At 42.0% G+C, this 71,423-nt stretch overlaps 5 protein-coding genes across 7 annotated transcripts in view; 1 reads left to right on the top strand and 4 right to left on the bottom strand.

Moving 5' to 3' along the window:
• rps6kal (ribosomal protein S6 kinase a, like) overlaps nt 1–4,162 on the top strand; it is an 18,340-nt gene extending 14,178 nt beyond the window's left edge. For all 3 annotated transcript variants that reach the window (XM_030061383.1, XM_030061382.1, XM_030061384.1), the window contains 2 exons: nt 760–900; nt 2,840–4,162. In XM_030061383.1, coding sequence (XP_029917243.1) covers nt 760–900; nt 2,840–2,965 — 267 coding nt within the window. In that variant the 3' untranslated portion in view covers nt 2,966–4,162. The remainder of the gene's footprint in view (nt 1–759; nt 901–2,839) is intronic.
• Nucleotides 4,163–13,293: 9,131 nt separating this feature from the next.
• LOC115366539 (POU domain, class 3, transcription factor 4-like) lies at nt 13,294–15,626 on the bottom strand. Its single transcript, XM_030062041.1, has one exon. The coding sequence runs from the start codon at nt 15,548–15,550 to the stop codon at nt 14,462–14,464; it is 1,089 nt and encodes a 362-aa protein (XP_029917901.1). The 5' UTR covers nt 15,551–15,626; the 3' UTR covers nt 13,294–14,461.
• A 31,259-nt stretch (nt 15,627–46,885) lies between these two features.
• On the bottom strand, nt 46,886–50,899 carry LOC115366486 (transmembrane protein 182-like). Its single transcript, XM_030061965.1, has 5 exons — nt 50,747–50,899; nt 48,897–49,014; nt 48,345–48,443; nt 47,633–47,770; nt 46,886–47,216 (listed from the first exon to the last, which is right to left on the bottom strand). Exons 1-5 carry the CDS (start codon nt 50,897–50,899, stop codon nt 46,996–46,998), a joined length of 729 nt encoding a protein of 242 aa, XP_029917825.1. The 3' UTR covers nt 46,886–46,995.
• An 841-nt stretch (nt 50,900–51,740) lies between these two features.
• Nucleotides 51,741–62,158, bottom strand: LOC115367025 (sodium/hydrogen exchanger 2-like). The gene is made up of 13 exons (XM_030062720.1): nt 61,912–62,158; nt 60,835–61,057; nt 59,438–59,678; nt 59,077–59,327; nt 58,531–58,748; nt 56,508–56,704; nt 56,299–56,388; nt 54,688–54,758; nt 54,420–54,554; nt 53,849–53,945; nt 53,442–53,570; nt 52,578–52,641; nt 51,741–52,099 (listed from the first exon to the last, which is right to left on the bottom strand). Exons 1-13 carry the CDS (start codon nt 62,156–62,158, stop codon nt 51,741–51,743), a joined length of 2,322 nt encoding a protein of 773 aa, XP_029918580.1.
• Nucleotides 62,159–69,184: 7,026 nt separating this feature from the next.
• On the bottom strand, nt 69,185–70,781 carry LOC115366690 (uncharacterized). Its single transcript, XM_030062258.1, has 2 exons — nt 70,560–70,781; nt 69,185–70,305 (listed from the first exon to the last, which is right to left on the bottom strand). The coding sequence occupies exons 1-2, from the start codon at nt 70,705–70,707 to the stop codon at nt 69,566–69,568; spliced, it is 888 nt and encodes a 295-aa protein (XP_029918118.1). The 5' UTR covers nt 70,708–70,781; the 3' UTR covers nt 69,185–69,565.
• Between the last annotated feature and the right edge of the window lie 642 nt (nt 70,782–71,423).

Here is a 71,423-nt window from a genome sequence, read left to right as displayed (position 1 = left end):
ACTGGCCTGCAGGGACAGGGTGTGTCTTTGAAACAGGTTTTTAAAGAACAGGCGAATATTGCTCCTGTGGTCAGACCAAACACACAACTTAGGTGGTATTTTCAGTGTTTGAAAAGTTCATGCATATTGAATAAAGTGCTTGAAACTCTAATTGCATCACATGAGTAAATTAGTGAATTTCTAGGTTGGTGACAAATTGTGAAACTTCAAACTTTATTGTGTTTTCTATTAATTTGTCTCCCCTCTGCAGACCACTCATGATGGGAATTTATAAAATTCAGCTATAATATTTACATTTGATTTGATAGGTGCAAATAAATTATGTAACAGTTCAAAATTAGGCAGAGATGTACCCTACATTCACTGCTTCGACCATATTAGACTGTGCACATCGAACTGGGACTGGACTGTAATGCTAATACATTACTCCTGATAGGCAAAGCTGACCACAGGCTCATGATGTGCATAACCAAAATGCCTTCAGTGCAGCAGCAGCAGACCTCAGTAGAGGGTGTGCACGACTGAATGCTGTGAACATTTTTTCTTTAAGCTGCTGTGTAGCATAGAAAGATTGTATCTTTTTTTGTTATTGTTTAAGTTAATCATCAAATAAAAACATCATCCACACCTGCCTCTATAGCCTTACGATAAAATAAAATATTATATCAAAAAAGTAAAAAACAAAAAAAAACAAAAACAAAAACAAGTTGTGGTATTTCTTCACATGCTTGATTAACTGTGTATGTTTGTGTGTTAAAGGACCTGTTGTCCCATATGCTCCATGTGGACCCTCACCAGCGATACACAGCAGAGCAGGTTCTCAAGCATGCCTGGATTACCTGCAGAGACACGCTACCGCACTTCCAGCTCACACGCCATGATGCACCGCACCTAGTCAAGGTGAGGAAGAGCAAAAGTCTCCACTTAACTGGTCAGGAGGCGGCCCACCAGTAGAAAATTGAAATACCATAAATTTAATCCCTTCAACACCAAATGTGGCTATTAATGTCCGATGTGTCTTTGACATAGACACTGAGCTCCTACCTCCTTCAGGGAATAATACACAGTGTCTCAGAAGAATATGTGAAGAAACAAATTCTGTTTGCGCTATAACACGGCGACTGAATTTTTTTCTCAAGTCAGAAAATTGCTATTTCTAGCATTCTTTTAAACTTCAAGTGTAGTGATACAGACAGGAATACTGCAATAGGAATACATTGTCTCACACATGGTGGCCTTATGGCCAAGGACACTCCAGTCAGCATCTCTGAGCATGAAAAACTACAGTGTTTCTGTGCCAGAAAAGAGGGCCACGTCTCTTATACATGATGTCATACCCTTGCTATGCCTGCAGCTGCGTGACATTCAATGTGAGTCTGAACTTGGTTGGTTCATGCCATCATAATCTTTACTTTTACATCCCTGTTACCTATCTGTCGGTACCACCAGTTACAGCGGAGAAGATGTACCTCCAAAAATCTTCACATCACACCTCATCTATCTTTCCTAGTGTATGTTCATTTGTGTGATGATAGCTGTACATTGGTACTCACTCACACTTTAGCCTTTAAGATTAGAGGTTCATTATTTACTTTATAGACTAAACTGTGCTAAGACATGCTGTATCAGGTACACAAAACCAGTGCTGGACAGGACTCCCTGTAGCCTCCAGAACAGCCTGAATTATTTGAGGTATGGATTCACCAAGGTGCTAGAAACCTTTCACATGGATCTTGTGCCATGTTGGCTCTATGGCATCACAAATTTCCTGCAGATTCTTCATGCCACAAACATCCTGTTCCACCTCATCTGAAAGGTGCGTGTACTAAATGAGGTCACTGTCATTTTCTGGGATCCAACTTGAGGCAGTGCATGCTTATCCAATTGGAAGTGGCCATTTGTAAAAGGGTAGTGTAGCCATGCAGAGGATGCAGCTGGTCAGCAACAGTTTTTAGCAACAAAGCTCCACTGGTAAACTTTGTATCGTGCAAGCGCAACAAACTGGTCTTTGTAGGGATAGAGATGCTTCTCAAAAATGGTAAAATCAAAGCATGAAATATCTCCCAATGTACGGAAGACAGCAGCTTTCAAGAATGGACAGCTGCCACAATTTTCCTTTTTTGGACTAACTCAAGAAAAGTAGGGGGTTCTTTGTATTTTGCACCATTCTCAGTAAATTCAAGGCATTTAGGTTCGTGAAAATCCACCAAGTGGTTTCTAAGTTGCTGAAACTAGCAGTGAGCTAGAGTGATTTAAATTATGAATCTCATCCATTCTAACGTTTCATCAAGTAGTAACTGAACATCTCAAAATTGTCCGCGTTCTCAGTCGGCCTGATTTTTGCAGTGCGTGTTCTTTTACATTTACATTTTCGACCATTGCCCTTATTGTTAAGTTGCTCTGGTTTCCAGTGTTTGCTAGAGCAGAGGTTTTCAAACGTCTTCATGTTTCAGATCCTCAAGTTGACTATCTGTAACCCATGGACCCCATTTGATGTGAATTTGTCCTATCAACCCTGATATTAAAAGATATTTGTATTAAATCGTTTGGATGTCATACTTTGACATTGACAAACAGATTCAAAATGGTGAGATTGAAACAGTGTTAAAATAATCACTCATACATGTTGTTGCATCAGAATAAATTCTAGTGAAGAAAATGATAATGAAAATGAACTATTCCTCATTATGCTGAGGACTCCCTGGAAGCTCCTCAAGTCCTGTTGCGGGTTTCCCTGTAACCCACTTTGAAAACCACCAGGTTGGATCTTGAAATGTAATAATAAACTTAAGAGATCTCTCTGATCCTCTGTGTGATTATCGTTGTGTCATTTTTACAGGGAGCCATGGCTGCCACCTATTCAGCGCTGAGCCAGAAGACGAGTCAGCCGGTGTTGGAGCCTGTGGCAGCGTCCAGTCTAGCCCAGAGGCGCAGCATGAAGAAACTCACCTCAACGGACATGTAGACACACATGCAAACACACAGACACACACACACATGCACACACACACACACAGCTCTTTCCCTAACTCTGACCTCACACTTGCACTCTCATACAGACACACACACAGCCTAAAACCCTGGCCAGTCGACCTTACTGTCTCCCTTTTAATCTATTTATTTGACACCCAGCATACATACATACATGCATACATACATACATAACACACTGGACAAGGTTGCATGGTGAGGACGTCAGCTGAAGAGGAAGAGGGAAGCTCACATATCTGTTACTGCTGGGGAGACAGACTTGTATTTATTTCCACTGCTTTCATATGCACTTGCCCTCCTCGCCTTTCGTTCTTTCTTCCTTTTTATGTGGGGAAGAAATGCACCAGCTGATGTTCTCCTTCACTGTGATTGGCTGATTCAAAGCTGCTTCGGTAAACTGTGCCCCCCCACTGCTCTTCATCTTCACTTTGCCATCCTTCTTTTCTCCTCGGTTCTCTTTCTTCTCTTCCGTCTTTGCTTTTTCGCTCTCTTTAACTTTCTTTTTCCTCAAAGTCATATACTGGTTTATGTGTGAGAGTATTGGTGAGATGATATTGATTGGGGGAGACTGTCTGGCTGTTTGCTTACAAAAAGCAGCTCTCAGACTCATGCACATACACAAAAAGATGTGATTCTGTTTGTGGCAGACTGTGAAGAGACTCCCAGGTTGAAATCATCCGCTAACACTTTCGCTTAGCATAAATGCATGTGTGGACAGACCTGTATTTCTCTATCCTTACGATTTGCAGTCTGATTCCTTTACTTTGTGATGCTAACAAATGTATCAGAAGAGGTAAAAACATGCTGCATATGGAGAAAGAGACTCTCGAGGTCAAAGTTGAAAGAATGTGTTAATGACAAAAATGCTCGTTTGCTAAAACTATAATAAAGATAATGAAGATGAAGAGCATGTGGGGGAGCTGTAAGGATTTCCCTGGGGGGGACGGGACGTACCCCGTCAAACCAGAGAAGCTGAATTATTAAAAAATAAATAAATAAATAAAATGAAAAAATGGAAGAAAAAAAAAAAACAGATCATTTCCATGGATATCTCTTCAAAAAGACATTGTGGAAATTGTACCATATTGTATTTATTTCATTTAATTTTTAAGATTCTATTTTTCTTTCAAGCTCTGTATATATTGACATTAAAGATCATTATTGACATGCAGCTGCTGTGGCCTGAGCTGGTTTGTTGTAGTCAGGCTGAAGGAAATTACTATAGCAGAAGATTGTGGTGAACTGGCGTCCAGATGAGGAAAAGATGGGTGATACTCTGTGTCTGCAGGCCGGATGCCTCTGCTGCTCCAGCTCAAATAACCTAAAACGACTGGATTGGACTGACTCCGTCTAACCTGGCGCACAAGTCCCAACCATCAAAGGAGAGACCGGTAGGAGCTTAGCGTCAGTGTAATCTCTGTATGAAGCTGTAAGCCCAACAGTGACATGACTTACATTACACAGTCCTCACCTGAGATGAACTGTACATCTTATCAGTCAAGAAAAAGAAAGAAAGTCCACACACTTACACAATGAAGGCCCACAAAATCAATTTATCTATGGTTTAAGATATGGAAATGTGTTTCACAGACAGGAAATTTACATTTTACACATAGATCTACACTGCAGACATACAATATATTCATATGCATAATGCATGTGTGTAAAATAGGACAAACAGTAGGTGAAATACCATAATGAAGCCCACCTTAAGGCAAAGGTTTATTGTTTATTAGGATCCCCATTAGCTTTTCAAGACAAGACAAAAGCTAGTCTTCCTGGGATCCGACACAAAAAGTAAAAACATTACATAAACATTCATTTAACAATTATGCAATCACCAGTCTTCTAAATAATTAAATAAAAATAGGGAAAAAGATACTACAAGTAAATAAAGATAGAATCAATTTGAAATAAACCAAAATCACGAATTTTTTGTACCTCTGGGGATTAGTACAGGCTTATTTGCATTAAGTGTTGTTTTAACTTTTTCTTGAAATTAAATTTTGTACTAGTATTCTTTATATAATTAGGCAATGAGTTCCATCCTGTTATAGCTCAATAGATAACAGTAGATTTAAGTAGTTCTGTTCTTGGTTTAGGTGGTTCAATATAACCTGAACTGGCTTGTCTAGTCATGTGGTTATGTATATCTTGTTAATATTCAACTTGGTCATAGAAATGCTGTGGTCTCCTGTCAATTAAAACATTTCGGAAAAAAAGTGAGAATACAAGAATGTATTCTATTCCCAACAGGAAGCCATGAGAGATTTCTGTGCATTTCTGTAACATATGTGCGCTTGGAGCACTGGAGAGCTAATATTGCAGCCTTATTTTGAGCTATTTGCAATTGTTGCATGTCCTTCTTTGAAGCAGATGACCAAATGGCAGGGCAGTACTCAAGGTGTGACAAGACTAAAGCTTGTGTCTCTTTTTTTCAGAGTATTTCGCTGTATGTACTTAGGTTAAACGAGCAAATGAACAGGAGATCACAGAACCTGCACTCAGGGTTATGCCATTTTTAAAAGGCCCTACCATTGAATTCTCCATTCATGCTATTTGGTGACATTGTGTTCAGAGTCATCAGTACCGTCAGCACCCAGACAGTATCAGTCACTCCGTCAATTATATCACTTTGACATCTTAGATCAGTCGCTTGATGTGGATAAACAGGCTGCTACAGAGAAAAGACGACTCGTACAGAAGTTTACAGGTAAAGCAGGGTGGTTTAAATAGAGAGACTGTCCTTCAACGAGAAACAGTACTACATATTTTTGTACCCTTGGCAATGGAAGAGTCATCACTGTAGCTCTTCTTTGTATCATACAATTTGCAGCCACCCTTTTGTAATTTCGTAGTTTGAGCTTTCTAAATTTCTGTATTGGCCGAGAATAAGCCCCTGCTCCTGATCCCCTTGCCACTTCAGTTTCATTCAAAGCTCTGAAACCGCAATTCTGCAGGTAAACGCATTTAAATTTCAGATCAGCTGTGCGAGAACAAAAACAAAAAGTTAATTAAAAGCAGCTTACCTTGTAACTGAAAGTCTGCAGCTTCGCCACATTTTTGAATCTGAGGTCATTACTTGAAAATAATCCAAGTAATCCAGCAGGAGCCTTGTGAGAGTGACATGCATCCCTCATTTCCATTTTCACACCTTAACTTTCTGTTGTAGAGGCAGTCTACCTTGAACCTAGAGGCAGGACTGACGGTGTGTTTGCAAACTGAATTTGGTCGCTCAACACCCTCTAGTGATCATAAATGGCTTACTGCAGCTTTAAGCCACTGCCTGGAAATCATCTGCCCTGCTGAGGTGCCATTAGAAATCCCAGGGTGCTCTTCTCGGAGGGGGCCCTGACCTCTGTCCTCCCTGTAAAGAGAGGTAAAAAGATGAAATTCTGTTTTGGGGACCCAAAGGGGAAAAGGGACATTGTTAAATGTTCTCAATCAAGGCAGCAGTTGCTTATGGACACTCTTCAGAAGTGATATATTTTCACCTACAGATATTTTGCCAGGGTGTGTTGTGATTGGTTAACTATTCTATATTGTTACATTTAGGCGTTCAGTTAGAGATGGTTAAGGTTAGGCATGTGGTTAAAAATGGCAGTAGCTTACAGATGGTTAAGTTAGGCCTTCTGCCCCCTTGCAGCTCTGATTAGGACTAAGTGAGTATAGAAAGTGGAGGTATGGTTAAGTTAGGGTTAGGGTGAGGTTTGGTTTAGGGTGCAGCATCCCAAGCAAATTCATTTTTCTTTGTCTCCTATCCACAGAGGTGAGACGCAAAGAGGAACAGCCACCACTAGGTGGTAATACTGTCTAGTGCATGAGAAGTTACATGGTTGCGTTGAGCACACGGCGTCCCCGTGTCCTAGCTTTATGTAAATGATCAGTCTAGCCTGCTTCCGCTCTGTCTGTTCACCCCCCGCTCCCCTGAGAATATGTGATCCTCTAACCAGTGGTGTGTAAAAGAGAATTGTGTGTTTGTCAGAGCTGTCATGGCCAGAGCGGCAGTGGATGGAGATCTAGGCAGCAAAGCAGATGGAATGAGGCACAGGCACTGCTCCCATGAATGCACACACACGCAAACACACACTCTGGCCCGTGGACCAGCTGTTGTCCTTTTCTCGTCATTGCAACTGTCTGGGATAACTCTGTGTCCTCTCTCTCTCTCTCCCTCCCTCCCTCGCTCTGTCTCTCTCTCTCTCACTCTCTCTTTCTCTCTCTCACTCTCTCTCTCTCTGTTGGATTAGATGCTTGTTGAAGACAGGCTGGGAGCTGAGAGGTAAACAGTGGGGCTAATTGCTTTGACATACTGCTCTTTGTTTTGGCCTCCTGGTGCTAATCAACCACTCGGCTAATAAGTCTCTGCTTGGCAAGGAAACACAACTGTTTGTGTTTAGGCTAGCAGGAAGGAGAAGGGACAGGGGTCTGCCATGTTGACTTACATTCCGTATTAAAGTGTTACAGTCCATATTTGACCGTCATCAAGATTTCCCACAGTACTCCTCTGGCTGAGTAGAACCTCGCTCAGGTGTGAATCTATTTATCCTCATTAACGAGCGTCTCCCAAAAGTCAGCCAATTAACACGCTGCTCCTAATGAAGCCATTAGCTGTCAGATGAGGCAGAGGCAGTGCCTGTCATCAGTCCACCGTGTGTGTACGTGTGTGTGTATATATCCACTCTCGCTGCTAATAAAAGCAAGAGAATTAATGGAGTGAGCGTGTGTGATAATGAGTTAATGTGGAACAAGCAGGACGAGCGGTGATCAGCCCTCTGTCTCAAATGAAGATATCAGACACAGTGATTTACTCTCACTCTCACCGCCATAAACTGGCCTTTCTCTCACATATACCAAGTACCTGTCACTCTGTGTGTGTGTGTGTGTGTGTGTGTGTGTGTGTGTGTGTGTGTGTCCTTAAAAGCATGTTGCTGGATTAAGCGCAGTGACAAAAACCCCTCTCTAAATATAGGCATGCTACTTGTGTCTTGTTTCAAACACAGGCTTCTCAGTCACACATTATGCAACACCCTCATCATCATCAATGTTTCCATTTATGGATTGTCCAGTGTTGATATTCAATTACCTGTGAGAAAGTAGATGTTCAACAACTTGCCACTGATTTGTTGCATTTCTAAAGACTGTCACCTTAACCCTGACCTTGGTCTAACCCTAACATGACCCGGTTTCTGACCCTTAATCCAAATATAAAATACCAGACACTGCATATCTGCGCACTGCTGTTCACAGTCCTGGTGACATATCATAGACCCTTCATACAAAATCCATTGTCATTGCTGGACCATCCAAATAAAGTGTGACCAAGTTTTCGAGGTGATCAAACTGGCCTGCAAAAATGACATAGAAACTGTAGCTGTCACTCATCACCCTTGTGTCACTTTGAAGATTTATAATATTGTTCTGCCTTAATAAGTGTTTTATTATATTGTCACTTTAATTATGTCATCACAGTAATTGTAATGACATAACAGTGTGAGGTCGGATCACAGCATCACAGAAATTCCCACTCAGATGGGGCTGTCTCTGGGACACAACTGTATATGGTGGATTTCTTGCTTTGGAACCGGAGTTATTACACGTATCCAACATGAGGACAACAATGAACAGAAAAGGAAAAGTTATGATGTCAAATGATGTGTGGTGCCTAAAAAATACAAGTCCAGAGAATTGGTATTGTAGGTGCTGTTTTTTAATGTTGTAGCACATTTAATGAAGGCTTTTTATTATTCAAATCCACACAAGTTCCTAGACTTGGATTTTTTAAAATTAATTTTATTTATTAATTAAATTATATTTATTATTATCATTATTATCGTTGTTGTTGTTGTTGTTGTTGTTAATATTAGACTTTCTTGCTACATGTGCCATTAGGTAGCTATATTTTTTCTAATTTTTGCACTCCTTTGTTCAAATGTGTGAACTAAAGTGAAACATATAAGAGTCCAGGCGTCCAGGGCGTCATTCAGTGTTAGGCCATCACCATTACTAATCCGTGTGTGTGTGTGTGTGTGTGTGTGTGTGTGTGTGTTTGTGCATATGTAAGATCAAAACTGCCTGGCCACCCAGCTCTGGACATGAGAGAATTGAAGATATGAAATTGATTCCAGGTTAGTTGATTAATCTCATTGCAGATTCTTCCATCGTCTCTCCTTCTATTTCTCTCCCCAGCTCTGCTCCGCTTCTCTCCTCTTCCTCTCCTCCCTCTACAGTTACAATTTACTGTGAGGCGGCTGTCCTGTAGTGTCTTTAGCCACATTGGTCCTCTGGTCTCTCTGCCCTCTCAGGATCAGTTAGCAGGTTTGTCACTTTTCACTTTGAAGACATGTTGGTGCCTTGCAGTGTCAAACTGTGCAGTGTGAACTTGTGCAGGGTTATTGTAGTTGCAAGTTAATGTGAGCATAAATACACTGAAAATTATGAAAAGTCCTGCAACAAGTGTGAAATGCATTACCAAAAAACATTTATAATTCTCAAAACATTCACTCTGTGTTTTCAACATAGAAAAAAAAATCTTTTAAATACGGTAATATCTGGCATTAACAAACAATTAGTATCCTCCTTATTTTGTGAAGCTGAGGTAGAAACCAAGACGGTGCACATCATATAGCCTGTGCAGTGTGACAATTTAAGATTTTTTTTTTCAAGTCTTGTTTTCCAGGTTTTTATACTAAGCAAAGTCCTGTGATTTCAGGTCATATTCTTCTAGAGGAGATATCCCATGCACAGGACGTCCTATGGGGGCGGCAGAGTTGCTCAGTGAGAAGGTGTGAGAGTCTGTTCTGTGTGGAGCTTGCATGTTCTCCCCAGATTTGTGTGGCTTTCCTCCTACAGACTCTACATTGCTCCATAAGTGTGAATGTGTTAATGTGTTTATGTGTTCCAGCGCCCCATGACCCTAAAGAGGGATAAGCAGGTATGGAAAATAGAAAGCTGAGAACATCCAACGCCACCTGGCCTTGTGTGCTGCTACAGCTGAGGCCTACATGAGGGCTGATCTGCTGGTATAATCATTTGATTTTTATCTGCAAATATGCACACTAGGTCACCATGTGAAAATACCAATTGAAAATAATGTAATTTGTAATCTTTTTTTAGTCTGATTGCTGCCAGAACATTTTTTTATTAAATTTTGAAATCCTGAGATGTGTCTTGTTACAAATTAAGATCTGCTAAATGTAAATTACAATGTACACCCAAGTAATTAAATATGTATCAGACATGCTGCTCATCTCTGGTCAAAGGCTTTATGACTGAATGAGCATTAAATAAATATGGGGTATTAGTTTTGTAAGAAATTCTTTGCCTTAGTTTCATCAGTCGCTTTTTCTAAAAAAAAAAAAAAAAAAAAAAAAAAAAGCATTCTGTTAATGTTTTGTCTGTCAGTCACCCTATTTAACTACTATTCTCATCATCAAGTTTGTTTTATATTTTGTGATAGCAGCAATTTTGTAAGATTATGCATCGCTTTTTTCTCAGATCATGGATATTCCATTTGCATTTACTGTGTTTGCACATTTAGTCAATGCTCTTACCCAGAGCAACTTACAATGAGTGTACCAACAAAATCAGCTGCAGGTCATAGATTACAAACACAACAAGCAACCAAAAGGAGCACGGAGATCAGCGCATGAGTGCCCTGACTGCAGATTATGAAAATACCATATGAGCCTCAAATGATCATGTACATAAGTGATAAATGCTACAAGAAGATATAAGGATTGTGTAAGGGATTTTTTTTTATAACTTAAAGATACTTAAAAGTATTCAGGGCAAACAGGGAGGGAGTACAAGAAAGAAAGAACAGAAGTTGGAGCAAAAGTATGGTACATTTTACAGTAATGTATAGCTGAGAAGCCACCCTTACAGCAAAAAAAAAAAAAAAAAAAAAACATGACCAGACCATGTAGCGAAAAGGCAGCTGATGTTCGTTATTCCCACGTATGAATCCTCTCATGTGGGCTGGTGTTTCATTCCTCTCTGTGTCCTCTGGACGGCAATCCCACTGCGAGTGGGCTGTAGCCCTCTGCTTTCTCACTGTCTAATTAAAAAGAAATGCAAGGTAGGCTGCCCTCTTTTTCACCCCCTGCCACACGGGTGTTAGATTATCAAAGAGTTACAAACTTTTCTCTTTTCTGACACAACTTGGCTGCTGTGGCTATTGTGTAAGCCAGTGCCACAAATCTAACCTGCTTTTTAGCTACTAATATTTAATCTTAAGGTGTTTTATTCACTCTATTCACCTTGGGATGCTTTGGAAACAAAAATAATAGTTTTCAATAATTTATTTATAAAAGGGGAAAAGGAATTTTAGTCTTTTGACTTATCACCTTTGGGTTTCAACCAAGCCTTTGTTGAGAAACTGTTCTGAAGTGCAACAACGAATGAGGGGAGAGTCAACCAGTCCTATTATCTCCTGACAGTAAACACCACTCCTTCAGGGCAGCAAGCCCATTCTCCAAATAAGTAAAGCACAGTTCCCTAGTTTCTTTTCCACCACCGTGCTTTCCTGTAATCATCAAATCAATCCTGCTTTCTTAACCCTGCCTCTCACTTAGTCAGGATCTGATTCATATGCAGGCTCAGCTACCTCATCTAGCTATTTTAGTTTCCAGTATTGTCCCAAGCCAAGACATCTGACCCCAAGAAACCCCGAAAACCATGATGCCAACCCAGCCTTTATCCAAAATAGCTCACTGGAAACAGAGTTCATTTCCAGTATACATTTATTTTATGTATATATATGTATATATTTTTAAGATGTTCAAAAATATATATATTAGGCTACCTGAAAGGCATCATTCTCTATCTCAGAAATACTGAGTATTCATGTGTTTATCATTTTCTGTCCTCCAAAAAATTGCAAAATGTGCTATTTTTGCAATAGAGATTATTTTGTTAGTTGTGGGGAAGGTGTATTTTTCAAATGTTAGATTGGTCATTTTAAATTCATATTTGAATGGCACCAGAAAGAATTTATGCAAGTTTAGGCCTGCCATCCTCTCTAATGGAGCTCCACACAGAACCACTGCAAGGCATTAAAGGCATAAGGATACTGCAATGCTGCTCTGGACCCTGGCTTGGCTGTTGCTCTTCTTGCAGGGTAATTTTTTCATAAATCAGGCATTATTTTGAACTAAAATAGATGGATGGAATCAATCAGCCACGGTTTTACTTTTCTCTTCTTCTACATAACCGCCCCCTTCACCTCCACCCTCACACCCTTTTCTCTCTGTTTCTCTCTCTCTCCCTCTCGCGCTGTCTCCCCCACCCCCCTCTCAGGGCTGCAGACTGAGGAGATGCATAAATTCAGAGGCATTAGTATTCCAGTCAGGCTCTCCATTTCAAGGCAAGGCCTAGCACCCTTCCGCCTCTCCTCTCCTCTCCCCTCCTTCACGCTCCCTCTCCAGCTCTATTTTTGAATCATTTAAGTAGCACTGCATCTATAGGCCTACTTATTTCAAAACGATTCCAAATTATTTTTAGGCATTATGATTTTTAGGAATATAGTTATATTTTGCCCTTGCCCAATTATACGCAGCTGTAGTCTTTGAAATGAGATTCATCTGCTTCTGATTGTGTGTGTGTGTGTGTGTGTGTGTGTGTGTGTGTGTGTGTGTGTGTGTCATTGTGTTTTGCTGTCAGGCCCAGCGGCCCAGGCGATAAATCACGCATGTCTGATTGAATAGGGCAGAGGGCCCGGACAATAACATTTCAGAGGAACTGCTGGAGAAAGCTTCTCAGTTTTCTCTGATCCGCAGACCCTGCAGAGCCGCATCCAAGGTCCCGTCGAACCAGTGGATATTTTACAGCTGTTAACTGACAATAAACGGTGAACTTTGCGAAACTAACCCGTTGACATGACATTAAAGTTGTGTAAAAGTTACAGTAACAGTTACTGTATAGTGCTAAAGAATAATAGTAAGCTATGTGGGCTGAAAATGTGCTACGTTTAAATCGAGGATAATATTAGTGTAATGATTATGGGCATCTGATGCTGAGAAACCACTAGTATTAGTCATAATTATAATTTTAAGAAGTAAGCTTGACCATGGCACAAAAAATACAGAATATTTAATTTACAGAACTTATTATAATAAGAAGAATAAGAATTGCTCTATTTTTATATTGCTTAGAAAATAAACCCCAAATCAAATCATATCAAATTCATGGCAAATGCTAAATTTGGACAGTGGACAGTTGTAGCAAGAAGTTGTTTATTACAACATACATAGTTTATTTCAAAACATAATACAAGCTTTATACTGAAAATAAATAATTGCTTGAGCTGTCATCGAAATTTGGAATAAAAGCGCCGAAACAGTCAAATCTTACTGAAAATATTGTTTTTACATTGCTAATTAAGTGCATGAATAACTAAGAGCATTTGTTTAAATTAATGACTTCAAAAGGGTAATATACAAAACTGTACAATATTCGAAAAAATACTTAAGAAATAAACCAATAACAGGAGTATTTAAGATTATAAAATTTTTGATACAGAACGTACAATAAAATTATAGGCAGGTGTATAGCGTCATCATCCCCTCTTTATATTCACGGCTCTGTTTCAGAGTCCACACAGTTTATATGGTCGAAGATGATTGAAATCAAATAAATGAATTTATAAATAGGCGAAAACTGTAACTGTGTGTTGCTTCATAAACTAACAGGATAGGGTGAGGACTTTGATTTAAAAAATAATAATAACAATAATAATCCTCCAAGTGCTATATTGTTGGATAGCAATACCTCTAAAGACTGAAATGAGGGCCTATTTATATGCAAAAATAATTACAGATTTGCTACAGATATATGTTACAAAATAATGGATGTAAATATGTAAAACAAAAGCATTGCAAGCCCGAAGGATGCATGAGGTGGACTGTAAAATGGCCTCTGTGTTCTCCAAACACTGGCGCATCAAATCAATTAAAAAGTGATAGAGCCTGTATTAATATTCGTGTCTCACTCACTGATCATACAAACGGAAGCATAAGAGAATTGTGTGAAAGCTATATTGACAAGTAAGTTGACTGTGAAAAGCCAAAACACTGGCAAAACAAAACAAACGAAAAGAAAACAAAAACAAAATCATCAGTCCCAACTGTATTCCTATCATTATTATTGAGCTGATGCAAAATGGTGACATAAACCAAAGGCGCTGGCAGGTTATTAGGCACATTTTGTATTTATATCCTTGATGTAGAAAATAATTTGGAAATTGACGGGCTCCACAAGTGATTTGAAATGTGACGTATCATATGCCGCTAGAATAATGCCCTCATGACAAATATAAAATGACGAAGGCTGAACGGGTATTTTCTGTTATTGTTATTGTCGTGTTTCAGTGCTGGAGTCATCAGGAGTCTGTACGGGACGGGCACGGGGAGAAGTTGCCACCGTGCGCCCGTGCGCTCTAGAGTCTCGCCGGGGATTCCTCCCGGTGCCTCGGTCAGAGATCGTGGCACGAGGAGGCGTCTCCTGCGCTCCCGCTGTGAGAGTACGGTCCCTCGTGCGGCGGCGGCTCTCCCGGCGGTGTCATGCGCTTCTCTTTCTGCCTCCGGTTACAGAACCAGACGCGCACCACCTCCTTCTCCAGCTGGAGCGAGTCCGCCAGCGTGGAGATCTCCTGCGCGGAGGGCTTGGGACACTTGAGGAAGTGCGTCTCCAGAACTCCCTTCACACTGACCTCGATGGACGTCCGCTTCTTTCTCTTCCTCCCCTGAGCTGCTATCTTGTCTATACTGCTAGGGCTGCCTGTTGACGAGTCTGCCTCCTCCAGCCACTTGTTCAGCAGCGGCTTTAGTTTGCACATGTTTTTAAAGCTCAGCTGCAGCGCTTCGAACCTGCAGATGGTGGTTTGGGAAAAAACATTACCGTACAACGTGCCCAGCGCCAAACCCACGTCCGCCTGCGTAAAGCCCAGCTTGATTCTCCGCTGTTTGAACTGCTTGGCAAAGTGCTCCAGCTCGTCCGAAGTCGGCGTCTCCTCGTCTGAGTGGTCGTGGCAGTGGTGACCACCGAGGTCGCTGTGCTCGGGGCTGAGTGTGTCCCTGAGGCCGGGGTGCATGCCTTGGCCCTGCGGGTTGGGTGGAGGTGTGAGTCCACCGTGGTCCAGCATGCCGTTGACAGTGAAGCCCGTCTGGGAGTAGATGTTGATCTGCTGTCCGCTGGTGATGGAGGAGTTATGGGACACTGGAGTTCCCCAGGCTCCCGGATGGTTGGCATGGTTGTTGTGATGGGGCGAATGATGCGCTACATGCGGGGAGCGGTGATGGATGATACCGAGCTGGAGGTCCTCTCGGCCTGGTTTGACGTCCTGCTGCTCCACGGAGGCCGACCAGGGACTGCCCTCCGACAGGCTGCTCGCCCACTGGTGCCCGAGGGGGTGGCCGTTGCTCTGGACGCTCTGCAGGTAGTCGCTCTGGAGGAGTTTCTGGTGGCCTCTGAAGGGGCTAGCAGGCTGCATGGCCTGGGTGTCCGGGTGGATCATGGGGCTGGAGCTGAGCAGGGTGTAGGGGCTGGAGGCAGCTGTGGCCATGCTGGCTGCTGAACCCCACTAGTGCTACTGAAGGGAGGGAGCAGCTCAGCCTCTGACATCTCCCTCTCTCTAGAGCCTCGGCATCAGCCAGCCACTGACTGACAGCCTCCACGACCACTCACAGCTAGACTGTAACGCAATAGCTGTGCGCCGCAGCCAATGACCGCGCAGGTACACCAACCTCCGCCTCTGGAAGAGGAGCTGCAGGACAGGAAAGGGTTACAGCTAGTCGAACCGGAAGTGAGTCCCAGTGTTGGTCCATTGGGTCTGACTGTGGAATGATGTGCGCGTGGAGCGCAGTTCCTGTTTATTAATTAAAGTTTCCAACTTATTTACGCGCAAGCTTATTACTGCTCCTGTCACCCTTGAGCGCGCGCGCAGGAGGAGATTAAAGCGCCATGGCATTTCTCAGACGTGCCAGCACTTAATTTAGAGGGATACAATCAAACCTAGACCAATTCTCACTGCTAATTATTAACTTTTAGAGTTTATTTCCTAAGGTGTTTATAGGATCAGAGGGATGAAACGTTTCAAAGAGGCCCAGGAGTGTTTTACGCACAGGCTATTCAGTATCAACACTGTGTCTAAGCCATGGTAAAACAGCAGATGGTTTTGGTAAGACAAAAATTTACGAATGCCCTAGGCCTATTTACAATTTGTTGGCCATTCTAAATAAACTTTGTCAGATATTTAAAACTTAGTGCAAGGTTATTTCTCAAGTGTAAGTCACGCTTTTGCCATTATTCACTGAACGCATTTCGCCTATCTGGAAACCTAATTTCACATTCTCTCAAACCGAAGTTATATTGTCCTCAAGCACTGCGCAAACCGAGGCGCCGGTCTTTAAGAATCTAGAGAGGTCCTCACAGAGTTTGAAAAAAGATCTATCTGCATATTTGAGAAGTAACTTAGCTGCATAATTATATTTGCCATTAGAAGACTGGGTCCCAGTCTCCTTATTGGTTTGAAATTCCATTAAATATATTGCTCAAGCTCCCAGGTTAAGCTTGATTTAAATTTGCATACATTTTCATACATTTAGCAGAAATAAAAGAAGGCTGCAGCCACCAGAAAGTCATTAAAGAGCGCTGAGCTGAGGAGCTGGTGAGGAGAAGACAGAGGAGGCCGGAGCAGGTGAGCTGACCGCGGGCTGGATGGGTGGACAGGGCCTCGGGGGGAGAGGGAGGGGGGATGGACCGGCCCCGGTAACCGGAGGAGTGACAAACAGCGGCACAGAGGGAAGGAAGGATGATGATAGGACTGACTCGACAATCACTGCTCTAAATCCTCATGTTGCGTTTTGTCCAGCAGCCCAGGCCTTTAGCTTGTTGGGGAAATAACTCACCAGCATTTAATGTGTGTTGTTTTGTTTTTGCTCTAATTTCTGCGGGGTCGTGGTGTGTTAATTCTTCATGTACTCTTTAAAAAGGAAAGTCCTCACTTAATATTTAATGTAGGCTAAAAATATTGTTACAGTGGCCTAATTTGCGGAACTGGGCTATTGCTTATTTAAGAAGTCGTTTCGTTATGGGGTTGAATTGTATGTACGAGTGCGATCCATTCTAGAAATGTAGGATATTTGTAACACAGTGGCAGTGGCATTTGAATGCACGCCTTTTTCTTTCCCTGTATTTTCATACATGTCATATTGGATGACACGCCAAAGCAAACTGATGTAGAGAAATGAATTTTCCATTTAAAAAAAATATAGCTTGCAACTTAATTGATTATAGGCCCCAGTCTATGGACATTTACAATAGTCGATGGTATAAAATATAGAAGAAGTCTGCGGTTTAAAGGAATGTATTTGCAAATCGCTGAAAAGTCCTATTCTTTTTCTTTTCTTTTCTTTTTTTTTGGAAAAAAAATTAAAGTACATTTTTTGGGAGCATAAAGCAGTCAGGAGAGGGACTGGAGAGGGGGTTGTGTATTGCTCTCGATAGTCTAAGTTTCTAAGTGTAACAGATGCTTCTCTAGAAACGCTCCTTGTGCTGATTCCTTTTATTCACATCAACATTTTTCTGCCGTCGAGCGCGTTTCCATAGCGAGGCGAATAAAAGGCAAATCCCCGCTCCGCGCCTCCAATAAAGAGCCCATTCACAGATAACCCGAGCCAGCCCATGCTACACTTACACCAAGCAGCACTGGTTCTCTCTCCTAAGGTGGACACAAACAACTGCAAAATAACAAAAAACAAGGGCTATATTTTTAGTTTTATTCTTTTAAGATGACCGTTTTATTTAGCATCTCGAGTGAATTTTTTTTGGTGGGTTTTTTTTTCATAGCCCTATTTTGGGCAAGTGCATCCCTGACTGAGGCTATTTGCTGTAGGCAGTGATGTGTTAAATAAAAAGATGGGCAAACCATGACTTCCAGCTGGTGAGCATCATAAGCCGAACAACCACACAGATAAACAAAAATAAATTATATTTTAAGGGAGAGTGTTTTTTCATGTAGCACATTTTTCCTTTAAAAGACCCCATCTTTTTTTGGAAAAAAGGTTAGACTTGTGTTTATTATGATATGACATCATAAATCTTTATATTACGGCAAGTAGGCCTAAACTCCATCCTGCAAATTACGAGAGTTAAATTGAGTTTAGTTGAATATGCCCTGCTTTACGTCTGTAAAACAACTTGCACAGGCGATTGCAAAATCAGAAATATTCCAGCTGAACCAGATTGGGAAATATTGAATTTTTAGGCCAGCTCGCGCCAGGACATTATGCGCTTTCCCAGAGTTTCCTTTAATTATTTACTGAATGAAAATACTCTAACGACAATTCACTATAATGTTAGGAACTTATGGTGCGTCTGCGATACTTATTTTATAATGACCTTTTTTAGCATATTGTATTTTTTTTTTTTTTTATCTCCTATGGCATCACTATAATATTCCTATAATAATCCTATAGGGATTTAGTTTTGCAGTCGTAGGCTATTTGTATAGTATTCTTCTATAATTTATTAAAGGGCTAACTACTGGAGTTCTTTTCCTTATGAGAGACTAAATAAGCAGCTGCCTGGGATTATGAATTGGGTGTTTGCGATGTTTTATAGTTCAATTAGACTTCGCTCCTATATGCCTAAATGCTCTCCTCTACGTCTAGTGGGGTGCAGCCTCTAGACAAATCAACGGGTCAGTCTGCTATTGAGACACCCTTGGGCCCCAGGGCGGAACCTGTCACTTAGTGTCATGACCTCTCCAAACTCCCCCCCAGCCAAAACCTCTTGTCCTATACAGGCCAGATTTGGCATCAAGTTGAAAGACTTTATATCCATTTAGAATATGAAATTTCTGCATTTTTTGTATCCTTTTTTATTTCTAAATGGCGCATAATGGACCAGTTTAGAATTTTCCAGAAAGGCTAAAACTATAGGTAGTTCCTTTTATTCATCAAGTTCAGCTTTGTTTCTTCTTGTTTGCCTGTTTGTTTGTTTGCTTTGTATTTGTAACATTGTTTACAAATCCACGCCTTGTTCCTTGTGCTTCAGTTGCAGTATTCTTTTATGGGTTCATATGTTGAAAAGCACCGAAAGCCTTCATATGTCACCTTTAGGCTCAAACTTAGTTGTTCTCTCATCCTTGACATCCGTGACACACACTTCATAGGCTCCCAGACAGTAAAATCGATACTCCCATTTGTCCGTGACGTGGCTAATAAAGGACAGTGACACAGTGTTTAAACAAGACAGGCTGTAGAAAATAAACCATAAAAAATAATCTAACATCATTTTGGTGACAGGCCGTTTGTTTTCATGATGAACTGGCAGTGGAAACCGAAACGTCTGTTTTTGCTTGTCTATGGAGGCCTCACCTCTGCCTGCCTATGTCTCTGTCCCTGTCTCTCCTTTATGAGTTCATGAGTGTGTGTGTGTGTGTGTGTGTGTGTGTGTGTGTGTGTGTGTGTGTGTGTGTGTTCGTGTGTTCGTGTGTGCGCGCGCGCGTGTGTGCATGTGTGTCTATCTTTATAGATGTCCAACAAGGGTTGACGAGGGAAAATGCATTGGACACACCACTGAGTGAATGTATACGGAGCTAAGCTCATCCCAAGAGAGCACACAAGTGTAAATGTACATTCATAATGTATGAGCCCCCGTGCGTTTGTTTGGTCTGCAGTGCGAGGCCCTGGTTGGAGGGGTTATGGGACTCTGTGTGTGTGTGTGTGTGTGTGTGTGTGTGTGTGTGTTGCTATATGTAGGCCTATAATATGTATAAAAGTGATTTCCGACATTGACGTAACATACTTGCTCCCACTAGTCGTTTGGGTCCATTGTCGTTTTGGGTTTTTCAACAAGTTTGAGGTGAACTCCCCTGATTTCTGGCCACAGTGGATTTTTTTAAAATCCTTAACTTACAAGTATCGGTGTTTAAAATTTAAAACAAAGTGGTCTATTCTGTTTAGCATCGCAGTATTTTTTCTTTGACAGTGTAGTTCTCGTAGATCTCCGTCCTGAGTGAAATTGCAGGTTTCCACACCTGAAATTCAGCGAACAAAGATCCCCCTGGCCATTTGACATTTATGACATGTACATTTAATTCCATCTACACGCAATAAATTTATCATCAGGGCAGACACGGCTGTGGCATTACTTTGAGACAATTTCAACAGACATTTAGGATTTTGAAATTGGTCCAATAAAGTTCTATTTTTCACATGGAGTCCAATTTTAATTGTTCCACTTATTCGGCATCAGCTGAGGGAAAGGCCCATAAGCTCTATACAGGATAATAAACTTTTAATTATTTCCCGCGGCCAGTGAAGCCATAATGGGTTTTAATGGGAAAAACAATAGTAGATATAGAACTGGACTTAGTGGTTCTCTTAATGGGCTCATTCAGGTGTGTGTGACTTTGTCAGTAAAGTTTGGAAACACAGTCTTAGCTCAGATCACCTGGTATATACAGGCCGAGCATAACGTGTGTGATTTTTAGCCTCGGTGTTGTTGAGAACATCATTAGTCTAACTCTGGTAATGAAATATTGGAGGCCTATTCTTTGTTTAAGCATAATGTTAAGGTTAATAATACGCCGTGGTAGAAGTGCATTTTAATTAAAAGCTTATAATGACAGAAGTCAAAGCAGCCTATTTACCACGACTACCCACATGTTATTGTCATGAAATTCAAATCGTCCGCTAAAGGAAACAGTTTACATGGTGTATAAATACTGACGAACTGTGTTTCCCGTTCATCGACCGACATGTCAGTGTTCTGACAGAAACCTGCATATTATTGATGCTGCACAGTAGAAGCGTCAACTTTAAACAGGCCTGCACTTTCTATCGGTTGGATTAAAACATTTGGTCTGAATGCAGCTCGATGGAGAGGAGTTCATAGAAATATAAATTTGCTATAAAATTGAAGTGTAGCCTAATTCCATTATTTATTTATTTATTTATTTATTTTATTTTTTGGAGGGACTTAGACACCAAAGTGCTTCAGTAACATTTCTCAGGCCCTCACCAAAAATCGAGGCATTTCAAGCGGTTGATTATTAGTAGCCTATCCCGACTTTAAAGGGCCCACATTTCAGCGTAAAATTATTTTGGTTTCTAGTTAATGTGAAAATGAATTCAATCAAAACAACAGGCTAGCCCGAGGTCAGATAAGTGTTCTTTCAGCTCCTTCCTGAAAAATATATCCCCTTTGCGCTGCGAGGAAGCACCCCTTGCAAAAATGATTGTCCAATATTATTTTTATCATCTGCATGAAATTGAAATACGTGAACAAAATTCAAACAGTTTGTGCCTCTTGCTTTCCTTCAGACAAAGAGCATGTTTGGCAGCGATTATTCACCACTTTTCTCCTTCTCTCTGTATGTGTGTGTGTGTGTGTGTGTGTGTGTGTGTGTGTGTGTTACAGGTGCTGTTCATGGAGAGCCTAGTATATTGTCACTGGGTCAGTGAAGGAGCCACGGTTGGTAAAATCTACATAACATTACCATCTGTTAAACTTCAAACTCACTCTTCAAACACAACACAACCCACACAACACACACACACACACACACACACACACACACACACACATGCAGACAGAGGCAGAGAGTGAGCGTTATCCAAAGCAAGCGAGTGGTGAGGAGGAGTAGAGAGTCTATAGAAATGTAATGTATCCTGCTCTTCAGCCCCTCTCCAGCTCCTCTTCCACATCCTCCCAGTCTTCAGCGCTGAGAGAGGAGACGAGCCTCCAAACAGCAGTGAGAGCTCAGGGTCGAGGCCTCTGCTGCCACCAGAGCACACGCAGAAAGAGGAGAAACTTGTTAGGAGAAGTTTAGCTGGAGAAAAAAAAAATAAAATAAAACTTCCTGCTGTCTGTAACGTGTTCTGCTGAATCTATACCCCTCTCTCTCTCCGTCTCCCATCCCCCCTTTTTTGAGTTCTAGCTCAAAAACCAAATGTGGTCGATGCAATGAATGGCCCGAGTGAATTTCATGTAGAATATCAGCAAGTTCTCTGCCACAGCTAAATAAGCAACCAACATACTTTCCCCTGTGGCCCACAAATCCACCCACCCACCCACACATACATACACATACACTCTTAGACACACACACACACACACACACACACACACACACACACAGGTCCCTCTGAAGGAGCAGGCGGAGCCGGCAGTTGCACATCTGCATTTCAAACACAGACTCTCTGGGATTCATTATTAATTAGCCTGCTGAGCCCTGGAGGACTGGTGATGCTGCCGTCACACACACTCACACACACATGCATAGAGATGCATGCACACGCACACGCACACCCACCTCGTGACCCCTTTGCCCCCTCTGCTCTACAGTTGGAGAGTCCTCACCAGAATACTGAGCCGTACAGCAGCACCACTTTCCTCCCTCCAATCACATCACTTCCCTTGATTTCCAGCTTAATGTATGGTAAAGTATGATGAATTACCAGAGTGGATGGTTTTATTAGGCTGAGCTCACTGTAACTCCATTTGGAATAGTATATTCAATTGACTTATTGTGGGTGCCCGCGCGCACACACTCACACACACTCGCACACACGGCACAGTATTAATATATGATGAAAATGAACCTATGCTAGAACATGCAAGAATCCTGGTGTGTTTAAGAACACCTGAACTGTCTCTGAGTTACTTCACAATCACTTCAATAAATATTACAAAACCATTTATCTGCCTTTGTTTGTTTTATTCTGTGCATGAGCTATTTATGTGGAATTAGATTATTGTGTTTTGCTTAAGAATTGGCCCTAATTTATGTGAGTGTGTCTCTGCCTCTGTGCATGTGCGTGCATTTGTGTGTGTGTGCGTGTGTGTGTGTATGTGTGTGTGCCCAGGCTCCCCCTCTGTGCATTAACCTCCACCAGCAGTAGAGGCAGATCAGAAAGACACACAGAGATTATGCATGTGGAATGTCTCCAGGGTCCGGAGAGAGACATCAAACACGTTGCAGCTAGAACAGTCTGTCCACAACACACGTCCCACTGCTACACAAAGTTTAGGCCTGCGCAGTTTACGAAAATAAACACGATAGGATGCACTTGGACTATATTGGCCTATTGTGCCTCTCTCTCTCTTTCTCTCTCTCTCTCTCTCTCTCTCTCTCTCTCTCTCTCTCCCTCTCTGTCTGTCTGCTGTTGCATTAATATGCAGGGAGTTGTGTTAGAAGCTCGAGATCATTCAGAGGCGTCAGATTGTACATGATTTTCTGACATAGTGACAGGCTGATGCGTTGATTGAAAACACTCTTTTCTCTCAATCTGCAATGTAATGCTGTCACAGGAAACTTATGAAAATATTCAGAGCCCTAAACTGCCTCCTTTGTCCCTGCAAAAGGAGGAAGCTGTTCACAGTTCAGGGGACAGTGTTGCCCTTTTAGTCGCTGGCAGATAGCGGGATATGGTGTAACCTGAGCGGAGACGGTGTGCACATCCAACCTGAGTTGGGTTTAGGTGCAAGATAAAAAGGTAACCACAAAAAGAAAAAAATATGCACACACTGAAAATTAAACTCCCAATATTTTATTCATGTGATGTTTCAGTTTCACTGCAAAAATCGCCACCTTAACAAGTTAGTTGGTCTCATGTTCAGTCTTAAAATTCAGGATTTTTTTAGGGAGCAAGTATAAATATACTGAAACAAGTCAGAATAAGGCAGATCAGTTCCGTAGTATCAAGAAAATGTCAATTAATTCAAAAAATTCTGGAAACAAGTTTATTAGTATTGGGAACAAGTGGGATTAGCTCATTCCACTAGCAGATCTTTTCACTTGTTGTAAGAAAAACAAGATTTCAGCACTGAGAATGAGACTAAATCCTTCATCAGACTTTTATCATCATTGTTTATCAGGGGTGCCTGATGAAGGTCCTGGTGATCAGTGTATTACAGGAATATATGATGTCATACCAACTGTGAGCTTCCAGTATTGCAGATATTTTTGCTTCATATGATATAATCAGTTTCCATGCAGTTCAACCTCTACCTGCAACATATGGCTCCCACCATCCCATAATGGCTCAGATTATGTTACCATGGCCACTGGGGCAAGGTGGGCTTTCTGTGATCTCTGACCACACGTCAACACTTCATGCTCACGCCGGCTCTGATTGGCTCGCTCAAGGCTATAGCTTGGGCTCTGATAGGGCAAGAGGCTCTGGCAGTGATTTGGACATAATTGACATAATAGAGCAGGACATGAAAGACCATCATCACCTTCTGCCTCTGAAGTCCTCTACTTAAGCCTTACAGTGGCTGTAGCTGCTGCACAACTGTCATCTTATATCTCAATTCAAACAGATGCACAGGTGAAAATCCTGGGCTGTGTGAGAGCACGGCGCAGTAACACACACAAACACACACACACATGCAGACTCCATGATCTCGGGGAGGATCAGCGCCTCTTGAACCAATTGGATCTGATTCAGAGCCGGTGGGTAGCTCGACGGACCTCCACAGCGCACACACACACACACAGACACACACACTTCCTGATTTCTAGAGAATGCTGGGTACTGTTGCGGTGCGATTTGCAGGGGAAGAGACCACTTCTCAACAACACAGCGCAGCCTTTGTTAGATGTGTAACGAAGAATCTGGGGCAATCGAAGGATCTGCGCAAATGTTGTTACAAGTTTTCACTCGAAAGGGAATTCTCATTCCCCTCTCAGAGCATTCCCTCAGCCCACTCTTTCATTCAAAGGAATGTACATATGATTTTTGGTCTCATACCAATTCCACCTGGAGTCTCAAAGGGAAGAATAACAAATATGGGAAACATTTAATCCAGAATAATATGTTTATCCAGAGACCTGTGGACTTGGGAGGAATGGACCCCCTCTGATGTGGTCTGCTGCCAGTGTGTGTGTGTGTGTGTCTGTGTTTGTGTGTATGGGTCAGTGTGTGTTTGGGTTGGACGTGTGAGAGGGGTGAAAGACCCTCCACCCCCTGGGGCCAGGAACTCTGGGTGAAGAGGAAGAGAGGTCTAACACACTCTCAAGTTTCCCAAGTGAGTGTGTGTGTGTGTATGTGTGTGTGTTTAACACAGATACAGGATGTGACAAAAGCGAGGCAGCAAATATTTTTAAGTAGTCACACAGAGTTGCTGTAAAACCTGCGTCTCGCTCACTGTGCTCCTTTTTGTAGAGGAGTTTGCTTGTTTTGTGTTTTTTGTTTATCACACATAAAACAGGATGTGAATTTATCTATATGTTTGCTAGATGAGATGGACAGAGAGCATCCCTGGTGTGCGTTCAGTGAGGTGTTTTCTATATGTCTAGTGATTAAAATAAATCAGCTTGTAAGATCACACACACACACACACACACACACACACACACACACACACACAAACAGAGGTAATCCAACTACTTCTGCCACTGCCATACCAAAAGTACTAAATCTCTCCTTCTCCCTTGCTCTCTCTCTTTCTCTCCCTCTGACTCCCTCTCTTTTTCTCTGAAAGAAGGTCTTATTGTGGCGATGTCAGCTGTCTCAAGGGCATCCAGAACAAAGAAGCTTTTCACCCCTCTGCATATCCTCTCCCATCCTTCGCTCTCTCACCTCTCGCAGTCATTTTTTTTCCTCTTCTCAATCTCTTTCGCTTCATTCTGCCCCCCTATATCACGCAAACCTCTTGCTCGCGCTTTTTGTCCGCATCTGCGTCTCATTCTCATTTTTTTTTTAATGTTGATTTGTTGGGGAAAGAGGGGTACACTGTAGCTGCCACTGAGCTCAAGTGTGGGTCAAACAAAATGAAAGAATGCTAAGTCACTGATACACTTGCAATGTTCAAAATGAACTTCTTTGTAGGCTGTTGGATTTAAATTTATAATACCCAAAAAACTGGAAGGTGCCGATCTCCTACTGTTGGCCCTAGCTGCAGCATCCTTGGGGTTACTCTTCTTTTGGTGCACGTGTGTATGGTTGGATGTATATATCTGTGCCTGGCAGCGCAGGCAGGCAGGAGGAAAGGGACATATGAAGGCTGCAGCAGCACAGTGTAGAGAAACACACACACACACATACACACAGATAGAGAAAGAGAGAGAGAGAGAGCAGGACTACAGAGGATGCCTCCTTGGCCGGCTGTGTGGAAGGGGGACAGTGGAGCATAACAAACAGGATCCACCTTTCTGCTTGGCTAATTTTCCCCATTAAAACAGCCCAGCAGGAGCCTCAGCAGTCCACCAGCTGGAACAGAGGTTATTTTAGAGCCCGTCTCTCAGCAGTGTGTGTGTGTGTGTGTTTATGTGTGTGTGCGTGCATTAATATGTGTGTGTGTGTGTGTCAGGGGATGGAGGAGGGAGGTGGGATGGCGGAGAGGGGTTTTGTGTGTGTCACTTGCATCTATTTCAGCGTGCAAGTCTGAGGTTTGGGGAAGCATAAAGATTTTCCATAGGAGCGGATTCAATCCACCGATATTAATTTCCTTCTCTCCAGTCATGCATAAACAAAGGAAATCTCCACGGCTGTCTACTGTATGTGTTTCACCCAGTTGGGTGTCGTTGTAATGTGCCCTGCACTGATATTGATGTATGCGCCTATATTTGCCCAGTCATCTCTTTATGTGGCTAAAGTCATCAGCCCTCCTCCTCTCTGTCTCAGTCAGATCCTAAACTAATCCCCAACCCTGCTACTCTGACAAGAAAATCCCCTATTTTAATGCATGCACACACACTCCATCTTCCTCTCTCACCCCCCGGTCACACATCCCCAGTCACACACACATACACATGCACACACTTCGTTTTTTTTTTATCTCTTTCTCTCTGTACCTGTGCACAGCATCACTCTCTAGTCCCTCCACCTTTTAGGAATCCCTGTTCTCGTCTGTGAGTTAGCATCTGTGATATCTGTATGGTAATATGCCCGCAGTGTAGAGGCATTTCTGGAATTTCATAGTTTTAATGAAATTTCTATCTCTTGTTTTGTTCTCACAAGAACATAGCACAGGATTACGGAAATCTGATTACAGAAAAAAATGCCAACCCTATACTACTACAATCAGATTACAGACTCTTGTGATAAAATAAATGGATACATGTTGTATCTCTCACAGGAATATTGGAGGCAAAAACATTTTTTTTTTTTTTATGCATTTAGACCGTCAGATTATCAATGCTAACTAATTTTCTGCATCCCAAAATAGTGGTCATAAATATTGCAAATGATGATAGTGACACAGTTCAAATTGCAGTCTCAGAACTATGAAAAAACTATGAAACTGCAGAGAAATTGATCTACAATAATCTGAAATTTGAGCCTTTCTAGTGGGTTATATACATTACTGACCAGCTTAAGGGAAGTTAGAAGCATTACATTTCAAAAGTTAAACCATGCCCAATGTGGCCATGAGCTCAGTGTAATGCATACGTTCAACAGGGTGCGGCATGGGTACGGTTTTCGCGGTGTGGCCCTGGAAGAGTGTATACTTAACCCACTGAAAATTTCCATGGAAAATAACCACTTACATGATTGGAGATTTTAGACCAAGCATGTATTTTATGCTCTTGTGGGCCTGTCAGGAGGCTTGCCAACTCCAACCCATTTGTATTTCACACTGTTGTTTACAAGCTATAAAACATTTTATTTGTAATTTCAGAATTTTTATAGCATATTAACACTCATAACAAAAGACCGCTATACAACTTGTGACACTAGCAGGTTATTTGTTTACAGGAAATTACGGCGGCCCGGCTGACTAATCAGTGCTTGGTGCACATGTAAGAATGAGAGCGTGGATTATTATATCAGGTGAGAGAAATAAGGAAATATATGAAAATACGAACTAAAACTTTCTTTTTTTTTCTTTTTTGTATGGAGTAAATGAAATGGCCATGGATAGATTTCAGCTATGGAAAGAGCGTCTGCCTTTAGCAGCCAGGAGAGATGAAGTGCAGTTGACCTTGGCGCGTGTGCTGACACGTGCACACACACATACACAGATACATACATGCAAACACACACACACACACACACTTGCATAGGGAAACCTGACAAATGGCGGTGCAGCAGCTCAGTTAGATGGTAAATGTGTTTTAAAACAATGCTGAGTGTCGCTTACACATGCAACACTTAGTGGCCAGTCAGTGATATACGATTTGGTTCGGGGTAACACGCTCTCTCTCTCTCTCTCTCTCTCTCTCTCTCACATACACACACACACACACACACACACGCATACACAGAGGAATATGAGTGATGTGATTCAGGACACCTCTCGGCAGCCACTCTGCTTTCCATCCTAATGCCTGAGCAGAATACTAATCACTGGATCACATTACAGAGAGAGAGAGAGAGAGAGAGAGAGAGAGAGAGAGAGAGAGAGAGAGAGAGAGAGAGAGAGAGAGAGAGAGAGAGGGGTTGCTGTTACAGAACGAGGGGGAGTAGCATGGAATAGCATGGATTATATCAGGTAGGAGAAATACAAAGGTGAGTTTCACAGGCCGTGGTGTCGCCTCCACACGTCACAGAGTAGCGGCGTGTAAACAGGGAAAAAGTAACGGCACAGGCAGTTTGGAAGAAAGGTAGATAGCCGAGGTAGAGTGGACAGGTTGGAGAGGGGGAGGAGGATGGAGGGTGAGAAAGGTGAGGAAAGGCAGATATGGGAGTGATACACAAGAGGCAGCTGGTAATAAAAAAAAATTAAAAAATTATTTCCAGTAACAGCAATGACACAGATTAGAGCTTGTTTTGGACTAATCTGGATCATCAAATGTCACGTGTAGCACAAGCCTATAGGAACTGCAGCGCCCCTTATATTCTCACTCGCTCATTTGGCCAACATGCAAAATACTCACACACACACACACACAGTGCATCTAACACACTCTCTCCTTCTCTCTCTCTTCCTCTCCCTTCCTTACCCCCCACCCCCCACCCCCTCCCTTTCCCCAACCCCATGCTGAAGCAATTATGTCCAGTGTGTGAGCCTTCTACAGGCAGTGTGTGGGTGATTGATGATGCTGTCAGCACAGGGAACATGTTTTAACGTCAGAATAATCTCCCTGCTAATATATTACATCCACTGGATAGGGTTCAATCATTACTAATAGTGCCGCTAAGTTGGTGAGAGGGGTGCTGGTGTTGAGAGCACGTGCCTTTGTGTGAGTGTATGTGTGCGAGTGTGCAAGCGTGTGTGCATGTGTGCGTGTGTGTGTGTATCATTAATCAGAGAAGAAAAAGAGGCAGGGAAATCTAGTAAGGCCAACCAATAAACAAGCGTGGCACTGCAAGGTGGAACAAGCAGCCGGCGAAGAAGTGTTTACTTCTTACGTAATTGCTCTCCCTCTCCTCTCTCTCTCCCCCTCTCTCTCTCTCTCCTCTCTCTTATCCCAATCAGTGAAGTAACTGCATTGTGTATGTGAGATTCGTACCATCGCTTGATATAATATCGTCTCGCGAAATGAAAGAGGCGAAAAGAATGGGACACAAAGGCATCCGGCTCTTCAGAAAGAGGCGGCCTTGTGTTGTCTAATCCGCACTGTCTAATCTCACAAATTGCTGTGACGTTTGATGAAGGGGATGGAGCCGCGGTGTGCAGAGGGAAGCGGGCCTACACTCCGAGAGGGAGGGGGGGGAGAACGCGAGCGTTATTTCGCTGATGTGTACAGTGCAGTTCCAGCTGTGCCCTCTGCTTCTGAACAAATCCTTCTTTAAATACACGCGACGTTGTTTACAGCAGTTTCCTGCCTCAAGACACCATCCTTTCCCTCTCCCCCTCGCGCTACTTCTCCTTCTACCGCCCCTGTGTTCATTTGTCGCTGCCTCCGCTCTTATCTCCTTTATATATTGCTGATCAGATGCACCATCCCCCACATGCCATAGTCCTATAGTGTATGTATGCACACACAGTTGGGAACTAGAGAGAGAGAAACACATACACAGTGAGAGAGAGAGAGAGAGAGAGAGAGAGAGAGAGCGTGCATATGTGCGTGCGTGCATGTGTGCATGTTTGTGTGACAGACAGAGTCTAGGGGGATTGGTGTTGTATTCTGCTGGTGTCAGCTGGCTCGTGGCCTGCAGATTAATGTGTATCTCTGTGTGTGTATTAATGTGTGTGTGTGTGTGTGTATGTGTATATATATGTATATATATACACACACATATATATTTATATATGTATGTGTGTGTGTGTGTGTGTGTGTGTGTGTGTGCGCGCGCATAAACAAAGGCGTCCTCACAAACACCCATAAACAGATTAGCTTGTCTGCTGTGAAACAAAGGGTTAAGAGAGAATGCAGATTTCACAGGGAAGGGGAGGGCGTCTAATCTAGTTTTGGTGTGTGTGCATGTATTTGTGCATGTGTGTGTGTGTGTGTGTGTGTAGTGTTAGGGGGGAGTGGCAGCGCGGTGGTGGAGCATCAAGATCCCTCTCGCTCCCTAATACCGTGTGGAGAATCTCCTCGCTGGGCTCAGCTGCCAATTCTCTCCACTGTAACACTTCCATTCTCCTCCTCAGCCTCTGAAACAATACTGCCATGCCTTTTCTCTGCATCTCCACACAAAGAGCCCGGCACTGAGACAGACGCAGAGAGCGAGCTGAGACACAGGATGAGGACAATAGATTAAGAATGGTTTTGTTCAGCATTGTGCCGTGTGTTTGTGGGGACAAACAAAAAAAGAAAGTTCCAAGGGACGGGCAACTTTCCTCTTTCGTCGCTGTGGTTGAAACTTTAAGAGGATCCACAGTTTTCTAAACTAGGAGGCACAGAGCCCTGGATTTGCTTCCTTGGGGAATTTCTTGGTTGAACCTTTGCTCTAAACCTGTTTACAAAGTGGGGGTCCGGGGGCCTTGAGGTCCTTGAGGGACTTCCAGGAGGTCCTCAGCAAAATGAAGAACAGTTTGATTTCAGAACAATTTAGTCCACTAGAAACTGTAACAACACAAAAATCTAGAAATGTTCCAGTATCACATCTAAACTTATAATACTTCATACAAAACCAAAATATCTTTATATATCAGGGCAAAACCACTTCAAATGGGAGTTTGTGGCTTAATGAAAGTCAACTTGGAGGAACAGAACATGAAAAAGTTTGAAAAACCCTGATCCAAAAAAAAGTGCATGTGGTCATGATGACACATACCAAGCAAGTGGCAGTGGTTATTGTGTCTTACAGACCTAGATCAGGTATTTGCAATTACTAATTCAGTGTTTTGTTTTAATTAATCTGAGACCCATTGGGCAATGTAATGAGATGATATACATGTGCAATATGTTTATAGCAAAACAAGCATCCTTCTGAGTTTCGCCGCCTGTCAGCTTATAGCATCTCCATGGATACGACTCAGTCATGCATCATATTGGGACATACAGCGTCCCTCTGTTTCACTTACGTGTTCCTGCTGCTGCCCTGATCCAAAAGGCTGCAGAAACACTCGCAGTCAGTCAGTGGATCATTGACAACCACAGTATTCAGGTCATGGTGTGTGTGAGGGAAAGGGCAGCTTGTGTGTGTGCAGTCTCTTCAAACTTACCTCTCTCAGCGCACACTCACACACACACACACACACACGTATGCAGACAGCTGACTGTACTTTGGTGTGCTGGAAGTTCTCCCTCTACTGGTGGCGGTGAATGCTGAGACTTCCTGCCCCCGAGGACCGCCTCCCGGGGACCTTGAGCCAATCACGACAGCCGACACAAGCCCTTTATCTACAGGGGCTTATTAAGCTAATTGAATTAGCATGTTGTGGTTTCTAAATCCAAATACGATTAGCCTGTTATTACTGTGTTATCAGGGTCCCTTGTTACTGTAACAGCAGGTTACTTTTGGCTGCTTCATCTCTCTCTCTCTCTTTCTCTCTTGTTCTCTCACTCTCTCTCTCTTTCTCACACACACACACACACACACACACACACACAGACTCTCTCTTACTCTCTGTCTTTCTGCCAGCATAACGTTGGAGCTTTTAATAAATTCATAAATCATCTCCGTATCTGTCAAACGTCCAGGATGTTACGGTGTCATTAAACAGACGACGCATCTCTTACCAGCTAAAACACCCCTGTGCTCATCTCAGATTTTAGTTTTTTGACTTAGGCAGACATTATAGGTTGCACCAAGTGGAAAGTTAAATAAGATAACGACTGAACAATCTGCTGACTGTTCATACAACTCTCTACCAAAGCAGCAGGCAAGGAAATAGACTGTAATGTTAATTACATTGAAATGTCATTTAAATGTCCCGCTAAAAGATGTTACTTTTCTCGAAGCGTGGATATATCATTTTGGGATGGCAGGCATTGTTCTGCTTGCACCAAAAGCATATTTTCTGAAGGAGACAGTGGAGGAAATGTTGAATCTTGGGTCCAAGTAAACGTCTGAGATTATGTTGTCAGATTGAGCAACACAAAAACTAACAGGTGAACACAGCAGCCCTTGTGCTCCGAAGCTCCCCTTTACCAGCTGGGGAGTGAGAAATAGAGGATAGCTTTTATAGGGGGGAGAGGAACGGGGTAGACAGGGTGGAGGGAGGTGCAGGGGTGAGGGGTATGAGCTGGGTAAAGGGCCGAGGGTCCAGGTTGGGTAGTCAGCTGGTCTCCCCAGGCCTGTGATTAATACACTGGGGCTGCTCTGTGCCACCTCCACACCACACCTTCCTCACCTCCAATTAGCATGCTAATGAACCTGCACATGTGTGATTGTGTGTGTGTGTGTGTGTGTGTGTGTGTGTGTGTGTGAGTGTGTGTGTGTGTGTCACTGGAGGGCTCTTTCTCACTGTGCAGCATAAACAGAAACAAGCTGACATTCAGAGGAATGGCTCCTGCTCTGCTAATTGAGACTGCTTGCGTCCACGAGGGTATGTGCGCGTGAGTGTGAGTGTATGTGTGAGTGTGTGTATGTGTGTTTGTGTGTGTGTATGCGATGGACTGTGACCCTGGGCTTGCTCACACTGCTGTTATGGCAACCAGTTGAAGAGGAATGTTTTCTCTGTCTTGTTATACCTGTCATGGTGACCTTTGTTTCTCTGGACTTGCACAGTGGTGCACACGACCAATCACAGCTCATTCTCCACGGGTAAAATGATTCACAGGTAAACCTCACAACAAGGGATGTGTGCCAGTATAAAAACACTGTAAACACACAATACCCGATACTGTAAAAACACTCAAATATATAACCTGTCTTTTGCGGCTTCAAATCATTAATTTAACATCTACGACACCTCATGGAATTGTGATGTAAGCCCCTCCATCACATGATATTTAAATAATTAGTTTTTGGTGGGATATTGCTGTCCTTGCTGCCTGCTGCATGCAGACTGACAGTACATTGTATTTATGTGACTTTGGTAAGAAATGTGTTTCCGACCACTTGATTTTCAGTGCCACTTGAGTGTCTTTATATTTGGATTGTGTGTGTTTTTGCAGTGTAATTGTAATGCAGTCACCCAGGATGCAGGTTCATGCCAGGTGCAGGGGTGTGTGCCAGGGGGATGGGAGGTGGGGTGGAGGTGGGGGCAATAAAACATAAATACATCCATTTTTAGTCATTAGTGTATTTGTTATCCTAAAAATGAGTGTATCACTCATAATAAACAAATGAGTGCATCGTCATAAAAGATTTGCAGCCCACTGGCCTCTAATTTTGCTTTAATTTCTGAAATCTGCTGGATTTCTTCACTGCACAAAACAGGAAATAAAACAGAAAAATCACTTCCAACTTGTTAGCTCCCTAGTTTACTAAAATAAGACAAATGCAAGAATGCACTAACAATACCACTGGTGTGAGACAGAGGCTGCTAAGCTCGTCTCATGTGTAAATACCAAAGTGTCACAGTAAATTTGACAATGATTTATTGATATTTAAACATCAATTTACCATTTAGCACCTTTAACCCCTTTAACTCTGGCTCTCCCACGGTTAGGTTCGCCATTGCTGTGCAGCCGAGCTTTGTTCAAGTTAATTTTAGGTTGTGTTGGAGATCCTAAGGCTTCCAAAGGTACTGAAAACGTCCTGCTGTAATGCAGGGAAATGATGCATAACACATCTAGATATTTTCTATCTGATGTAATTTTGCAGCCATAAAACAACTGCATCTTGAGTTTGAATATTTCACTGAGTGTGAGTGTGATGTATCCTCAACGAAGTGCAGCAGCCAGCAGATAAAGAATTATGTATGTGACATTGTACAATATAGAAAAAAAGTTTTTTTTCTAACTTTGAACCTGCTTGCACGGAAATTTAATGGAAAATCAGAGGGTTTAGCAGTGTTATTTGTTTGAGATTATTCACCCAGTATGATGGACTTATTAACATGTATCTTGATTAAAAGGATGCATTTTCCTGGTGCTACTTTGTTGGTGGTGCTAAAGCAAAATCTATTTCCACAGTCCAGAGTGCAAAAGGCAAACAGCACACCCAGGTCTTCAATACAAAATAGACATAATTCTATTTGTCCAATTTATTTTGGCCATGTCAAACAAATATTTTAACGCTTTGGCCTTTTAGCCAGCAAACCTTGGATTAAATTACACACTTATGGTCAGTGATCCTTCAAGTGTGACTTCAAGTGTGAAGTGTGTCTATTTCCCCATGCTTCAACAGCAGATCGCCTTGCTTACAATACTTTCACAGTGAGAAAGACAATTTAAGAATATAAGATTCCTCCACTAGCAACAGAATAATCCTATTTCCATTTCTCTTCTGTGCATGCGTACGTGTGTGTGTGTGTGTGTGTGTGTGTGCGCATATGAGTGTGAGTGTGTTTATGTGGATATGTGTGCACTGTACTGTACATATTTGTGTGTGTGCACAGACACAGGCAGGGAACCAGTCAGCAGCAGTGCTACAGTAACCTTTGCAATAATCAGTTCTGTCTGATGGGCCTCTTTAATTAACCTTGTAGGAAATTAATCCCAGTGTTAAATGGCCAAGAAAAAGATGTTTGATTACCAGCACGAGCCGACTGGGACTTCTCCCTCTGTCTAATTGCCCAGGAAGAGAGAACAAGAGAAAAAAGTAACAAGAAAGAGAACGGGAGAAACAGATATGGAGAGAGAGGCGAGAGGGGAGAGGGGAGAGCGGAGTGCGGCGCCTCGGATCCTGTTGTGTCATTAGCATCCGTGTGAATGTCAGTTAGTCCCCGGAGCGCTGATAAGGCTCCGAGCAGAAGGGAGAGGATAGAGGAAAAGGAGAGGACAGGGAAGCGGGGAGAGATAGAGAAGGACATTGAGGAATAAGAAAGCTGAAGAAGGAAAATGCATCAAACAGGACAGGGAGACAAGTTACGCTAGGGATCCTTGAGCTATTGAGAGGCACAGCTGATATTGCTGTATTCAGTTTTCCCCTGAAGCTTTCTTGCAGTAGGCAGTTTTGGTGGCTTGTAGTTTTTAGTCTCACTTCCATCTTTCAGTACTGCCATCCCTCCTCGCCTTCTAGTTAATGCATCCTTCTCTCGCTGAGGCCTGTTCGAGCAGGTGCTTCCCCTCTCTCCTCCCTAATGTCACCAGATCTCTGCACTGATCTCAGCTCTCCATGACTCACCCTGCAGTGTGCCGGCTCTTTGTGTTGGGGTGTGTGTGTTGGCTGTGTTCGTTGGTGTGTGTCGACTTCCCGGATCCCTGCAGGTGTCTGTATCAATAATCCAGAGGGCAGAGAGAAGAGACCCAGCGGAGGCTCCCCCCTCTGTTTTGAGTGCTGGCTGTTGCCTGCCTCTGCCAGGATTTTGTCTGTGTGATTGTTCTGTCACAGTGTTTGGCTCAAAGTGGCCTGTCTTTTCAGCTATCATTTGCCTTATTATACTATTGTTTTACAGCGAAAAAATAGCAACCAGAGTGTAAGTTCCTTCTGCTTTTCTTGAAACAAGTAAAAAAAAATCCACCTTTGGGCAGTAAGGCAAGCTGCCTGCCTCGGTCTTTCTTCAAGGTATTGACACTTGTTTCTAGAAACTATTGGATGTTGCGAACAGGAGGAATGATGTCACTTCACTGGAAGAATTGTTTAAATGTCCCCAAATTATATAACACAAAGGTGATTTGAACCTCTACCAAAGAGGGTTAGTCGAAGGGAAGAACTGGAACTGAAATACCAGAGAATACAATGCCAGAGTTAGAAAGCCTTAAATGTGTGCAAAAACATTTAGCCTGTGCAAAACCAATAACATAATCCCTGACTGGTCAAGAAGATTGTCTTAATACTGTCTTTGAACTCTGAAAACACGTTAGCACCTTTGAACTGTTCCACTAAATCTGGGTCTTAGTTGCAGACCTACCAAAACCTTAACAAGCACATAAAATAATTATTTTATATAAATTCAATTACAGCAAATGTTGTATACATACCGTGCATCGCTCACACGGAAAGCAAATCTGAGAAGGTTTAAAGACTGATGGTTTGGTTATTAAAACCAAATGCACCATACAGCTTCATTCTACAGTCTTTTCATCAGCCTACAGGGTATGGCAGACATTTTGCAATGAAACTTTTATTATTAACTAGTAATGACTAATGACTAGTCACTTTTTATTTGAAATTCAAATATTCATTCAAATGCAGGAAAAACAGTTAATATTTTATTATAACTATAATTATCTGTTCGAATTCATTTTTTTCCTTTTTTTCTTTTCTTTTCTTTTCTTTTTTTTTTTTGATTCACAGTCTTTGGGCACAACAGACTGTTTGAAGTGGTTTGCCTTAGGATCCTGCAGAGGGCGCTTTAAGACTTCACTCTCAGCTTGCCCTGCAGTTGCTGCGATGACGTTTGCGACAATGACAAGGTAAAAGGACACTTGCCAACAAAGTCGCCCTGAGTGGACAATCATGACACCAAATCATCTGAGAAGCAGCGAGTGGAAGTATTTTAGCTTAGAGGAAGATAGGGCTGTTTGTCGACTTTGTACAGCAGCTGTCTTACTCTGCGATGAAAACATATCCGAGGAATCACTTGCTAACTTCAGCTTGCCACCCAAGTGATGTTTTAAAAAAAATGACATTTACAGAAACAATATTTTGAGTTAAACATATCACAGCATTGCAAAGATTACACATACTTAAAATATGTTTCTCAAACAATTAAATATATACACATTTTATATTGTAAAATTTGGTGGTAACACTTTACAGTAAGAGCACAACAATTAACGTTAGTTAATGCCGTAATAAACATTAAGTAACAGGTAATAAACATTAAGTAACAGTTAATTGACCGTTAACTAATGTGTCTAAGAATCATGTACTAATGCTGTTCATGCTAAGGTATTAATTTATGTTATTTAAGGGTTATTGCAGATATTATTAACATTAGTAAATGCCATAATAATCATTAACTAACAGTTAATTAACCATTATGGCAACGTTGTCTTATTAACTAATGTTAACTGTTGTACTCTTATTGTAAAGTGTTACCAATTTAATAATATGTTATCTGCTGCTTTCTGTTCTGCATACACAGGGTGACCATGTGAAAGAGAGTAGCTGACTCTCATTGGGCCACCCTGTATAAATAAAGGTTAAACAAACTAAATAAAGGTCTAATGCACTTCTATTGGTAGAAGAAATAAGACATCTGACACCATTCATTTTGAGAGCAAGGATTTTTTTTTTTTTTTTTTTTTTTTTTTTTTTTCCCGAACTCATGATGGACTTCCTTCCTGCCTCTGCCTGTACCCATGAAGAAGAACAACTGGGTAGTTAGCATGAGTGCCATGATCAAAAGTGTCACATATACAAACTCAACAAGAACAGAAACTTCAAGGAAAAAGAGGTCACTGCACTGGCCTCACTGATTGCCAAGTGATCTCTGGGAAATGCAGTGCAAACACCCCACAGTAATGACCGATTAGCCCCAAAGACATAAGCAGAATGAAAAGGATTGTGAAGATTACCACTTTACACACAGGATGGATTCTCATCAATTGAACATCCACTAATTCCAGTATCTGCAGTTCATCCTGCTTTTTCCTCTTTACACGCTTGTTAGCGTTAACTCATCAATGGGGTCAAACGCTCAGAAAACACACATTACAACACAGCCAAAAGATCACGTTACACCATTTGAATAAATATAAGGCAATTTGTCACTGTCATGTCAGAGTTGCCCCTTTCTCTCTCAGCCCTCACTGCCCCCCCATCCCAGCCTGTTCTGCCCCGGCACAGCAGCAGGAAGCAGTAATGGTGATTGTATTAACCCCTCGTGGAGAACACTGACCTTCGCTCCTGTTCAGCTGGAGGTAATGGTCCAAGAGCACACACACGTGGATGCTCGAATGCACGTACATTCTCGCAAGGCTTTGGCAAAATGTGCCTATTTTGGTAGAATGTTGTGGCATATGAAATGAAAAAAAAACAGATCAGTGTACAGAGGGGATATGAGCCTCCCCTTAGCAACATGACAAACAATAAAATGAGTTAAATGTATTACAGTGTTGCCACAAATTCTGCCAGTATCACTGGTTTAGAAAAGAGAAGAGGCCAGTGCAATATTTTCAGTATTCTACAGTATTTATATCCTGAGGAATGAACATTGAGGGTAAAAAAAAAAAAAAAAAAAAAAAAAGCTGTTTCATCTCCATTCTCTTGAGGGTTGGGTTTTCAGCTGGCTTATTTTCATTGGCAGGTAGACAGAAGCTTAGCTTCTCTTTCACAAATGACTCCCTTTCCAAGTGATGTCTAGTCGAAATATTAAACACATTAACCCAGCCACCTTCGCGTTAGAGATCTATAGTCTTCACACAGAGAAAACGACAGAAAAAGTGTGTGAGTGAGTGAGTGTGTCATAAAAAATTATCATAATGGATAGAGACTGCTAAAGAAATCTGCACTGGCTGTTGCAGCAAATAGAAAACAAATTTAATTTTTGCCACTGTGAGGAATATCTCATGCTGAAGTCTAATGTATGAGCATATATGCCCTTATTGTGTATAAATGTTTTACTGTGTATAAATGTAACATATTGCATGTTACTTATGTAATGTGTTACATTTATAGGCACATATGAACCAAACATATACAATCCCACCTCTGGATGTGGTAATCTGTGTGTACCTCATACATGTTCGACATATCTGTGTTTACATACTGCATGGGCATATATAAAGGCAGCATATTGTCTTTATATGGTCATAATGTGCGACAAAATTGGGGAGGGCCATGTATTTGTAATATATATTAGAATTACATGCCCATATATGAACATGTGGCAATTTTAAATCTGTTTCATAGGGCTGTTTATGCCATACATGGAAACCCCCCGTATGTAAATATGTTATAGTCTATATTTGGTTGTATGTCATACATGTTCAGCTTTAATGGTAACTAGTTTGATTTCTCAGTTTAGATACAATGACCTTGAAAACCTCGGAAAGTGCTGTGTCATCTTATCCAGCCGGCCAGAGAGGAGAGCCTTCAGTTTGGGGATTTCTCAGAGATGTGTGTGGGGCGGAAGTCACACGGGGCACCTCTGAGTGTACGGGGGTTAGCACAACAGCACAGACCTCCTGTACTCTTTCATCTGGCTGTTTCAACATCCCTCCGTCCCCTCCACTCCACTCTCTAAAACAAATCCTCCTCTCTCTGACAACCTTCTAACTCTTAAATAAATCCTGCGCAATGTGGGCTCCCGACCAGTCCCTCCTGACCCAGGCAATACCTTTTTGAATGCGTACACACATGTAGAGACACACACACACACACACACACACACACACACAATGACACAGAAAGAGCTCCAGGCGGAAGTGCGACCTAGCCAGACAGACTTTTGACCTGTGTGGGTGCAGCAGCCAAAGTCCTGATGGACCCAGATGTCCTCTTTGCTTTTAAAAACCTCAGAGTCTCCCCTTACTTAATTTCTCTCCTTCTCCTCCCCACTCCCTCTCCTTTCCCCTCCAGCCCCTCTGGAGACTCAGTGATAACCGGGGTAGACGGGAGGAGGAAAGGGAGAGGAGGAAAGCGGGATGGAGGAAGAGGAGGAGGGTGGAGAGAGGGAGTTGTGATGTCCCGACTCAGGGATATTTAATCCTCTCTGTGAGGGGCAAGCGTCTCTCTCTCTCTGTTTGGCTTTAGGAGATCAAAGAGTCAGTTCAGATCCTGGCGAGATCGCTCGCTCTCTCCTCCTGGGTGGACCAGGGACTCACACACACACAGACACAGACGCACTGTAAGGCACTTGGGGTGATTGGCGAGGACGTCAGCGGTGGGGTGAGCGGTAACGAGGCAGTGATTGATGCGACTTTATGCCTCTCTACTGGAGATTTGGTCAAAGCATTTCACCAGTTCTGTCTACCTCCTCCCCTTCTCGTCCCTCCTTGTCTTGTGTGTTCCTTTGACTTGGTTGCCATTCATGCTAAATGCACCTCTGTGGTTTTGTTTTCACTGCAACGTAACATTTGGTTTTACTGCGACGGTGTAAAAAGTACATTTTAATCTATTTCAACACCAGAAACAAAGACAGTCATGGGTGAAAGGAGCTATACAAAATAATAAATTCCTAGCACAGTGTTTTCACAAGCCATAAGTGGAGTCCATAATGTCAAAAGTTGTCTCTGGAAATCCTTAAAGTGGCCCGGAAATGGCACAATATTCTCACTAAATAACTTTTTAAGTATTGGGTGTTGCCGTGTTTTCCTCATCCAACGCCTAAAATCAGTTTCACACCAACTGCAATGGGACAAACGAACCAACGAGTGTTTATAACATCACTTAAAAGATATTCTCTGAGTCATGAAGTGAGTACAGTTCATTGCTTTCTGTTTCATAACCCTGGAGGAGTTTGTTAACAGTGGGAGCTATAAATCGTATAGCGGATGATAACAGAAGTGATGATTCCACTGTTTCCTTTCTATTTGTATTTTAATTTTGTCAATCCCCTGAAACACACACACACACACGAGCACACAAACGCGCACACACAAACACACTCGCAAGCCCATGGCTCCCCTGCCACTCGGCTTCTGAGGTTTGCAGGTCTCTGATAGGAAGCCTCTGAAATGGAAAAGAGATAAGAGTAAATAAACAAATAAATACAATAAAACCGAATTTGTGCTGGTTCAATGCACACAAAGAGAGGGAGGGAGGGAGAGAGAAAGAGCGGGAGTGCACTCTGCAAGGCCGAAAGACAACCCCCGAAGCTGTTAATGCATTCACAATAAAGCACAGCAAGGTAAATACCTAAGTGAATTCATGCGAGTTCCATTTATTTGCCGAAAATCTGTTGAGACTGTACACTGATAGAGAGACACCATTTGGCTCTCTAACAATGGGCCTATCAGTTACTGCCTTTGTGTTTCAACGATACAATCTCCGTCCATTTTTACTCAACTGAATGGCACTAAAAAAAAAAAAAAAAAAAAAAAACACATTTTATTTCCAGCACAATGAGGCTGTTTTGTGCCGTCAGCTAATTCTCTGTGGCATAACAAGCCGACTCTTTCCTTCACCCTTGCTGATACCTTAGCTGTGGCACCATGCTAAACCAAATGTTCTCCGCAGCCAGTCTGCCTTTAAAGCGGTGCCATGGGCTTTGATGTGCGCCCACACCAACACGCCACTCCAACAGCCTTTCTTCTCAGATGTTGCTTAATTACACTATCATAGTCTGTTAATTACCTTATCAGTGCTGCATAATCCCATGGTCAGCGTCTGAACGCCATGTATCAAAGCAAACCGAGTCTCTTTCATGTTTTTTGGTCCTGATTAGTGCATGGATCTTGTGGTTGTGAGAGTTCAGATGAAGTTATTTTTAATATGCAAAATTAACGTTGATGTGCAGAAAAAAATGGCTGTAGTAGTGTTTTATTTAAGCAAGATGTAGAGAGATAAGAACCGTGTGCTTTTGGTTTGTGTCCCATAAAATTCATTTCTTCTCATAGGACGAGAAGGGAACATCTTGAGAAGGCTCACAGATACAGTGCTAACGATTTGATCAGTCACTGTTAACTGCAAACAATCTCCATCTTAGCAGGTCATTTAGTCTCATGTTCAGTCTTAAAATGTTGTTTTTCTTGAAGCAAGTGAAAAAAAAAATCAGCCAGTGGGATGCGATAATGCTATTTCATGCAATGCAGTTTCCCTTGTTTGAGGATTTTTTCAGGGAACAAGTATAAATATGTTGAAACAAGGCAGAATAAGGCAGATCAGCCCACTAGTATTAAGAAAACGATGCTTTATTTAAAAAAAAAAAAAAAAAAAAAAAATCTGGAGGCAAATTGATTAGCATTGGAAACAAGTGGGATTAGCTCATTCTCCTAGCAGATTTTTTCATTTTCTTTTAAGAAAAACAAGATTGAAAGATTGAACATGAGACGAAATGATTTGTTACGAGAGTATTTATTTATTTATTTATTTAGTTTTTGCCATGTAGCTGCCTCTTTCCTCGCTGGTTAACATAACAGCCGCCCTGTAGCTACTCTGTCTGAGCATCTTTGAGATGTGAGGCCTGGAGGGCCAAGTCAATGAGCAGATTAGAACTTGTGGGCGTGTACATCAATATTGAAGGAGGAGATGTTAATTGAGAGGATCAGCTCCCCTCACATCGGTGCAGCCTGCATGTTGGGTTTGTGATGGTAGCCAAGTGCAGTAAATACACATCCACATTCACAACCATAAATAACTTCAGTGTTCTCACACAATGACAGTGCTCTCTCTGTTGCTGCTTTTGGAATCTGAGTGAACATGAACATCAGACTTCTTGACTGGTATCTGACATGTTTACCGTGTGTGTGTGTGTGTGTGTGTGTATATACTGTGTTGCATCCATACATGGCTCCATTTTGAAGTTGCGATGGTAATTAAGGAATAATTGGAGAGGCTAGAGAAACGTTTCTCAAGCGTGCAAGATGTGCGCCTAAATGTTAATTCCAGTCATAATATGTTAATGTATGCACAGATGTTAATGTAGGCTCCATGTTGGGCTCCTGTGTTGTGTTTGTGTGCGCCTCAGTGCTTTCCCTGCATGCATGTGTTCTTCCCCTCAGCTCCGCCAGTAGCCTACTGGATCTGTCAACTTGGGGAAAATTTCCATTTTGCAGCTAACTCTGCAGCCTTTTGATGGATATGTCTTGCCGACTTTTATCTCTCGGTGCGTCTGCAAACTAATTAATATTTTTCTCTCTCCCTCTCTCTCTCTCTCTCTCTCTCTCCCCTTCAGGCAAATATTTGTTTCCTCAGAAGTGAGCGTGGGCAAACCTTCCTCACAGCTCCATATGCTGCCAGCTGCCAATCAAGTGGGCTGGAACCCTGAAACTAATCGCCCCCCTCCTCATCCTCCCCTGTCTCCTCTTCCTCTCCTTCAGCAAAATTGAAAGGAGGAGAGAGGAAGGGTGTGTGTGTGTGTGTGTGTGTGTGTGTGTGTGTGTATGTGTGTGTGTGTATGGGTAGGGGGGTGTTAAAGCAAAGGAAAATAGAGACATAGAAGAAAAGGAATGGTTGAGACATAAGCCCAAAGTAGCTTTTCCTCTGTTCTGTGTCCACACAGGGAAGATACCGCTCTTGCTGCTTGTCTCTATTATAAGCCGTCTTTTTGTTCAAAATGGATAGTATCTTTGGATTTGGCATGTTTGCCAGACAGCTTCAGGAGTGCGAGCGAGTGTATGCATGTGTGAGTGTGTTTGTGTGTGTGTGTTACTCAGATAGCTCTAGCTGGGCACATCAGGGCCTCGGCAGCTTTCAGTCCAGGTGCAGATCAGCAGCAGGTGAATGAAGCAGGCAGTGACTTACTAAAAGTATTAAATGTGTGTATTATATCAATCACTCGGGAGTTTGTTTTTCTTTCCTTAAGCTACCGACTCCCTCACAGTGCCTGCCCTCTGTAAACCCCACACACACCCCCCAAACCTCCCAACACACACACACACACCTCTTTCTCTCTCATTCTCCAGCTATCATCATCAGAGTGTGTATGTGTAGGTGATCCTGTCTTTGTGAGGTTAATTGAAGGCAGGGGCTCTGACTGTCTGAAACATAATCTGTCTGCGTGAAGTGTGTGTGTGTGTGTGTGTGAGAGTGTGTGTGTTAGGATGCCTTTAATAAGAGCACACTAGTTATTTCTATAAAAATAAAGAAGAAACACACACAGCAGCCCTTTATCCCTCCACCTGCTCCCCCTCTACCTCAACTACCGCCCAGCATAGATTAGCATGGGGGGGGGGGTTACTGTGTATGTGTGTGTGTGTGTGTTGAGTGGGGGGGCGGGAAGGGTTGGGGGTGGTAGGGTTCTTAGGGATTTTGGGTGTACAAAAGAAACAAAAAAAAAAAAAGCAAGAGTGATGCCATAAGGCTCGCCATTCTCTCATATCAGCTCTTATCAGGGCAGTCGTTTTTGACAGGAGAAAAGCCTTTATCCGGGAGGGGCTGTGTGTCCGTCTGGCCCCATGAGCGTGCAAGAGTGCACACGCGCACACACACACACTTACACACACACACAAAGAGCTGTGCTCAGGGCCTAGTGGGCTGGGACTCACACACACAGAGCAGGTAATCGGCTCACCAGGAGAGTTAGGGGGTTAGAGAAAGGAAGGAAAGGGCTCTCACCAAGTGTATCCCCTCTTTGACTGGATTAGAGCCCACCGGTGCTCGGTCCAGGTGCTCCAGAGGACGGAGGGTTGAGGGGCCCGCGTAGGTTAATTTTCCCTACCTAGTGTAAGACCACATCCTGCTGTTTGCCATCTGACACATCAGAAATGTGGGACCGATAGCGAACACTGGAATTCAGACAGAAAATGAAACTTGTACCTTCATGCCTTGCAAGGTCTTGTGTCTACTGTCAGCTGTGCGCAATAGCAGCACATGCATCAGCAGAGCATTCACATGTATGCACAATTGCATTACACTTACACACGCGGAAATACACACCCCATGATGTACACTAATTATCCGCAATCAACAAGATGTATGCTCTTTGGGTTCTCTGGGTCTGGTGGGGTTAATTTGCGAACCCTTTATTACTTTATTATCATGTCATGTCTTTATTCACATGATGCCTACTACACCATATGCATATTATTATAATACCATAATTGCTGACACTTCAAGAGCAAGATTATTTCTTCCTTAAATGAAGTGATAGTGTGTTTCCATTGTTGTGGATGACAGGGGAGGAGACATAAGGGTTAATTAACTATGATTAGGAAGAGCTACAGTCACTGAACAAGCCAGGGTTGCAGCTCAATAGGCCTACTTCTCTCAGTAATTGCTTCCTTTCCTTTCCTTTCCTTTCCTTTCCTTTCCTTTCCTTTCCTTTCCTTTCCTTTCCTTTCCTTTCCTTTCTGTTTGCTTCCTTTCCTTTCCTTTCCTTTCCTTTCCTTTCCTTTCCTTTCCTTTCCACTGCCTTTCTCCTCATATTTTTCCCTTCTGTCCATCCATGCCTGTCAAGAAGCATTTCTCCTGAAGAGGAGAGCTGGAGAGCCCTCTGCTGGCAGGCTGTGGGACTTAAACCATACTTTACCATAATTAAAGGGTATTGAGGGGCTCTTATCTGTCATCATAGCCAAAGTCTTCTTATTTGTTGTATTTTATGGCTATGGTATCACACAACATGTTCATGTACACTACTGTGTTTGCGGTTATACATAACATTATAATCCATAATAACTTTCAGGCTTGAGTAATTAACATAAGTTTGTTCTGATGAAGGGCTGTTACAGTGTGTATGTGTGTGCGTGTGTGTGCATGTATGAATGTGTGCATTTTGTGTGTGTTTGATCAGTGTGTTCTTTGAAGCAGGAAGACTCTCCCCCCTTTTCTCTGTGGAGAAGATGAAAGCTGATATGTGTGATTGAGAGTCCACCCGCTTGTTTCCACACGCTGCCCATTCAGACCAATGAAAGTTGATCTAATATTGTAGCAGTGATGATACAATCATAAGTCTGTGTTTCCCTTTGGATAACACTGAGCCAAAAGAGCAAGGCCATAAGGGAGTGGGTCATTTTGGGTGTGTGCATTTGCCATTGTTGGCTGTAAAACCCTTCAATGTTTTGCTGTTCAGGAAAAAAAAAAAAAAAAAAAAAAAAGCATTTTCAGGCCAAGAACAGTGGATTATTATTATAATTTCAGAATGGCTGCAGGTTTACAGGCCCTGGGATGGTCATGAAACTCATAACAACACATACATGCCAATGAAATCTTAAAATTATCGTGAAATACATGGTATATACAAGATAAAAGAAAAATAGAAATGTGTGTTTGACATAATACACTACAGCAGTGTTTTGCTGGATGACTTGTCTTTGTTTGGCCTGAGTATGACAGTTGTGTTACTGTAAAGATGTTTAGGATGCTGAAAAAAAAACAAAAAAAAAACATAATAGTGCACGACAGAGAATGAAATAGTGATCAGAAGACTGAATGAGAGAATGAAAGATGGTTGGGGTGAAGGAGGCAGGTGGCTGACCAACCCCAGAAACAGATGTTCATTTCTCAAAGCCCCTTCATGCCTCCCTACACACACCAGCTCTGTCGCTTACTCTCCCATATTCAGACCCCCCACCCCCATCCCCACCAAAAATCCTACCATTTCTACCTCCAGTCCATCCATCCATTCCTCCCTCCCACCTCACTCCCGTCCAGCTCGCCAGCTTTGATCTTGTGCCAAAATCAGGGTAGGGGACACAGCTGGTTCACCCGTGCCTCTCTCACCATCACTGTCACTTGCTAGCTCTATTGAAACATCATTCACAGCACCCATGGATCAAAACAGCACCCAGGATGCGCTTGAATTGCAGAAATCATTACAGTTTGACAGCGTTACATAGAGTTTACAACAAACACTGTTGGGATGTCATATATTGCTTGTTTATGTCATACCACATCAATCTCATCAATCATAACACTTTTTTTTTTTTTTTTAATATAATTCCCTTAAGTGGATATTAGTCTTGAAGTCGAAATCAGTGTCCCTTGAAGTCCAAAGGGTGGTGCTGTAACACTGGTCATCTCTCTGGCCAGTATTCACATCCCGGGATTGCACTGCTGAGTCCCAGTGTGGGACATAAAAAGGTCAGTCTTGTCTTCTCCTATAGGCCAGATGGCCGGCTCACTTCCTGGCATGCAGCACGTAACCACCCAGCATGAAGAGCATCCCAGACAGGAGCTGCAGAGGCACACCGGCCGCTGCCACCATGAAGGACCAGCCATAAAGCACTGAAACCTGGGCGTCGGGACACGTTTCCCCCCTCTCCTGCAGGATGTAGCGCTTCACGTCTACCAGCTCCATCCACAGGACATAGAGCAGCACCACAAGCAGGATCAAACAGGCTGTGGGGCGAGGCAGACAGAGGGGGAGAGAGGCAGAGAGACTATATCATTTCTCTGAGTAACTCTAGAGGAATGCAGAACCCACTCCTGTCTTGTCCTGTTACCACGGTAGCAGTGTTTACACCTCCTGTTGTTATAGCTACAGGACTGCAGAATGACATCTACTACTATGTGTGTTGGGTATGTGTTTGTCATGTGACAGGTATGAACAGCTGACAGCAAGTGTGTGTATGTGTGTGTGTAAGAGTGAGAGAGAGAGAGAGAGAGAGAGAAAGAGAGAGTGTGTGTGTGCATGTATATTTGTAGATTACTGTATTCCCCTAGCGCCATATTTCACACACCACAGACAGATGCTATGGTTATGAACTACAAACCAAACAAACACATGCACAAACACACACATTCATAGCTCATACCAGATGCGATGAGGAAGGCTCCACCAACCCTGTACAGTTTGTGGCTGGAGAAGGGGACGCCACAGAGCAGGAGGAAGCCTCCGGCCAGGGCTGCGACCACACCAAGGATTATCAGCAGGGTCCAGAAACCACGAAACACTGTAGGAGGCACAACCACACCATCACAACAGAAATCTCTGGCCCAGGGGGTTTTCAAACTTTTTCATGCTTGCAAACCACTTCTTTAAATTATTTAGATGCCATTCTTGAACACTGACCAATACTTTCGAAGAGGTGAGATTAAAGCCTAATAATAAAATAATCAGTCATGTTTTTTTTATATTGTGTGTGTTTTTTAGTGAAATACATTATAGGCTACTCAAATTAAACTATTCCTCATTTTAATGAGGATCCTTTGGAAGTCCATCAAGGACCCCTGGTGGTCCCCAGAGCCACTCTGTCTACACCTGGTCTAGTCCGTTGTTATAGTGTGAGAAATGTGGGGTCCTGCGAGTGTCTGTATTTGGACATGTTAGGGAAAAGAAATAGCAACCTCATTTCTCTCTTTAGTGGTTTTATTTCTTTTCCTACCAATTCTGTCTTGGTAACTTAAAATATTAATGAATTTATGCTTATTTTACTCCTGCACTCATTATAAAAAACATGTATCCAAATTTTATTTTTTTTAAAAAGTGCATGCATGTGCTTGTGTGTGTTTGTATGTGTGCATTACCTGCTGTAGTGTCATAAATTGGGTGAGGCACCTGTCCTATTACGACAGGCAGAGGGAAGAGGTAACCGTGGATACACACCTTGGATTCTGGTTGGTTAGCTGAAAACAAAAGCGACACAATCAGGTCAGGCCCAAACTGAATCTATGTGGACTCCAGAAGCATCGTGTGTGTATAAAAGCGTAACCACATGTAATATTTCAAAAGGAAAAATAAGAAGCATAATAGTGGAATCATGGAAACGGCGAAAGTACCCCACACATTGAAATAAATGTCCACAGATGGTTTGCTCTCCCCTTGTATTGTCACATTTTGCCTTGAGTAAGACCTCAGAAATGCTATGAGAACAAAACAGGGAAACCCACTTTTGGTTTGCATGTTTAACTATCCAAATATATAACGGCATAAATTGACGACTCTATGTAGTTTTCTCCTGCCTGTCAGCCATGTCAAGAGCAACACGCTGCAGAGCATAAGACATGCAGCCACACTGGACGAGCCCCAACAAAAACCTTTTGTTGCCTTGGTAGTTGAAAGCTTTCTAGAGTACATACTGAAGAGAGTGGCCACGATTACATGTGCTGTGGGCTCTGCCTGGAAAACGCAGCGCCAGAAGAAGCCCTCATGGTGCAGAGTGAGAGAAGGCGGAGCGCTAGTCACCACTGTTGTTACCTAGCACAAAAAGTAAAACAGAGACAGATTCTTTGAAGATGCATGAACCGTCGGTGCGGTCAGATTTATCAACGCGTGCCTGTGTCACATGGCCTGTTGTTCTGAGCGTTAGTGCTGCCAAGCCCTGCCAGCTTCAAACGTGGTTCTGATTATGGCTTGCTGATGTATGAGGTTCCTGAGGTGGACTCATGAAACACGCATGAGTGATATTCTCCACTCACTTGTCAAAATATGATTGATGTTGCTGAATAACATACATCCACCCTAGTCATCTTCTTTATTGAAAATGAGAGGTTTTGTTGCACTGTGATGTTGCTGTTGCTCTTGGGTTAGGGAGGAGCTCGCTCTGCTGGGGTATTAGAATTGATAAACATCATCACTGGCCTCGCATCTGTTGATGGAAGAATAAACTGGGTAGGTCCTTCAGAGGCATAGCTGTAGCATGTATCAGCAGAAGTAGAGCCGCGCCTTTTGAATGTCCTTAGAGTCCTTTTAACCCCAGTGCAAAGGTCAGCAAAGATCAGCAAAATGGGACCCAAACACAGGGAATTAACACACAGACTGAGGACTCATGTAGATAAATATACCTGCTAGTTAATGGCCTATTATCCACAAGGTCATAAGTGCAAAAGTGCAAATGTTTCAGTCCATGTGTATTCTCCTCAATGCAAAGGCAGGCAATACAGCACAGAACATGCTTTATACATAATAACAGGCCACTTATACACTTAGTCATTAAAGATCTGAGGGGAAAAATGGAAGGAGGACATTTGTAAGAAACCCAAGTTTAGAAAGTACATTCAAATCAAAGATGATTGCTCCCCAGAACCATATATAAAATTATATTAACAAAGAAAGCAGAGGTTCCTGTGTGCTCAGTTAAGAACTCGTTCTGTATGGTTGGCCATTGAGGTAGGCAGATTTGAAGGCATTCCTGAAAAGCAATATTTTTGTGTTTTTGGGGATATTGGTGTTGTTGAGGATGAATTCCATTTTGTATTTCACTGCCCTTTGTACAGTGACTTGAGGAATTGTTTGATCCAGATCCAGTTGAAAAATCCTGATTTGTTCTGGGTGTCTGAAACTAATATGTTGAGTTGGCTTGCCTTTAATATCGAGATTTTTGTTTTGGCAAGATTTATTGGAGATGCTTGGCAGCTAAGACAGAGAACATTGTATCCATCATAACAGGTCATTTAATTTTTTCCATGTCAATTGAATGCTTTAAAAAGTTGTCTTGTTGAATCTGTGGAACTATTTGTTATGATTTGTCATGTTGCTATACTGGTTATTATTCAGGGTCTTGTAAGCCCATATGGGCTGGACACCACTGGTGCAGGACACTTAAATAAAGTTTTTTCTTACTTACTTACTGGTGTACTCAATGTAAAATCAAGCAAAACCTGATCTGAGCAGAACATTGAACAAAATGGAGCAGAACAAATGACTTCTCTTCTTCTTCAAAGCTGTAGCATGGGCAGTACTGTTAATGGAGTGTGTGGCAGAGTGATCTCTACGTCACTTGTGATGTTTCAGTGCTAAAATAATTTTATCTTGTGAGATCAATACCACTTGTAGCTACAACTACTACTATTATTATCACAGATACATTGTCTTAGAACCAAAAAATCAAATTACTGGCTTTAAACACAGAGGTTTTTATGTTTGTTTTTGTTTGTTTGTGTTAGTGTTTGTGTGTGTGCATGCATGCATGCATGCATCTCTGTCCTACCACAGTTCCATTGGTATCACTTTCCTCTGTCAGTGCTGGCACACAGTTGTCACTGGCCAGCAGCCAGTAGTCTGTCCCAAAGGCCAGGAGGAAACACAAAGTCCCCAGACCCCCAAATATCCCCCCAGCCAAGGCTGCTGCTCCCACCCTCATAACTCAAAAAAGTCAAAGACCCTCTTCACTTTGTCCTCGCCTTTGCTTTGCTCTTGTCTGTCCGGCTACTTCTCAGCTCCTCGATCACTCCAGTGCCCACTCTGCAACCCTCTGCCAAACCCCAGTCCTGATGAAAACAGGGACACTCTCCTGGCCACTCCCAGGCATGCTGGGAGCAGGGGAAGAGAGGCCAACTGAGGAGGTCAGGGAGGGGGACAAGAGCTATTTTAGGAAGGAGTAAGCCTGTGCTAGTCAAATTACCTTGGGTGTGCTCTGCATTCATAAAGGAAGTAAAAAAAGGATTGTGCGTGTGTGTGTGTGTGTGTGTGTGTGTGTGTGTGTGTGTGTGTGTGTGTGTGTGTAAAATGTGGGTAGCAAGTGTGTATGTGCATTTATGACTGCATGGTATTTCTAAGCTGGGTGCTACTCTTGGAGTGCCACTTTGGAAATGAATTAGACTACAGATGTAAATGACCCTCAAAAACCTCCACATTGTATCTGGAGAGCTGTTCAGGAGTTGAGACATGGAGCTGAGGAAAGGTTTTATTCTAGCTGGCAAACACTCAAAATGAATAAAAAACAGAGCCTGGATAATTCAACCCATTTTAACATTTTTAATTGGAAGATGTCCATAAAATTCCAAAAAACCCTTTTAACAACCCAGTCTTGCACCCCACAACTCCATGGCGAAAAGATAAAAAGAATATGAGGTACTTATCACTTTATGGTGCCATTTTTATATGACTGAAGGCATTGCTTTCAATCTCTCTCTCTCTCTCTCTCTCTCTCTCTCTCTCTCTCTCTCTCCCCTCTCTCTCTCTCTCTCTCTCAGTCTTGGACTCTATTCCTGCTTCTCGTTCTCCAAAGCAAAGCTAAGTTGTTTCTTGGGGGCTCTTGCCACAGGTGCTTGGTGTTGTGGGAAGACCTGGTCCTCTTTGGCAGCTGGGTTGTCTGAGTCCACTGGCCCAATCTGAGCAGGGGGTGCTGGGTTGTCAGAGTCCACTGGCCCAATCTGAGCAGGGGGTGCTGGGTTGTCTGAGTCCACTGGCCCAATCTGAGCAGGGGGTGCTGGGTTGTCTGAGTCCACTGGCCCAATCTGAGCTGGGGGTGCTGGGTTGTCCGAGTCCACTGGCCCAATCTGAACTGGGGCTGCTGGGCTGGGTGAGTCCTGGAGGACTGGCCTGGGGCTCATTGAGCACACTGCCAAAGGAGAAGAGGCAAAAGTGAGTAAATCTGAACGTTGTTGTTGTGGCAATCAAGGGTGAAATCAGGAGAAAGAGAGAGACGAAGGGCATCCTAATGAAATGAGTGTCACCTCCTGATATTTCCACCCCTTGTTTCTATGGTAGGGGAGGAAGACTGGAGAAAAAGCAGGAGAGACAAAGCTAAAATTGGGTATGCTTGAACAGACTGTTTTCCCGAAAGCTAACACTAATAAAAACAGTGTTTTGTTTGAACTCCCTGTTGTCCGTTTTCCTGTGACCGTCCAATCTCGCAGCAGTATTTCCAACACAAAAACACAAAGGATCATATTTGCATTCTGAAAACTCCATGGGACTTCAGCCTGGGGTTGACAATACAGTTGGAGAGGTTGGAGATGGGACAGAAAAACAGCATTCAGATGAGGCTCTTTTATTTCAGTGACTTTCATGTATTGATGCGATGTATTTCATTATACCTGTGTGAGACCTGCAGAGTCCTGCCCTCACTCTGTGTGATCCACTGAACTCCCCATCCTCCCCCTGTCACGGAGAAAAACACAAAGTTTGTACTGCGCGGTGTAAGAAAGTCTCCTTTGTGCCCTAAACTGAAAAAAATACAAGACAGTCATTTTAACAAGTAGTGAGTTTTAACATCTTATGACAAAAATCAGTCAGATGAGATCATTTCACTTGATTGCAGTGCCACTAAAACCTACAAGAATATATCACCCAAAAATATAGGTTTTGTACTTTTTACTCACCCAGAATTACCTTGAATGTCCCTGGAAAAAACTTTTACTCGCATGCATTAGTCACTCATTGGCTATGACAAGTGAATAGGACTCCTGGCTGGTGGACAAACTGAAATGGTTTATTACTTTCACAAGAAAAATGGCTTATTATACTAGTCAAAGTACATTAGCTTGAGACATACTAATCATAGGAATGGAGAGTCAGGACTTGGGTTGTGTTTCATGAAGAGTTAGTATTTGAAACAGGAATTTATTTTTTATTATTTGACATTCAAAACAATTTGGGGTGAGTATATGATACAAAATATATAGTTTCAGGTGAAGTTTCCATTAATTCTGGATTTTTCTTGAATCTACCCGCCTATTCTTGACACTAAGAGAGTGATCTCTTATATTCTGTCGTGTTGTTGTTGTTATTCTTTGTTTTCAGGAAATTCCTCAAACAAGTGAAACTGCACAGGAATTAAATTGAATCAACTCAAATTACTGGCATGTAAGATTTCAAGACTAAATATGAGATTAAACAACTGGTTAGAGCAGGCATCTTTGGCATTGTGCATGTATACCCATGGGTTTTCATTCATATACCTGTAGCCAGTGTGTGTGTAAATTATATGAGTATCTCTCTCCCAGACTCTGGTGTCTTCGAAGGGGCTTCCTTGTTCTGTCCATGGTGGCGTCCTGGTGGAGAGTGTGTCTGCTGTAGGCTGGTGTCTGCTAGAGGAACACACACAACCCAAAGGTTTGGAGGACAGCTGCTACATACCTGTGCTGCACAAACTATATGAGGAAAATATACAAATAAGGAATAATTGTTCACTGGTGATGAGAATAGTGCTAGCACTGGTTGAAAATTGTATTAAATCAGATTTTGCTATGATAAACACATTAAAATATAATAATGAAAGAATTCTACAAATATTTTTCACTGGTTATATAGGTACCACAGTTGTCAGTTAGGTGAAAATCCACAGTAAGAGCAAATCTCTGTTTACCTTGTTGTTGAAGTTGTGGAGGTTTCTTGAGAGGATACGTCTGATGCTGTCCATCTCCTCTGGCAGGAGCGGACGGCTTGGAGAGCGAGGGTCAACGCTAAAGAGGGGGGTTGACATGGAGATAGACTTTTTAGCAATTTAGCTGGTAAGTCAGTAAGTAAGTAAGCTGCAATTGGACTGTCTAAGTTGCCTTGACGGAAAACTTTCATCGGTTCTTGATTGCATTTATGACTGGGATTATGGATGGAGAACACACTGGGTAACTTTGGGTAGACATTCTCAAACTTTTTCCAACTTAGACTTTTATCAGACACTCATATAACCATATAAATACAAATATAGCTGTCAGAGATTCTCACGAATTGGGGTCAGTTGGGTCAGGGATCCCTTTGAGGAAACTGACATTTTTTTTTTTTTTTTAGATTTGATTCAGCACACAAGTGGTATGATATTGTCAGGAAACTTTTCTCAATTCCATGAACTTTGGACTCATTCAACCAACACCTGAAGGTCCCTGACTCACCCTGAACCCCACTTTCAGAAACGCTGACTGAGAGGAATGTTTTCTCACACTGGTGGCGCCTCCTCATCTCCCCTCTGCTCCCTTCTCTCCAGCTCCTGGTAAACTCGGAGGATGCTGGAGCGAGCCTGGTTATCCTCACGAATCAGGAAGCGACGAAGGTACTTCCTGTTGAACTGCTCAAACCTCTCACACACACAGTTACCAGTTAGTCATTCAACATCATCATGAGTCCTGAACGTGGAAAGCGCTCTAAACTTTAGAATGTGGTATTTGCTGCCATCTGCTGGTGTAAACAGAACATGAAGGTAAAACTAACTTGTCTTTCCAGTAGTGCTGTCCCCAGTAGCCGACCACATCCTCTATCCCCGCTAGCAGGTGGTCTATGAGCTGGAGAAGAACAGACCCTTTATATATCATACCCGTATGTATGGTTATGTCTTGGACTTTACTATTTTACATGCACAATGATTCTTGTTCCCAGTGGGAGAGGAGGCCAAACTATCATCTACCCTCAGCTCAGAAGTTGTGATAAAAGACATACAAAAAACCCCACAAAAAACAATCAACCTTGAAAACACTCTGCCATGAATTGTATTACACTTTCATCTTTCTCCGTGTTGAACTTTTATTATAATATTCATTTAGTAGGGAATAAACTGTCACAAAAATAGTCAGTTACCATGTTCACCTGCAGAGGTTGTGATAGCAGTGTTAAGGAACAATAATGTTATATATTTGTTTATTTGCATTAAGTTAGACTTCATTAATGAACAACACTGAATGTGTTTATTCAAAATAAATAAATAAATAAATAAATAAAACCATCCCAAGAGGGCCCTAGAAAGAAAGTTCACTGTGGTTGCCTTACTTATAACAAGTAGTTTGTTCCACAATAACAAGTACCATGATACTGAGGAAAGAACCATTGATTTACATTTGATGAGACAAAACCTAAAGGAAAGCATCACAGTTTTAGGAGATTGACCCAATGATCAAATAAAATCATCCACATGCCCCTGGCAGATCATTTGCTCCAGTGATCCATGCCAGTACTTTAGCAGGCACCATGCTGAGAGATGGATAATGACTACTATTATCCTAAAAGTGAGAAAATGGGAACTTGTAGCACACATAAAATAGTAAGGTCCAAGCTCTAAATAGTAAAGTCTAGCTCTACAGAACCGTAGCAAGATACATAGTATGCTGTTATGTACCTACTGTTATATACATATTACTGCATAAATCATAGAATAAAATAGAATAGAATAGAATAGAATAGAATAGAATGAACAAGAATAGAATAGAATAGAATAGAATAGAATAGAAACCTGTATTTTCAACATACAAGTACAACAAAATTAAAAGTGCTACTCCTGGTCTGTGCAATAAATGCAAGTTACTACAAGCACTCATTCAATAAATATGAAACTGAAATAAATACTATGAAAAGGATGCATATGCATAAAAAGGCCATATATTGCTCTTAAAAATATGATGTGGATATCTCTGGCAGATTTGTGTATCAGAGTGATACATTTTACATGGAATATCATGCAAAAATAATCTAAGCTATCTGGGACTGTTTCCATAGGACATAAATGCAGAGAGTGATGGAAGACTGTGTGCAATTAAAATTATGTATTTGTGGTTATCAAAATACCTCAAACCTATTAGCTGCATTGATATAATGGCATTTCACTTTTTTAAAATGTATGAATGTACAGTAACAAGCTTTTATGACTAAGGAGGCAGCATTGAGCACCAAAGCAGATCACCTGGTGTGGACACATGGATAATCTTGCATGCACATTTTCTCATCAGCTGACCAATCTGGACCAAGCTACCAAATACTTGATGTGTTCCTTTATGATCTGGTACTGACGATCTCACTTACTATAATTTTTATTTCTAAAGGTGGTACTCTCACCCTGCTGTGGATCTCCTCGCTGACAGTAGGCAGAGCTCTCTTCTTCCTCTTCACTTCCAGCAGCTCCACTAGTGGCTTTATGGTCATCCCCTGGAGACCAATCAGAACTGAGACTCAGAAAAAGAACTGAAAAATACCCTAAAAACACACATGAAAATGGGGAACTGATCTTTCATCAAATTTCACATATGGGATATTCGTCTCTTAACCTGTACAAACACAGTGAAGAGGATGACTACAATGGTTGTGGTGATGAAGAGTCTCTTCTTTGGGAAGTCATCAATCAGGAAGACCAGGGAGAAGCAGATTGCCCCTCTCAGGCCACCGTAGGCGATGATGAACTGATCTCTGAACGTCACAGCATTCCTCCGGAGCTTGTTCACCACAGCAGTCAGCAACAGGACACCTTGAGCAGGAGAGGAAATGTGGTGAAACCCCCATCATGCAGCACAGTGCTTAGTGAGTTCTTGGATTTTCACTGGATTTTCATTCATCATGTTGTGAAGAGCAGGTACAGAGGAGGAGCTCTGCTTGATCAGAGTTTAGAAATTTGAACACAGGAGTTGGTCTTTTCCCACTTCCTTGCAGCAGATCCTTGCACTCCACTGGCAGCAATTGTTTCCTTAGTCTTCAGTATATTCATGTTTAAAGTGCCTTAATGGTTGGAATATTTATGTTAAATTAGAGTGATCAGATGTTGTGTATTGTATTAGTTCAGTTAAGACATACTTATGGATATTTATGTTGAATGTATTAAGTTGTATGTATGCTTATATAGTATATATAACCACTAATTGTTGTCAGCCTCCAAATCTCCTGATCCATAATCTAAACCAGGGAGTGTCCAATCATGTGACTTCACTGATCACCTCACCCTGTATCAGAAAGGAGGAACTAATCAGTGAAATCACCTGGTGGAGGTCTTGCTTGGAATGAAAACCTGCAGCCTATTGGCCCTCCATGGGTCATGATTGGACACCCCTGATCTAAACCAAAGAAACAAGAATTACAGTAAATCACAGTTGGATTATAGTCTTCTGGTAGCTCATTGTGCCGTGTTTGTCAAAGTTCCTGGCAATCAGCCTACCTTTGATACAGCCTTACAAGTTAAATATATTTGTAAATCATGTGTCAAATAAAAGTGTAACTAGAGAGCTTGCCACAAGACAGCCACCAGGGGAAATCAGGGTCATAGACTCCTTTCCTAGATAAGTACTAGTAGGTATGTACCCGAACCCGAATATGATATTCGGAAGTACACAAATAATGCTTTGATCCCGAATAGTTTTTCTGTCCGAAGTTTCCCCTCATTATTTGGGACCTTTTTTCTAAAGAAAAAAAAAAAAACGCTTGGATGCGTGTTTTGAGCATGATTTTGAGCCAATTACAAGAGATTAAAACAAAACGTAACAAAAAACATGTTGGTGCATGTTTTGAGCCAATCACATCCATCTGAGACACTGCCACAGTTTGGTTTTGGTGAGAGCCCTCAGGCTCAGTCCCTTACGTCATCGCAGAGGAGCAACAGCCAACACAGCCCCAAAAATCATTTTTCTCATAGACAATAATGGCAAAAGAAGCAGCTATAAAACGGTGGATACATTTTTTTTTGAGTGTCACAACCCCCGCAAAACGACTTGTTTCATTAGCAGAATTTGATCCATTCAGTCCGATTACATTTGGAAAGTCTAGAAGAGCCGCATGATTAAATTATTTTATTCCCATTCTAGTTAGCCAAGAGCTTAACCGGAAGTTAGCCGGCTAGCTCAGCAGAAGTCTCTAGTGTGCCCACTTCTGGTTTCTTCCCGAATCTGAATAACGAATCCGAAGTTTTTTTAAAAAGCCCGAATACAAACCCGAATACAAATAGTGCAATGGCTGTACGCCCCCAATAAGTTCTGCACCATCATGGCACCCTTAAGCAAGGCGTGGAAACACCTAACTTAAAGGGTAAGTTTGCTTTTTTGGACCCTATTTACAGACTGTCTGGCATCGTCCTCAGATATAAAGACCATCATTTCACCGGCCACATCAGTATTGATTCCGACATCGATGTGCTGAAGGCTTCCACTCGGGCTACAATAACAGTCAGCTGCTCTTAAAAATAGGCACATCTGGTCACCCTTGCCAAACTGCTCAATCAAAGTTAAAAAACAAAATATGTTAAACATGACCCACCACCAGTTAAAAGTGCAGGAAAACTTTAAAAGCTTGGAGGTCTTATATTCTGACCTGTGGCCCTCCAGATGAGGCAGAGCAGCAGCGTAGAGCAGACGAAGGGCCAGCTCCACATATGAACATCCTGTATGGTCGACACGCCCAGGAAGATGAATATTAAGGTTTCACTCACGCTGCTCCACATCTTCAGGAAGTACTGGATGCTGGTGTTGCTGCGCTCTGACACATTAGCCTCCACATACTGCTTCATGGTCACAGCACACGTCACTATGCTGGAGGAGGACAGGCAAAAAGACAAAGACATGACATTATGACCAAAACCTTGATTCATGATGATGGTCAGAATACTTAATATGTTGCGGCAATAAATTTATTGAAGCTGTAATTTTAAATGTGCAGATTTCCTTCTGTTGTACTATTTGTATCCTTCACTTAATCCCAAAATGGGTTCAATGTGCACACCAGCACCTGTTTCTTTGAGTGCCTATGAAACCCAATTGTCCAATATTGGATCTCAAATGTTATTAGATAAATCATTTGGCAAGGGAGGTCTTTAAGCTTAAAATTATACTTAACACTATGAGTAGCAGCAGCACTCACGCCATGATACCAGACAGATGAAGCATCTCTGAGGTCAGGTAGGACAAATAAGAATAGAGGAAGACGAAGAGTGGAGCGATGACCTGGGCTCTGGAGGTGAACCTTGAGGTGAGGGCCGCCACCAGGCCAAAGAAAAGGCCTATAAACAGGCCACCCAGGCCCACCACCACCACCCTGCAGCCCCCCAACAACACATCCAGCCCCGACACCGACGGCAGACGAAGGAAGGACTCAAACAGTTTGTATAGCACCTGGGTGAGAGAGAAAAAAGGGAGGTCAAGTATTTATTTCAAATGCAAAAGGGTTCAATTCTCAAAGGGCTTCTCTCTTCCATACACAAACACACCACCTCTCCCCTCACCACAGTGACGGCGTCATTAAGCAGTGACTCTCCGAACACCAAGATATGTAACTGTTCATTGACGTGGATCTCCTGGAAGACAGATAGTACAGCCACTGGGTCCACGGCTGCAATCAGAGAGCCAAACAGCAGGCAGTGAAGGAGAGAAACGTCTCCCAGAGAGCCCTGGGCCAGAAGACACACACCGTACAGAGACAGGCCGATACCCAGCACATTCCAGAGGGTTCCCAGAACTGCATACCTGGAAGGAGGCCATAAATGATACTTATCCAGTGTGATAAAATGTACGAACATGAGTCAAATCATTAAAATGTAAAGGGGAAATTCAACTGATACAGCATCTTGACAATGTTGATGCTACACATGCAGGTGTGGAGCAGCGGTCCCATCAAAGGAGGGGTAAGAGATTTGGAGTAGGCCCTTTATTTCAGTTTATATATGACATTCACAATGTGCATGTATGTGTAAATTAATGAGCACTCACACACGCACACAATCACTGACATACTCGGCAGGTGGTTTTCACATGGTAATGGTACAGTATCCACTCTTATCCTTCATATTTAGGCACCTGTGAACTCAGCTATAGCAATAACAGGACTACTGGTATGCCTAGATTAAAACATGTAGCTGTAGATGTGTGTAGATGCCCTTTGTCCACAACTATCAAAGGCTAACCAACCAACCACCACAACTGAAAATATTGTTGCTCCCAGTATTTCATAAATCAATAATGTGTAGGACAAAACAATCAACCACTTGGTGAAACTGCAGCAATCAAGCCATAATACATTGTTGCAAAGCAGTAACACACTACCAGCAAACGCAACTTCACCAACAATGTCAAACATCATTCAGCACCAAGGATAGCAAACAACAGGTTTAGCTGGTGATCCCTTCTCAAACCTTTAGTTCAAGCTGCATTTAGTGAAGGAAAACAATCCAGAACAAGCCAAGGGCCAAGGCAAGAAAAACCACATTGCAGCCTTGTAAATATGTTTTAAGCTCTGAGACTGCTCTTGGCCTTGGCGCTGCTGATTGGTACAGATTTGTATATCCTGCACAGGTAAGTCACATTTTGATATGTGCGATGCATGTCATGGCTGGCCAGTCTTAACTCTATTGATAATTCCCTTTACATGTACATGTTTTAGGCCTAATTAAGATGTTATTATTTGGGCTAACATCATGTCAGAATTAATTGTGCTTGATATTTGTAGACTTAATGCAATTTTTTTAAAAATCCCCATACGTGGGCACCTCCCAGTGGGCCCTCTATCACAGTGGGCCCCAGGTCAGAAGACCCCTCTGTCTGCTCCGCTACAGTACACAAGGTATTCAAAAGGGTCCAACTCTGTTTTTGTGCACATACAAACACACACTGACAGTCAACCTACCAGAGGATAGTGCCAAGATTCTCGAAAAACAGTCTCCCTGGCAGGAAGTAGCCTGCATCCAATACGATGGGAGGGAGCAGGAACAGGAAAAAAGCATCGGCACTGAGAGTCGGGGGGGCCGAGTGGCGGACACCATAAATAACGCCTCCCACCAGCAGGCCTACCATGATGAGGAGACAGCTCTCCGGGACCACCGCTGGAACACGACCTGACCAGTGGAAGCCTGAGGGAGACACTTTTATAATTTTTCACATTTTCATATCTGTCAAAGTACCTTTATACCTTGATTTACCTTGATAGTTTGTATTTATTGCCACAAACTGATATGACTTATCAATCAGTTTGAATGAATGCGCACTATCTCTGGTTGTAGCTAATTAGCAGCAACTTACATTAATAGCAGTTAACAGGATTGACTGACGGCTAACAGTACCCCATATAGTCCTATTGCAAAGTGACTTACATTCATTCATTACAGGCTTTTCCTAATCTTAATCTTAATCATAATCAATTTACACCTACTCCTAATCTTAATCAATAAGCCAAAATGACCACTTAAATGACTTGGCCATCCTTGAAAAAACACTGGTGTAGGGTGCCACTGGCAGAATCAAAAGCTGGTTCCACTGTGTCGTCAAAGAGGTGTGTTCCTATTGGCTGAATGTGCAAATTAAACTCTGACCTTTACATGTGTGTGTGGTTGATGCAGTCACTGCATGGCTGGATGCAGTTGAACTGGTAATTTGCATGAGTTTTCAGTAATACATGTGTAGGGAACACAATAATTTCCATATCAGTTTAGGACTTATGTGAACTTGCTTTGAGTCATAGCACCTTGTGGCCATAAACCCAAACTGTCCCTTTAAAAGTGGAAAACTGGAAGTATTCAAAAGTAATCAGAGTACAGTACATTACTTACATTACTACTTATATGGCTCATGCTCCAGTTTTGATGGAGTAGCAAGTAACTAATGTGATACATTTTTAAACTGACCTACCCAGCCCTGCATAATATTCATTCATTGCTCCGGTAACATGTAATGAAATGCGCTGGTTTGAGAAACAGCTGAGGCCTACCCAGCTTGGCCAGCGAGGCCAGCATGATCCACAGCACAATCTCAAACGGTGCCTGCACATGGTGGTAGTCCACACTGAAAACCCTCAGCGCCATGGGGAGATCCAGAGACAGGCTGCCATCACTGCTGTTGAAGCCCAGTTTGGGGGTCTGGCTGTGGGATTGTGGGACCTCAGCGGAGGGAGTCAGGCCGGGACATCCCAACAGGCAAGCACAGAGCAGCAGGGTGCAGATCCACAGGCCTCCCATCCTGTAGCCATGCTGGGAATGGCAGGAGAGAGAGAAAGAATAGGACAGGGGTTGTACAGATAGGGGGAGGGTGAGCTCTTACACACACGCATACACACACACACACACATACACACACACACACACACAAAACATTCAACCCAGTCGCAACTCATGCAGCCACTAATGTGCACAGGAATCCCTGAGCTAGCAATGATACCCAACCAGCAGTCATGAACTGAGGGACGTGCAGCACACACACACACACACACACACACACATACAGAAAAAAAAAAACAAGAAGTAAACAGTTAAACAGTAAGGTTAGATGTCACTCAGCTCTCAATTTTAAATAACTCGCCCTTGAAATGGTTTGCTTTCAAATCATTTGAAAAGCCATTCAACTTTTTGGGCTGTGGATAAATAACTTGTCAATTTCAAGTTATTGCACTGTGACTGCAGTGCTCCATTCCTTGAATGTGTGCACTGCTGTAGCTTATTTGATTTCTTATAACAGAAATCACTTGCAGATAGTGCAGATGTCCCTATGTTTCAATCAAACAAACAAGTTACAGAGAAAATATATATTTTTAATGACTTACAGCTGTTATATTATCTTTGTTTTAAGCCTCTGCAGTTCTGTGGAGAAATGAATACATAAATAATTTAACTAAAAGCTGAAGCACCTTGTTAGAATAGTACTCTGGTGAACTTGAAACGCTTTCAAATCTTGATTAATTTCTTAATTAATTTATTCATTTTTATTTTGGAAAAAAAAAATTGAAAACCAAAACTTACTTGAGAAATATTTAACACATTTACAGTTTTAGTGCACATACCTCTACAAGAGTTTGTGAACTGTCCTTGAAACTTGGCTGCTGGGAGCTGGAATTGTTTGCACTAACAGATGGTTTGTGATGACATATTCAGGGCGGCAGATATTGGAGGTGGACAGTTTCTGTTCTTCCCTTGAAGTGTGCATGCTGAAAAATTAAATTACTCTTCAAAATAGTAATAATAATAAAGAACTGGTATCTGAATTCATTATAATTTGAGTATTAAATGTGAAATCTCTGCTTCATGTGATGTTCTTGTATTTCAGGCATTGTGTAGTGCTTATTTGTTCAATTCTACATGTTCAGTTCAAAATGGCTGGTGGTCCAGGTGTGATAGTTTCAACTTCCTCTCAGCACTGGCTCTCTTGAACCTTGAAAGTATCAGTTTCATAAATGTGTAACGTGTGTAAAACCTTGTCCCTTAAAGTCAAAAGTGACTGGAGAGGTTACATTAATGTTGTAGGTTGTAGTGGAATAAAAGCATTTCGTGCCTGAAGATTGATATACTTCAGAGAGTTAGTCACCTCATAACTGCACTAATATAATATCATAATGAGCAGACCTTCAGTAGATGTGTTTGGTTACTGTTGACTGCGGATGAAGAAAAAAAATAGTCTGTCTTTGTTTGGCTAATGAGGGTGGATTTTCAATTTAAGTTTAAAGAATTATTTTTGTCTGCAAATGTGCTTTGATGATGGGCCTCAAGTGTAAAATCTGTAAAAATAAATAAATAAATAAATAAATCAGGTTTGACGTGGTTATTCAAGAAATAAATAATAGGATGCTGAATATGTTATTAAAAATATAGAGTATACTGTGCAGCAGCTCTAACTAAAAAAAAATTATCATGTCGCATGTCTCTTCTCAAATAAAGAAAAAAATATTTCTTTGTGAGCTGTGACAGTATATTCCTCCTGAGGCCGGTCCAGCGTCTTATTATCAAAGTCAGTGGTTCATCACTTTTCTAAATAAGGATCATCTGATGGCATTAGGACAAGGATTTTGTCTGCAGAACATATTTAGTTTTTATGTTGTTTTTACAGTCTAATTACACAAAAATAACGTGAGAGAAGAGCACTTACCAACACAAGTCCTTCACACTGTAAATTGGCTCCCAGCACTAAAATATGTTGTCTGGGCAGGCTTGTTTACACTCGTAAGACTCTCATTTATTTCCCAAATTTTAAACAGATGGCATGTGAAAATATTTATTTTTCTACAGATATTAAATCTGTTGCTGCTTTTGGAAAGATGTTGCATGGTTTTCTCTAGTCCAAGAGAACAGATTGGGGGTTAATTTGTCCTTGTCTAAATGTTCTTTGCAAGTCAAGAAATAATCAAAAGCCTGACTGAAAATTTGGCATTTTGCAGCATAAAGCATCCATTGAAAACACTTTGTCATCGGAGTGCTAAGATGGGATGTATTTGAAATTACAAAGCATGACAAAATGAAAATAAAATGAATAAAGCAAGAGCAATTACAGAATACAGATGAGAGGAACTAATAGATTATATCAGCCAATTAATCTTTATTTTAAAAACTACATCTTTATAATAGATATATACAACAGCAACTTGTGTTTACTTCTTTAACAATGAGAGAAATGTGTCTCATCTTGCAGCCAAACAGACTTTTTGATCAGGACAAAAATTTCTTCTTGTCTTTGCAAGCATTTTCTCCCTGTGATATTTGCAGTAATTGATGACTGTTCCAATAAATCTATATAATACCATGCTTGCCATATGTCATATCAGGGGCGCCGTATATGGGGGAAAAGTTAGGACAATTCCAAGGGCCCTTGCCTGACAGGGGCCCCAAAAAATAGGTAAAAGCTAATATAAAATTATTAAACCATCATCGAGTAAATATACATGGGGCCCAAAATTCCTGGCGGCGCCCCTGTGTCATATATGTGCATACTCTATAATGTGAGTGTGTTTGTGTGTGTGTGAATGTGTTATATATTATGAATGCACATTATGTATGTGTACATGCATGTATGTATGCACAATATGTGTGTATTCTACACAAATGATAAAATTGCTAATAAAACAATGATGAAAAAATGTTAGGCGTAAGCTTTAGGCTCACATAGGAATAATGTTTTGGTCATCAGTGCCATTCTGTTTTAATGTGGGCAGGGAAATAACATAAACTCATGGTATTATAAATACATTTGAAAACAAATAAGTTATTGCAATCTCTGCATAAATGCATCACTAATACAACACAAATTCTCCACAACCACTTCCTCAGATGCACAGTTTTGCATACATTGTTGGTTTAAAATGGTTAAACCTGCAACAAACCTGTTTGTAATGAATAGTCATGAACAACTCATCAAAAGACCTGCATGAGTATTGACTCCTTGACCAAAGATTTATCATTCATGTCAACAGTGAGGTCTTGGTGGTTTCAACCATGGTCCTAGAATCCCCTGATCCTCTGCACATAGTTGGGTGAACGCAAGAGAGATCGAAAGTTGTGAGTGACATCTCTGTCACTCACAACTGAAACAGTGGTGGAAAAAAAAGCATGGGTTTTTTCTAATGATACTGTGCTGGGGAAAGAGACTGGGGAAAGCAAGTTGTGAAAGAATGACGTATGCACATGTGGTTGCTTTTTATACAAAACTATTTTGAGCAGATTTGCAAATTTACACCAGCCTATGCATTCACTGCAAACCATTACATTTTGAGATATGTTGAAGTAAACTATGGCCTGGCAGTGTGGCAGTTTGACCGACAGATTTTGAGAATCATTGCCTTGGAGTAAAGGGTTGAACAGACATACAGACTGACAGACCAACATGGCCATCCTTTGGTTCTGCCTGCCACCAGGAGAAAACCAGCCCAGACTCCTGCAACATGTGTATGGTGACAAACACAAAAGCATTCAAGCTGCTGTTGGGGTCCAGTTGAGCTTCTGAACAAGACAGTTATTTTTCCTGTGTCTTTCCCGCTTCTTAGGCAGCACTTCTCATCCAGATGATACATCTCTGATGGAAACAAGGCTGTGTTCCTTGGCCAGCAAGGCAGCAAACTGGCGCAGAAAACAGGCATACCAGCTGTTTAGTTTGATAGACAGATGGGTGGTAAAAACAGTGCCCACAGAGACTGTTTTTACCACACTGGGAAATAACATCAAGAAGGGAAATAACATAAAGAAGAGCCAGCATTTTATGAATGACTGCTTCCTCACCTATAAAAAGAATGAAAGAATATTATTGCATCATTGCAGTGATTCTAAATTCTAAGTTAAGTGCCTTTCAAGAGACCTAAGAAGAATTCATTCATTTGTTGATTCATTTATTCATTCATTAATCCATTAATCTACTATTCCTGTGGGAGTGTGCAAAACTGTCTCATACAGCTGCAGTACCAGGTGCCAGCTGATACAGAGGGGAGAGTTTAGTGTAATTTTGCAATGAGAAAATAGGTGAGCAAAATTATATTCTGGGGATTTTATAATTTAGTGGTGAAGGAAATGTGAAGACACTGTATCCCATAAATCTCTCCAATACAGCTCCAGAGCCCAGTGCCCGTGGATGAGGAGTGGGCTCAGTGCTAAAACAGTCATTCAGGCTGCTGTTTTATGTAAATGCTGATGTTTTGGTAAAAATAGGCCCCTGGGTTCTTACCAAGAATGTATGACTGGAGGACACAGTTGGCCTGCTGCTTCTCCTCACTCATCTGGACCAGGGAGAAGGAGCACAGGAGGACCTGAATGTCAAGCAAATGTCTCCAGACACAATCCACTCTGAAAGACTGAGTGGTTAAACTGGAGAGGCAAAAATATAATGAGGGATCTTTGCTTTTTCAAACAAATCCTTGCTAAAATATGCAGAGAGGTCATCAAGAGATGATACATTTCAGGCAGGTGCTGTGGACCACAGCCGGCCAGCTGCTTCTATGAGCCAAGTTTGAGTTGGTGTGGAGACAGTACAACAGTAATAGCCTTTATTGTTTATTTGGCTGCTCAGATCTTATTTTCTCAATTTATGTGGCACAGATTTTCACAGCTGGGTTTTATAAAGCACCCATAGAGAAGATCATCTTGAGCCATGGGTTTATTCTGATATAAAGGTGGATTTTTGGGAGCCAAGGGCAATTCTTTCATCTGTGCAGGAAGATGGAAATCGTGTGAAGGTTTCTGTGATGGATTGGAGTTAACTGTGCCCAGTCAAAGTTTGTAGTGTTGGTACACTTGTAGACCACAGTATTTATTTGGATTAGGTCCTTGTACTTTATTTCTTAATTTCCAGGTCCTTAAAAAATGTCAATCTGATCAAATTAAATAGAAGCAGTTGGGCAGGGTGACAAAAGAATTTACCCTTGGGCCTTGAATGATTCAAATCAAAACACCAAAGAGCTTCCAAGAAAAACCACAGTCTTGCTCTGCTGGTCACTGAATAGCTCCAGTGGAGCATGTCAGATTTCAGTGCCACAGAGCAAGTTCAAACAAAATTTTACCTTCATTTCATTCAGATTTAATCTTTATTGGGGCCTGTTCTCACTTGAACTGGACAACATCATATGAGTTCGGACAGGCCTCTATAAAGCCAAACTCTAGAAATGTAAATACAGCAGTAATGTGATTCTGGAACAAATGTCTGACTACTAGAAAAGCAACTCTAATAACATTAGAGCTAATAATAAGAAATTTTCAAAAAGTGTTTCACCACTATACTTTTATAACATACTGATGTGTACTGTTTACAGATCAATACTGAGGGTTTGTTTTCAGAGTTTTTTGTTTGTTTTCATCAGTTCAGTCACTTTTATGCATATGATGTATGAATTAGTGCCCTCAGGTATTCCTCATCAACTGGCATATGAAAAGGTCATGTGTCAAAACAGATGTATCCAATTGTGTTCATTTCTATAAATCTTGTTTCTTTAAATAATATTAATCAAAACCATACTAGTAAGCAAATGGATATGTAATATTGGAATTTTCGACAAGATGTTGGATTTTGGATTGAGAAAGCATATTATATGACACATTACATTCAACAGTCCAGCTTCTTGTTTTTTTGTTTTTTTTTTGTTTTTTTTTTTCAGGAATGGCATTTTTAATGGCGTTAGGGCAGAGCATGGCTTGGTGCAGGTCAGGATTTGGTGTTTTTGTCGTCACACTGTGAAGCCTCCTGTGACCTTGCACTGACACAGCAATCTCCCTTACCTGCTGCCATAGGAAACTTCTGGATGGTTTTAGACAAAAACTTTGTCATGTGACACCATTTGGACTTTGGTTCATGGTGATGTGTACTTTTTCTATAAGGTGGAGTGTCCCAAGACTGAGATCATCAATACCAATACTGAGAAATTATCCTTGGAACAAAATGAGTTCTCTGTGACCTCCACATCTACTGTAACAGCCTAAATTTAGACCCTGACCTGCTGGTGTATCTGGATGTGCCTCATCCTGCAAGGCACTGTGACCTCTGTCGAGAAATCCCAGCACAAAAACCTGAAATCTCCCGTATTTACTTGATTCATTGTAATATGAAACGGCTATTTTATTTGCAATAAGCACCGAAATTTCATTCCATTCTGAGATTATTCACATCAAAGCCCTGGGTGGTGATATATCTGTGTCAACACAGTCAGCAAACTCTCCTTTATTGTCCTTTACATGATGTTTTCATAATCTAATGCAGTATATTTTGCTTCTACCATTTCACATCCCACCCTGAAGGCATTTTAAATGTTTTAAGTCATTTGGGGACATCTGCTTTAGCCATCTAGGAATTCCTTTACATGACTAATTAGTATGTTCTGTAACTTAAAGTGACTTCTCTGTGCTATTTTGTACAAATCATTCACATTATTTAATGAGCCAACTTCACTGAACCATTTAAAAGACAATACATGTATTTCTGTAAGTATTGAAAAAATACATCTAAAAGGAAGAACGAGCAGCGGAAACAAATATTGCTCCTATACCCTACCCTAGAAACTCAAAAATAGAAATAACAAATTATTTTTCTGACTGGGAAACTAAAACAACTATTAATGATGTAATAGTCTTGATATTTTATTTTTAAACATTTATTTCAGTTTTTAGTTCCCAGAAGAGGTTAACTTATCTTCTATCTTTATTTGCAATGGCTTCTCCACCGTTCAGTAAAAACTTACACTAGATTAAAGTTGTGTTTGACAAATTCAATACTTTACTCACACAAACCTATTAATGTGGGTACAATAAAATCTTGATAATTTCAATCAACAGCAGGCCCTCACAAGATGATGCAGTACTATATTCTAACAGCAGATGGCATATGTGAGCAAGTAACTTTAGAGCATCATTTCAACAAAGCAGCAAACAAAACACCATGGTAATTTCTGAAAACTAATCAAAGTGTAACTAAAATAAAATACCCACAGCAGAAAAGCAGAAAGCTTGCTTAAAATTATTACTTGTAGTTGCACCATGTCCTATGTGTTTGTGCATGTGTGTGTGTGTGTGTGTGTGTGCGTGTGTGCGTGCGCATGTGCGTGTGTATGTGCGTGTGTGTGTGTACCCTCAGCTGTACAGAAGTGCAGAAGTGAAAAAAGGCCAGCTGAGCATGACATTTACATAATGCAGTCATGCGTTTGCTTTTGTGTGGCACTGTGGAGGAACCATCTCAGCCTCTGAAATCCGTAACACCGGGGAGCTGAAGTTGGACGAGCAGGGAGCTAAATTCTGTGTGTTCAGATAACTAATCTTTTTGCCATCTCCCCCCGCTCCCTCCTCTTCCAGATTTGCCTCCAGTGAGTCTGGTCCCTGCGACTGGCTGCCTGGCTGTGGTGGAGGCACCAGGCCGTGCAGGAGGCTGTTCCCCAGGTGGGAGTGGCAGCGAGCCAGGCTTTCAGTCAGGTGCTGCAGGTAAACCTCCTCCAGCTGTTTCTCCAGCAGCCCATTCAGGACTGAGTTGGACATAGGCTCCAGTCCAGACCCAGGCAGGTCCAGGCTGGTTGTTACACTAACTCCCATGACCAGATACCCCTGGTCAGGCACTGAGGCCCCCAGCTCTCCTTGTTGCTCCCTGTGGTCAACACGTAATGAATGAGGAGGATGACTAGAGATAGAGTGCGGAGTTGAAGAACTGTATCCAGGAACGGTGCTTCTCAGCGGGCTGTCCAAGTCAGCAAGCTCCCCGGTCTCCTTCCCCAGCCGTAAGTCTGGATAATGCTGTAGCAGACTGCAGGAGTCCAGGCCGTCTGAGAGGTCAGGGTCCAGGGTGATGACTGGTGAAGACCCAGGGATGGAGACGCCAACAGCAGCCTGAGATGCTGCACTCAGTCCCTGGCTTTGGTTGGGAACTACCTCTTCCTTGTTTGGACCTAATTATCAAAGTAAGCTGTTAACTGAATGTGTTTTTGTTTTTTTTTTTTTGTTTTTTTTACATTATTGCTGTATGACACAAGATCATTGAGTAGATTAATATTATAGCTGACAAAACAATAAATAATTTCCATGTCTATCAAAGGGAATGAGGAGATCTGTGTTAGCAGTATGACAAGTTAGATACGTATAGCGGTATTTTCTTTATTCCTTCCAACATTTGGGTTGAGGTAGTAGTATTATGGCTCCTTACCTGGTTCCAGTGTGCACGGGTCTGAGGAAACGCTGCCAAGAGGATCTAAACACGGAGTGTGTGTCTGCGCTCGGTGTTGCTTGGAAGCCGAGGTGACCCTTCTCTCCTCCCTATAACGCAGTACTCTGAGAAAACCTTCACCCAGCATGGCACCAACTTACTGAGATCTCTCTTTCTCTCGACGTTTTTACCCCTTTGGTTCTTATGGCTGCTCGTCTGTAGTCTTACTGCAGCAGTGCGATTGTGTTTGTTAATTATAGAGCTCAACTGACCTCTTTCACTTCTGCAACGGAAGGTTGGGCCCTCCTCCCACGCCAACTCAGCCAACCATACACTACACGACACTTCCCTTATTAAACTATAAATGCAAAAAAAAAGAGAACAGTGAACTGGCTTCCAAAATGTCCCAAGGGCCCCAAAATTGGCTAATATGTAGGAGGGGCATGGATGTAATCATAGTCATCTGAAGTCCATGGAATAACATAAGTGTCTGAATAATATGCTGGTGAATATCCTGATGCAAATAATGTCACAACACAGAAATGTTAGTAACTTCGTGAAAGTGCGGGTAGTGGCCTCTAAACTGTTAATCCAGTAAGAATGCCTTTAATTTGGTACAGATAAAAAAAATAAATAAAAATTAAAAATTGTCACGTGACAATTTGGGCCCACTTTGGCAGTTTTGTCCCTTCTGCCAAACTTATTTCTATTTGTAATACATGTAACCTATATGTGTTGGGGAACTGGGTGGGGGTTTGGGGGTGGGTTGTCTGTATGCGTGTCTGTATGCTGCGGTATGGTTATCTGTATGTTTCTGTATTTGCACAGGCTGTGAAAACAAATTTCCTTTGGGACAATAAAGAC

The sequence above is a fragment of the Myripristis murdjan genome, chromosome 10 (genome assembly GCF_902150065.1).
Source record: "Myripristis murdjan chromosome 10, fMyrMur1.1, whole genome shotgun sequence".
Classification (NCBI taxonomy): domain Eukaryota; kingdom Metazoa; phylum Chordata; class Actinopteri; order Holocentriformes; family Holocentridae; genus Myripristis; species Myripristis murdjan.
The sequence above is the reverse complement of the archived record's forward strand: the minus strand, read 5'-3'. Positions and strand labels throughout refer to the sequence as shown.

Excerpts from the sequence above, each read along its gene's own strand:
- LOC115366690 (XM_030062258.1), bottom strand. The coding sequence starts at position 70,707 with ATGCTGGGTGAAGGTTTTCTCAGAGTACTGCGTTATAGGGAGGAGAGA. Across the intron at positions 70,306-70,559 it reads CCCGTGCACACTGGAACCAG|GTCCAAACAAGGAAGAGGTA; the intron begins GTAAGGAGCCAT and ends TTTGATAATTAG.
- LOC115366539 (XM_030062041.1), bottom strand. The coding sequence starts at position 15,550 with ATGGCCACAGCTGCCTCCAGCCCCTACACCCTGCTCAGCTCCAGCCCC.
- LOC115367025 (XM_030062720.1), bottom strand. The coding sequence starts at position 62,158 with ATGGGAGGCCTGTGGATCTGCACCCTGCTGCTCTGTGCTTGCCTGTTG. Across the intron at positions 59,679-60,834 it reads AATCTTGGCACTATCCTCTG|GTATGCAGTTCTGGGAACCC; the intron begins GTAGGTTGACTG and ends GCCTCCTTCCAG. Across the intron at positions 56,705-58,530 it reads CCTCATCTGGAGGGCCACAG|GTGTCCTGTTGCTGACTGCT; the intron begins GTCAGAATATAA and ends CTCCTGCTCAAG.
- LOC115366486 (XM_030061965.1), bottom strand. The coding sequence starts at position 50,899 with ATGAGGGTGGGAGCAGCAGCCTTGGCTGGGGGGATATTTGGGGGTCTG. Across the intron at positions 48,444-48,896 it reads AATCGTGGCCACTCTCTTCA|CTAACCAACCAGAATCCAAG; the intron begins GTATGTACTCTA and ends TTTTGTTTTCAG. Across the intron at positions 47,771-48,344 it reads AATTTATGACACTACAGCAG|TGTTTCGTGGTTTCTGGACC; the intron begins GTAATGCACACA and ends TGCCTCCTACAG.